Source organism: Astyanax mexicanus, chromosome 1 (assembly GCF_023375975.1).
Source record: "Astyanax mexicanus isolate ESR-SI-001 chromosome 1, AstMex3_surface, whole genome shotgun sequence".
NCBI lineage: Eukaryota > Metazoa > Chordata > Actinopteri > Characiformes > Acestrorhamphidae > Astyanax > Astyanax mexicanus.
This window is the reverse complement of record NC_064408.1, coordinates 77,736,765-77,794,039: the sequence shown is the minus strand read 5'-3', so window position 1 is coordinate 77,794,039 and position 57,275 is coordinate 77,736,765. Positions and strand designations below refer to the sequence as shown.

Here is a 57,275-nt window from a genome sequence, read left to right as displayed (position 1 = left end):
TACTAATACTTGATTCAAAAGGTCATGAATAAACTCATCAAGGAGGTCTCACTCACCTCAGGCCCATCTCACATTTGCCAAAAAACATCTTGATGATCTGTGGACTGATGAGACAAAAGTGGAATCTAATGGCATGGGAGTTCTGTTAAATTTGGCTAACAATTAACACAGAATTTCAGAAAAAGAACATCATACTAAAAGTCAAACATGGTGGTGGTAGCGTGATGGTCTGGGGCTGCTTTGCTGCTTCAGGATCTGGACAACTTGCTGTTATTGATGGAACCATGAATTCTGCTTTTTACCAGACAATCCTGAATTAGGGTTTTAAAGTGGCCTAGTCAAAGTCTCATTAAAATCTTAAATAGGCTGTTTATGCTCAAAAACCCTCCAATGGGAGCAAAATTCCTCCACAGACATGTGAGAGACTTATTACCAGTTATCATTAAAGCTTGATTGTAGTTGTTGCTTATTAGGTTTAAGGGGCAAATACTTTTTTATTTTATTAGATTTTTTCTCGTAATAAAGAGCTTTTTTATATTAACTTGGGTTATATTTGTCTGATTTTAAAATGTGTATCTTAATCAAAAAATGTAAGTATGAAAAAAAAGGAAAAAACAAAAGAAATCTGTAGGACCAAATACTTTTTCACATCACTGTATTGAACAGATAGTGTGACTGCAAGAAAACATTTTGTAATAGTAAGTCTTCACCTACTGCATGACGTGCTTTGATTTGTTCATTTTTTCATAAAAGTACTAAATGGATGCATACCATTAACATTACATACAGAAATTACTATTCATAAACAGAATTCTATTGAAAATATAGAATTATATATAATTGTCTCTCTAAACTTACTGCATTAACCATTCAAGTTATTTAGTCCTACGTTAAAAGAAATCTAATATTCTCTCTCTTACAGATGTCAAATGATTAATGTGACTGTGCCTCTCAACGTATATTTAAATGCTCCTCTGTGAGCTGCACTCTACATCCCTGGAAACCACATTTAATGTTTTAATGCTTAAAAGGACTGTGCATTTCAAATGACTCTGAATAGAAGGATGTGGAAGGAGTGAACAATATTAAAAGCTATTTTGAAGCCAATGCATTAATTACCTGTGTGATTGGCAGTTTTAGTGGCGGGCTTTTAATGTGTAAGAAAGTATGGGGTAAGACATTTTAATTTGGACACTGTCACTGCAGTGTGATAAGATGATGCACCAACCGTTTCAAGCTTCAGAAAAAGTGGCTTGATTTTATTACACAAAAGCGCACGACTAAACTCCCCCAGCCTCACCTCATCCCTCAGGCAGAGGGAACGGAGATAGAAGAGGTTGCAGGAGTTGATTAAAAAGCTGTAAAGCCAGAGAGAGTTGTGGGACTGAGTTGTGACCTCTAGGTTTTGAGTGCGGCAAATTGAAAGCCAATAACCTCCAGAAAAGCTCCCCCACAGCAACAAGTAAAGAGGGTCAGCGGCTACGGTGCTGGCTGAAGAGGAATTAACTCTGAGAGCAGGGGGTTACGTGCAGTGTTACACCAGAAAGAGAAATGCTGCGATTCACTCATTTTGGTTTCGTAAACAGAATAACAGCCTTAGTCTGGAGGGATGTTTTTCTGCCAATCAATATGATGAGAACTGAAACTGGGAACCAGCAAGGCTTCTTATTTACTTTCAACGGTTTGTTTTAGGATCAAATGAACATTATCTGAAGAGCAAAACAAGCTGCATTCTATATTTACAATGAAATATCACTGATCTATCAATAAACCAACACTGAACTCTCATAAAAAATGTAGGTGCACTCAGAAGGAAGAGTCAAATTCCAGTGCTATTCAGAAGGAGCATGAAGGTTAAGGGGACAATAAATGTGTAATCTGTTCATATTGGTGTTTACCAAGACAAAGACAAAAGCAGAACTCATCACTGAAGATGACCCGATGCCATTCTGTTTTTGTCTTGAGGGAGAAAACCAACTAATATGTGTGTGGAGGCACTGTGATCAGCGGCACTGTGATCAGTGGCACTGTGATCAATGGTTGAAGGTTCAATTTTGTACACTTTCAGATCACCTTTGGTCTATACATTAATGACGCTCTGAAGCAAATGGCTCTACCTTTTCTGAATGCACACTCCTCTGCTCTATTCCAACAGGAAAATGCTCATCTACACTCTACTGACATCTTGCCACAAAAACATCAGCAGACTTATGAGTAGATCCTCAACTGTATACCATGCCCCTTTCCTATGATGCCGCGCCCCCATGCAAGATTAAGGCCAAAAGTCTGAAACCTGAAATCTGTGATCTGAAAGTAAAAAAAAAAAAGATTTGAATCCTGGAAAAAAAAACTGATTTTAAAAAACAAAAAAATCTGCACATGAAAAATATAAGATCTCAAATATCAAAATACACAAGAAAGTGAACATTAAAAAAACTAAAAATGTTTAAAACAATTCTTGAACTGCATTAAAGTTATATATAAGCTGGAAAAACATTTGATACACTTATTTATTTGAATATATCTTTGTATTTTTCAAAGTTCAAGCTTAATACTTAAACTTGTTTTTTTTTTTTTTTCAAATTGACAAAACTTTTGTCCCTGATTTGGCTCCATAACATATCCCTGAAAGAAAATGTGTTGGATGGTACCACAGAATCTACAGAAACAGGAGTGCATATATGAGCTGCATGCCGAATGTTTATAATTTGTGCACTATATCCAATTTTAAACAATGAAAGGAGTTTTGTTTTAGAATGATCACACTGAATAACTGACATTATATTAGTTTCTTGATAACAAAAAATATTAGTACTTTCTACAAGCCTTCTTATAAACATTTTCAATGAAGCTTATGAGTTTACATGTCAATTGTAATTATGTCAATCATACAAACTGCCAAACATTGCAGAGTATTAAACCAGTGTTTCAATAACAGATAAGTAGGTTTAAAACAGAACTATTTGCACTACACACACGTTTCCCTAACCTGCATGGAAACAGACCTTAGAATACTGAGAATACACTTAACTAACAGTTTATATCAGCTTAGACCTTCAGGAAAATAGTTCCAAGTTCAAACACCAAAAAGATCTTGTCTTTTAAGGACCTGAAAAGGGTTATACATGCAACTCACTGTACCTAGGTATCTGTCAGCCTGTCTGCCTGTCATGCCTGCAGTAGATGCGAAATGCCACTGCACGGTTCCTGTCTGGTACCAAGAAAAGGGAAAGTATCACTGCTATACTGGTATCATTATACTGGTTTCCAGTGAAATAATAGGTGGAATTTAAAGAGGCACCACATTTTTTATCATTAATAGCTGAAATGTGTTCCTCTGAAGTAATAAAACATACAAGTTCCTTACTTTTGAAAAATACTTTTAGTGCCGTCATTTCCACCTCTGCAGTGCCCTCACAGGCTCCACTGTGCTATGATGTTTCCTGTGTGCTTTGGAACATGGACTCTCACAATATGCAAATTAGTCAATCAATAATAAAACCACACCCCGATGTGCAAACATCTTCGTCTCACCGCTCTCAGAGGCACACTGCTCAGCCCAATCAGCTCTTACTTCCTCCCCATTTCTAAACCCATACATCACTCAATGCCCCTCCTGAACTACTCCTCACATTTTTAAACATTTTTAAGAGGGTGGAGTCAGCTAAAATGAGGGCCCCTTTAAAGTGTTATTGTTTGTTTTTAAAGCTTTTCATGAATCAGCTACAGTGGACATATTTAGTCCTACTTATTCTCTCAGGCATTTAAGTCATGGATTATGCTGTTAGTTGTCTGATATTCTTGGTCTTCTCTGCCTGGTCATCAGAACCTTTCATATGATTATTTTTACTGTTTGTGTTTTTAATGTTTTTTACATTTATTTTATGTTAAGTTTTTGGCATATTTTCTTTTGCATTTTCTATAGAAATAAAGATTAATTGACTTGTAAATCATCTGAGTATTTCTTTATTTTTAAATTAAATCTACAAGCTATATTATATGCTCACAACTAGTTAAAATACTGTATATCCGTGTTCTTAATATCTTCTTCTTACTTCTTGAATAGCTAAATCTATATTGAAATAAATCTGAAAAAACAATATGATCTAATGTGTGTGAGCTTAACCACTAAGCTAAACCAAAGTTCTCCTCATGGGATGCCAAATTTTCACAGATACCATTCAGCAGTAAAAGTAATCAGTCCTTTATTACAGTAAATCAGGTGAGCTGCCAGTAAAACTGGTTGAATCCACTTTTTGTTTTTGCTCTTTTCAGTTTCAGGAACACTTGTAGATTCTGGTCTTAGCTCAGCTTCACATAGTTTTAGTTTTAGCTGACTCACCGTTCTTTTCCAGTGGGAGAATGTAGATTCAGTTTGTGGTCTCTTTCAATTCCCATTCTGAAAGTGTGGTGAGCATTGTTTTTAGCATGGAAATTTTCTATAGAATTCTGTGGCATATTGAGCAGGATAGGGAGTGTGGTGTACCCTCAGGAGCTATAACTTGTTGGCAGTAGTCCTAGATTCTGTCTCTCCAAATCCTGATGGATAAAAACTGTATAGTTTTGAATGGTTTTGGGCTTCAATGTCATTTAAAATGTCAATAACGTTTATCTTGCCTAACCATGTGTAAAGCTTTAGGTTATAATTACATGCACTATGTTGCCAAAAGTATTCACTTACCCATCTACAAGGGTTGGACAATGAAACTGAAACACCTGTTATTTTAGTGTGGGAGGTTTCATGGCTAAATTGGAGCAGCCTGGTGGCCAATCTTTAATTGCACATTGCACCAGTAAGAGCAGAGTGTGAAGGTTCAATTAGCAGGGTAAGAGCACAGTTTTGCTCAAAATATTGCAATGCACACAACATTATGGGTGACATACCAGAGTTCAAAAGAGGATGTGATGTATCAAGAGCCACGGTATCCAGGGTAATGTCAGCATACCACCAAGAAGGACGAACCACATCCAACAGGATTAACTGTGGACGCAAGAGAAAGCTGTCTGAAAAGGATGTTCGGGTGCTAACCCGGATTGTATACAAAAAACATAAAACCACTGCAGAATTCATTGTGCACCCCAACTCTCCTGTTTCCACCAGAACTGTCCGTCGAGACAATAAATTAATAACAAGAACAAACCTGGACAAGTAAAACCAGGTGTTTGAGTTTCATTGTCCAACCACTGTAAATCATTGAACCCAGATTCCAATCACTTCCATGACCATGCAGGCGGCTTCTACAAACATTAATAAAGGATTGGGACACTCTCAGTAACCTCCAGCTTAGGATGCTACCTGTGCAACAAGTATGGGTGAGTGGATCGATCTAAAGTATTTATAGTATCGATACTACTTTTGGTATTGGGTATTGATCGATATTTGTGTGATAAGCTTGATTCTTAAGTTTCAGTTTCTCTTCGCTAAAACTTTTTACAGAGAGACGGACTGGCTCAATTAGCCCCTCCCCTTTTTTTCTGTTGAAATCAATCTAAAGGAATTATTTCACTGGAAGTGAAAAATAGAAACGCTACCTACTAAAAGATATAGCTATGCCTCAAACCTGAAATATAAATAAATGGCTGAATAAATATTTTATGCTAACTGTTAAAGGAACATTAGGCAAAACAATCTTGAGTTTGTTCATTGCAAATGCAGATTACCACCCCAAAATGAAAATTTAAGTTTTAAATTTTCTATAACCAGTTAGATTAATAAAAAAGAGTTAATTAATAAAACTATTTTTATTTGCCTGAAACCTTTGTTCTGTGTTAAATCATTATTATAAACATGATTATTTAAGAAAAAAATACAGAATAATTAAATAATCATTCATTTTTTTCAGTCAAATTTGCATATTGGTGATACATTTACTAATGATACATTGCTCTCCCCTACACAAAAGTAGATGGTAGTATTAAAAAGTATCAGTATTGGTATCAGTATTTGCAATACTGGCCCTGTATTTACAAATTTTGCATTAACGCACAGCCCTAGCAACAAGTCCGGTCGTGATATTTCCTCATTACTAAATGTTTCACAGTCAACAGTCAATGATATTATAACAAAGTAGAAATAACTGGAAATAAAAGCAACTCACTCTTTAAATAACAGAGTGAGGTCAGCAGAGTCAAAACTCCCTACAGTCCCTACAGATCCCTATCTTTACAGACGTGATGTAACTTCATATTAGTTTAAGAATGGTAGAGCATAGAGAGCTTTATGAAATGGGTTTCCATGGCCAAACAGCTGGCTCCAAGCTTTTGAGGTTGCTGAGCTTGACAGTGTATTCTTTCTTTTAAAAAAAAAAGTAACAAATTATTGATTTGGAGTATCCTGAGGTTTCTGCTATGTTTTTTTTTTTCGGCCTAATTATTGCTTTATCCCCTATTGAGAGTTTTTGTGAACCAAAGGAAAATTATACTATTGGAATCATGGGTCATCAGTCCAGACCTTTTTATTTCCTTAATTTGTCATGAAATAATGACAGAAATGTGCACATTTGGCCATTACACTGGAAGGGAGGTTTGTTTAGGTAAATTTCTGGTGAATTGCTATCTTAGAAATGGAAAACACAGGTGCTCCACTGACTAAAATTAACCTAGAAAGACATCAACAGTCAGACATTCATTGCTATCTTGGCAGTCGGGTGCATTTCCAACACGTGTACACACCCCTGCTTTTACATTACATTACATTACATTACATTACATTACATTTGGCAGACGCTTTTGTCCAAATCGACTTACAATAGTCAAGTACAATGTAAAATAAGTTTAAAGGAAAAACATCTTTGGATAGGGATAAAAGGAGGACAAAGGGGAATAATAGGATAGAGGAGTGAAGGAGGGGAAGAAGGAAATGAGGTTAGAAGTAGTTAGTGTGTTAGAGGTGTTAGGAGAGTAAGTGCTCTTTGAAGAGCTCTGTCTTCAGGAGTCTCTTAAAGATAGCGAGGGATTCTCCTGATCTGGTAGTGGAAGGTAGTTTGTTCCACCATTGGGGAACTCTGTATGAGAACAGTCTGGATTGCTTTGTTTGAATGTTTGGCAAAGCGAGGCGACGTTCATTGGAGGAGCGCAGCGGCCGGGAGGTAGCGTAAGCCTTCAGGAGTGAGTGCAGGTAGGAAGGAGCCTGTTCTGACATCACCTTGTAGGCGATTGTAAGAGTTTTGAATTTGATGTGAGCATCAACTGGTAGCCAATGGAGCTGCTTATTATGCACATGTGGACACACAGCAGTGCCAAAACCTAATGCAAACTTCAACATTAACAATAAACAGATTGAGCGAGCGTAAATGAGCAGATCAGATTGTTTTAAATCACAGAGGTGTTGTACAGATGCAAAATCATTAAGAAAACTGTATATATATATCCAAACACTTGAAAACCTCTGAAAAACTCTGTCCCAATGGTGAACGTGATGAATAACAGAATTTTGCATGTAATACAATATGATCACCCTCACTTTTTTTGGACTGGATTGTTTTATTTATATTACTCTTAAACAATAACTACAGCATGTGCACAGTGTTGTATATGTCCTTAAATGGATATGAATGTTTTCTTTATTTATTCACCCACATCTTACATATCATGCTTTTTTAGTAGGTTAAAAATACTATAAATATATAAAAATGAACAAAAAAATATTTAATTATAGTTTAAATCATTAAAAATAAGAAATTAATTTAATAATTCTTTAAAACATTCAATCTGAAGAAGATTTGATTTATTTTATGACTTTTTTTGTTGTGTCACTGTTTGTGGTCATTCACAAAAGTATTAATTATTTCCATTGTTCAGGAAAATAATATTTTAGTGGTAATTAATGTCATTGATGGTTAGTTTTAGTTTATAGGCACTAAATCTTTAATTTGTGGAGAATAATCTGAACCAATTTTGCATGTCTAAGCTCAGGTTAAAGATGATTGTATGAACTGTCCAGTAGGGATAGCACCAAGAGTGAGGAAACTACTACTTGTGTGGGCTGATCTTTTCTTTCCCCCATTTCAGGTATAAAACTGTTAAAAACACTGTCTTTGGAACAAGAATGTATAGTTAATTAGTTTATTTGATTGTTGTGCTCTTTTAACATTATTCTTAATGATTCTATAGTTTGGTTTTCGATCAGGTTAAGACTAGCTAGGAGCTAGCTTGCTAGAACTTTTACAGTTTTATTTCCACATACATCACTGTAGTAAACTCACTAATTCATCAGAATGCATTTACTGTGTAAAAACGTTTCATTATGAACTCTTATTCTAATTTTATAGTGTTTTTAACGACCATTTTAATCCGTTTTTAATCTCTTTTTAACTCAAGTGCTCCTGTGAATTGTATTTTAACCCAAATCCATTTTAAATGAAGATCTTTTTAGCTTATATCTCTTATATTCCATATTAATGAATTAATTAAAAGTATTTACACTTAATCTGGTAAACAGAACATATATAGTGCAGCTTTAAACCAAAAATAGCTCAAAAATAGCTGTATGGATAATACAGACTTTAATTCTAGCCGACTAACTAGACTAGTTCAAGTATAAGACCACATGTGCTTCACAGTTTTGCACGAGGCTCAGTCTGAGTGAACGCGCTGCGTCCAAAATATAGACGCACTGCGGTCCAAATTACGTCCATATTCCGTCTAAATTGAAGTTGGACGCCGACTTCCAAATTTGTACGTCGACTTCCACTCTTTGGACGTCGACTTCCACTTTTTGGACGTCGACTTCCACTTTTTGGACGTCGACTTCCAACTATATATGGTTGTTTTTTCTAGTGAATCATCATTTCTTCTTGAGCTACAAGAGAGAACACATCTATTCTCTTCTACGCAACCATGGACCACAGATTCCTTGCAGTGATGGTGCAGCAGCAGAACATACTCCTCCATGTGCTGGACCAGACCGGGAGGAGGAGGAGGCGGCAGCAGGAGAGGACTGTATGGGTCAGGCCTTGGATTGTACGCCGGGTGGAGTTTGGACTGTATGACCGGCTGATGGTAAAGCGATGGACGCCAGAAAAATATTTTTATGGACATCGACGTCCACCTGTACGTGCCGTCCAAATATCCACTAAAATACGTCCGTACTGCGTCTAAATATCCACTAAATTACGTCCATATTAGTCGCTGTCTATTCCGAAAATTTTGGGAGGTACCGAAACCACTTTTGCGTCTAAAGTGGACGGCAACGTATAAACTACGTCCACTTGGACGGTGCCGTCCAAATATCCACTAAACTACGTCCAGATTGCGTCTAAATATCCACTAAATATCCACTAAACTGCGTCCACTGAAATTTGGACGTACTTTAGTGGATATTTAGACGCAATCGCAGTGGGACAGGGCCTTTAGAGTATTACACCCTGGTGCCTGTCAACGAGCACCCTCTACTGACGAAACTTATATTACCCTGTTATATAATAAAAGGAATCTTAACAGTAGTTATATGAGAAGGAGATAATACATAAAAATAACATGGGGGCTACTATTTTCACACACTTAACTATTTTCGAGTGCCACACATAAAATGGTGTAATTCTTGCTAAATAGGTTTTAATTGTAAGGAAAGTAATTGGTTAATTAATTAATTACTTGTAAATGTTGTATTTCATTCGGTTCAATACAAGAGTAAGGAAACTACTACTCTGTGTGGGCTGATCTTTCTCTACCAATTTTCAGGGGTTCTACACTTAAATTTTTTTTCTAAAGAATACGATAATAAAAAAACAAGAACGCACGGTATCAAGAGTCTGACAGGTCAGATTACAAACCGAGGCCAAGTGTTCTCTTTAAGGCCTCTCTAAAATGGTAATAGCTTCCAAGAACACAGGGCATGAATGATAAGAGCATTTCTGATCATTGCGCAGCCTGAAGCTTAATCTTGAAGTGCGCTGGCCTCAAAGATAGATCAGAGGCTCGTAAAAGCATGAGTTCAAATAAAAGTTTTTGGGTTATTTTGGGGGAGGATGGTGGTGGTGGTGATTAATATAATGTGCTCGACTGAGAGAGTACATTTCCAGGCTGCAGAATGCCAACTAGTTTAGCTACCAAGAGATTTTACATGTGGCTGCCTGGTATAAAAATGATAGGAATGATCTGAAATGACAAGACAATAACTCAAAAAATCAGCACTGACATAGGATGATCCCTTGTTACACACATGAAAACACACACACACATACAAGCACACAGCATGACTGACATAGTGTGTGAATAGACCATGTAAAGTCATCCTCAGCCATGTGGTTGAAGATGTGAAATCAATCAAAGTGAGTTAAATTTGTGCTCCCAGGTGTGAATCCACTACCAACAGACTCTGCAGAAGAGCACATTCACACTGTCATGATTGATATCCAAAGCCTTTTTGACTGGATAAAGAAGCAGCTCCCCTAAAATCTCCCCTCTATCTGTCCTTAACGTCTCCCAGCGCTGCCTCTCCCAGCCAAAGCTTAGACAGTACGAGTGAAGGCGGATTGAGAGCAGCACGGATGATGATCTGAACAGAACATAAATCTTTTTCAAACATCAGAAAAATTTGTGTCAGAGCTGCAACAGTAAAAAAAAAGGGTTCTTCGCTTTCATTTTACACAGAAAATAAACATGAAAAAAGGATCTAGCATCAAGATACAACACAACTCTGAAATGAACCTGTTTAGAGGATTTCTGTAGATGATATCAGACACAAATTCAATTATTGCATGGATTGCTTGCCAAGAGATAGATCAAGCGTGTACGGTGAGGGAGTGTTTACAATCTTAGGTCTCTGCAGAGAAATAATTTTGAAGCTCCAATCCAAGACAATGATCAAATTAATAAGCAAACTTAATTATAAATCAAAGGACGAGCATGCATGTAAGAAAGACCAGTGCACAGACACCAGCAGCACTTCATATTATATTATTTTAGACCACGGTATACTTGTGAAATTATGTAAGAAAGGAAAGACACGTGTATAATACTGCATAATACAAACCTAATTTTATATAGATAATTAATGTATGTGTTCTTTAGATATATGTATAGCAGTAAAACAAATAACCATAAAGGACTAAATAAATGGAGAGAGAGAGAGAGAGAGAGAGAGAGAGAGGGACAGTAAATACAGGAAGAGGGTCCTGTGTTCTGTACTAGTGTAAATTTCAGACTTTCTGTTTATCATGACTTAGCAGCAGAGATTCCATTGTTCATAGTTATTTGGCCAATACAGCAGGTTAAACTATACATGAAGAATGCAGTTTAGGTCAGCTCAAGGTCGGATCAAGTCCTCATCACAAACAACAGAGTTCATTTGGAACCGGACCCAGATACTCTCCTCTGCAGGTCTAGGTGTGGCTGTTTTGCACAGCAGCCAGGTGCTATTAATGCTTTCAGAACTGCTTAAAAAATAGACCAAGGGTGAAAACATACCAGAGTCTGATTTATTCAAATCAAAGAGTGCAGGAGTAAAAACACTAATTAATAAACTAATTAATCACAGTCCTACATGCACTCTGTAAACATGCAGCTCCAGAAAAAATCTGTTTCAGTTTCTGAATCAGTTTTTCTTTTTTTTTTTTTTTTTTGCTATTTATAGGTATATGTTGGAGTAAAATGAACATTGTTGTTTTATTCTATAAACTACTGACAATATTTCTTTAAAATTCCAAATAAATAATATTGTAATTTAGAGCATTTTTTTGCAGAAAATGAGAAAAAACAAGTTCGTACTTATAAAGTTTTAAGAGTTCAGAAATAAATATTTGGTGAAATAACCCTGGTTTTTGCATCTTGGCATGTTCTCCTCCACCAGTCTTACACACTGCTTTTGGATAATTTTATGCCACTCCTGGTGCACAAATTCAAGCAGTTCAGTTTGGTTTGATCTCTTATGATTATCCATCTTCCTCTTGATTGTATTCCAGAGCTTTTCAGTTTGGTTAAATCAAAGAAACTCATCATTTTTAAGTGGTCTCGATTTTTTTCCAGAGCTGTACATATATACAGTGACATGCAAATAAGATGAACTGATCTCCAAAAGGAATAAAAACAAAGAAGAACAAACATTTTTTCGACAGTTTCAGCAAGATTAGTGTATTATTTATGTTCTGTGAGTAAAAAAGGCAAGCAGCACTATAAAAAAGTTTGAGTGACCCAGGAGGCTTTAGCTCTTGTTGCTTTTCCCAAGGTCTGGGATCTTAATTAGCTTTTCAGGTCTATGGCTTGTTCACAGTCATCATTAGAAAAGGCCAAGTGATGCACATTTTAAAGTTTTATAAATACTGCAACTCAGCAGCCACAGGCTCCTCCAAGTAGTTGTTTAGCACTCAGAACATTAAAATAATGAATGCACACAAAGCTGTAGAAAGCTGTAAGAAGCTGTATAAATACATTTTTTTTTCTGTTTGTAAGGCAATTAACAATGGGAGTTAACATAAAAGGTTAAAGTCTTTTTTTCTGAGAGAACTGCTGGTAACATTGCTTAACAGGGAAATCAAAACCTCCAAGTGCCAAGTAAACACAAGGCAAAGGCAACATTTTGCAGACCATATAGCAGGAGTGGTGTTGCACTGTTCATCTCTTCAGCAACAAAACAAATGCTCTTCAGCAATATAAAAAAATTATATTATAAATATAATACAAATACCCTACACATTATCTACGGCATAGCCCAACACGAACCTCCTTAGAAATGTAACTGTGTGACGAGGACAGCACCAGCACCAGCACCTTATAGCACTACAGTGTTAAGTATTACTTAATTCATTTGTTCAGCCTACACAAATCACATCATATGGTAACAAACAATTGAACATGTTTTCTTTTTTTCTCTACTTCATTACTGAATGTATTTATATAAATTGAATAAACCTAGTTTAATTGCTTGTTACCATATAATGTAATGCTTCACACTGTAGGCTGGTACTGCCTGAAAGAGATGGTAAACACGTATCACTTCTGTTCTAGAGATTTTATGACACATCATAATATACACTCACCATCCACTTTATTACACTCATTTGCCACTTTATGAGGTCTGCCTATTTTATAGGACCACTATGTGGGTGGACAGGTACAGCCTGCAGACCATCTGTTGTCATGGACAATTTGCCAGCCAGCTACCCTCCCAGAGGTCATGAATTCAAGTCCTGAGGGGCAGTGTTGTGTCCAGTGCAGTGATTTCCCTGCCCAAACATTCTTGATTCAGCTCAATTGTTAATTACCTGGTTTAACGGGTGGGTTTGAAGAGGAAAATCGCTAAACTGGGCCGGACTCCAGGACCAGAATTGATGATCCCTGCTCTAAACCATTCATCATTCACCTTCTGGACTCAGGACCTTTGCTCTTCAGATGCTTTTGGGTGGTGGACCATTCTCAATACAGCAGTGGTGTGTTGTACAGATGTACAAGTAAAGTAGTAAAGCATGGAAACAAGGGCACATTCTTACTATGGTTTTGTGTGTGTTTTTGTGATCTCATTCATTGTTAATGCAGTGCTGACACAATGACAAAAAATATGAGGTTCACATTCACAAAGTATTTAAATTCTTGTATTTTACATAAACAGTGTTCCTGGTTTGCTTTTTAAAATGAGGCGAGAAATGGGGATGAAAGCTGTCAGGTCTTAGTTCACTTAAAACACACAGCGAATGTTTTTTACTGTTTTGTCATTAGGCTTAAATACCCACCTGTGATAGCCTCAAGTAATCTGTTTAGCTTTGAATAATAGTCACAAACTAGAAAGGCAAATTTTATTGTTATAGTCTACAGTATTTTAATTTAATATAGCTAATAAAATAACAAGTACCTAGCCTCTCGTTGTGTTTGTGTTTGTTCTTGAAGGAACTTTGTAAAAAGAAAATTAAAAAAAGAACATAAACCCATTCTTCACGCATTGGTATTGGAAAAACACCCAATGGGACTGTAAGCTAGCTGTTGTGCAACACTAGCCTGACAAACCTGATAACACTCGGTGCCAAACTGATGCACAACAAAGTAAATCTTCAGTTTCTTCAATCTTTTGGAACTGGGACACAATATACGGTACCAATTAGCATCTGTGACAGCATTGGCTGTGACTACCCATCCTTGTTTCTGCTGGTTGATGAGCCACTACATCAGAATGCATTACACCAAAAGCTGAAAGTGGTCTGAACTGTTTTTCCATTGCTCGATTAAGATTCTGTTGTTCACAACCTGCCACTGTTCTGTCTGACAGAGGTGATGCTGCGTTCTAACTGAAATTCTCCAATTTCAGGCTTTCAGTGTGTAAACATTTTTACAATAGCATTAACTTTTACTGCTAGCTGGTTTCAGATGGTTTAAACTGGTTTGAAAAAGCTGAAAAGCTGATTATCCAAGTGAAACACATACCTTATAATGGTAATATCAGCCGAGCTCAGGACGATTCTTCATTCAGTCTATATACAGCCATGTATAGCTCTTTGGTTAGAAACTGAAGCATGACGAAGGATTAGAAGATGAATAGCACATTATGTGCATGACCAGTTAGAATACAGGCCCTAAGGTAGACCTGCTAGGATTATAATAGAGGTGCCCCTAATGCAGCCCATACCATAAAAGAGCTCATTTCCATTCCTCCTCCCTGTCTCTGTTCTTCTTTTTTGTGTGCTGCAACAAAATCTCACAGCTAGTCTTTGTGCTCTTCTTTTCTGCAGACAATAGACTGCACGGAGAGAGCGGTCAGCAGTCGCTCTGCTCTTAATCACTGAGGAACGCTGCCATTATGCGGGAGAGGTGGCGAACAGCGTTCCGCTGCGGAAGTCATTTGACTCTTACCGGCGGAGCGCTTCGATTAGAGAGGTGGAGCCGCTAATGAGCTCGTCTTATTAAAGAGAAAACAACAACAGAGCATTAGCATGCATGCACCATCAAACATCTACATCTTTCTTTCATTCTCTCTCTCTCTCTCTCTCTCTCTCTCTCTCTCTCTTTCACTCATTTTCATTTTAATTGCCTTTAATTATCTTTCTCTCTCTTTCTCCATATCTCTTTTTTCTCCTTTGATTTTGCATCCTTCTTTTCCTCCAATTCTCCCTTCATCTCACTCTTCTTCTTCCTCTTCTTCTTCCTTCCCTTCTAATCGTCTTTGTCTTTCTCACTATATTTCTTTCTGTGTGAAGTTTTCTCTCTTCTCCTTTTTGTTCATGTTTTCTTTTTCACTCCTTTTCTCTGTCTCTATTTTACTGTTGTTGTTGTCCTCTTTTCATTTCTCTTTTTACTTATATTTCTTTCACTCTTTTTTTCTGACTCATCATTATATTCTGTCATTCCTTTGTCTCTCTATTTTGCTCATTCTCTCTCTTTACCTCTATAACTATACTTTTTCTTTTTGTAAGTATTTTTCTTTTTTTAACTATTTCTCTCTTCTTATTCATTTATTCACATATTCTCCCTGCTACTTTCTTTCCTGTCTATTTTTTTTTAATTCTATTTTCCTCTTTAATTCTCTCTCTCTACCTCAGTTTCTCTCTGCCCCCTCTTTCTTTCTCTCTCTCTCTGTCTCTCTCTGTCTCTCTTTATCTACATCTCCTGTCATTGTCTCTCTCCATCATGCTTAGTGCTTAGCGCACCCAGGGGCTTTACAGTTCCTCTGATTTTCTTTTCAGTGCAGAATTCTTTGATCACTTTATAAACAACATTTACGCTTTGTCTCACCATTGAAGTGAGTGTGTAATTAATGCAGCAGCAGTAAGGAAGCTGCTGAGCTGTGGAGCAGAAAGCGGTGGCCCGCAGTGCTGAAGTTCATACCCGGGTTGAAGCTGAGAACAGACTTCATATCTGGTGGGTGTAGCTCAGTGATTTCTGGGATCAGTGGTTTAAAGCAACATGAACAACAGCGGAAACGAATGACAATCAATCACAAAATAAAATAAATAAATAAAAAACTAGGAATCCACACACATACACACACACACACACACACACACACACACACACACACATAAACACACACAGGGTATGCATTGCAGGAAGTAATTGTAAAATAGATTACAGAAAATAAGCTGAAGCACAGCAGCATGTCTAATCTACTAAGTGTCTGTTTATTAGCCAGAGCTGACTGATCAACCTAAACAAATTAAAGCAATAATTGCAAGTGGGAGGCTAATCCACACACTTACTCTTTACTATTGCACCATTCAATAATTAAGAGTAGTAGAACTGCATGTAAGAGTTTGGGCACCCCTGGTAAAAAGAAAAAAAGAAAAAGATGAATGTATTATATTGAGTGGAGAAAAGAGAAAGAAGAGTCATCCATCTATCAGGAATTGTGATCTAATGGTGGTCTAAAATCAAAACAAGTCTATAGACTGATAAAGCTATAACAAAAATACTTTTTTGGGCTACAATTAGCTGTGTGTTTTAAGAACAACGCTATACAATTTTATAAAATAAAAAAACACATCTTCAAGCACATGGCTAAATCAGTCATGCTCTGGGCTTATGTTGCAGGGACACGGGGAACATTTCATCATTTCAGTTGGCATCGAAGCAAAGGGTGCTACTTTAAAGAATCTAAAGAATAAAACATATTTTGGCTTGTTTAACACTTTTTTGTTTACCTCAAAACTGCATATGTGGTCCTGATATCTTCTATATTTAAGCAATAATACACTGGAGGTTCGTGTAATACTGGCACCGCTGTGCTGCGGTCATAGACACGAGGCCACATGTTCCGCAGTTCCATTGCTGCTCTGTTTGTAGCTGCGCTGTAAGAGCTGCATTGTTGTTAGGTTAGCATGGTGACAATCAGTCAAAATTGTGGAAATCTAAGCTCACTGTAAATAAATGTAAAGAGTTTTACTTACATAATTAAACGGTTTTCAGGAGAGAAATCTGTTCAGATTAAAGTCCAGCGCTCTTTTGACTTTGAAAGAAAATGTTTTTTAAGAATTAAATTTTTTACTTTAAAGTTTTACTTCGGCACCCCCAGCTGCGAGACCTGTGTAATTACAAGGGTCCTCTAGTTTTGGCCACCTTACATTCAGCTTAAAATACCATACATTAACTGAAACATATATACACTTAAGCTTTTATTTTAATAATAACAACTCTTAACCTGATTTTGGTGGCTGATAATGTGTGTAATAATGCGAATTGGAGACATGGCATTTATTTACTGTGCCTATGGGATCAAGCGGTTCCCAGTGGTGTATAATGACATCGCATTTGGTTTGTATTTGGTTTGTAAGCGCTGAATCATTGCTAGGTCACCTGTATGTGGCGGAGTAATACATGAACAGCTTCGGTTACAGTGCATTACCGGCTGATTATGTAACTCATAAAACTCCTCTCAGCCAATCACATTACAGGGTGTATAATAATAATATTTCACAATGTAGAAAATAAAAAAAAATAAAGAAAAACATGAAATGATAAAATGTGTGTCCAAACTTTTGACAGGTACTGTAAATGTCATTGAAAATCTGGTTAGACGCTCAAAACCATGTATTTAAGATGTACTCAAGAATCTCACATAAAAGTGGGAAAAGAAACAATTAGGAAGAATTTGCCAAACAAGAATTGATCGATTTGGGGGGATAATCTTTTCTCTGTTTTGCATTGATAAAGTAGAGCCATATGATGACAGATAATGTGATATGTGGGTATGCTACTGTTTAAGTTATTTGGATTTTTTTTTTACGAGGATAACAAATTGAAATGACTCTTGAAAACATGTCAAGTGTCCCTTTTCATGCAGAGAACACTGCGAGACAGGCAAGTATGCAACTGTCAACATATCACTGGCAGAGTACAGAAAACGTTTTAGAAATTGTAGCTTTAGCTTAGAAAAACAGCCTTAACATTTGGACCATTTTTATTGGCCCTATTCATTATAAAACATTCAAGGGTTTTGCCATGACTGATATAATAATAATTTAATGGTGATCATTTCACAATAATTCCAGCTTTGAGGTGCACTTAACTTTTTCAACTCTAAGGTGCACTTATTGCTGACGTTCTGCATTCCACTGAACACAGAGCTTGTGTATATCCATAGAAAAGCATTGCCAACAGAATAGAACACTGAATACACTCTCTGCTCCACATAAGACAATGAACAGAGCTTTCTGGAGTGATAAAGCTCCTGTTAATGCTCTTGATACTAAATGCAACCGAGCAGTGTTCCTTTATCTACTGTAATGTCTTCTCAGAATTAGAGTAAAGAACATTTTCAAACAAAATCTCCAACAAAACCCATGTTTCCAGGAGAAACACTGAATGAGCAAACCTTTGGACAGTGTTGTGTAAACTGTAAAAAAAATGACTTTAAAAGGCTAAAAGATACCTTACCCTGCTTTCTGTCAACTCTTGATAATGCTATTTTAGCTATTTAGATCTTAAAAGGAGTCAACGACCCATTCATATATTTAATTAGAGTGAGCCCATCCGATGAATAACCATAAATCAACTACTTCTCTCTTTTATCTGTATTATTCTAGGTTACTTTATTTTAAGTGTGTTTGTGAATGAAGATATGCAAGTCTAAATAAAGCACATTTTAATTAAAACGGAAAAAAAAGTCAGAAGACAGATGAAAAATAAAATTCTCAAAAGTGAGAAATGGTTAATATATGGTAATTTGTTGGAAGGCCTCAACTGACAAAAGCAATAAACACACAAATGGCTCAAAACCCAGTATTTGTGTGAAGAAACTGAAAAATGGCAAGCTGAAATGAACTTGGCTGAGTGAACCAGTCCCTTTGCACCAGAGAACATTAAGAACAGAGAACAGTTGAGAACGCTGGCCATTTTTCTCAGAATCATAAAATGGAATTCAACCACAATTTTGAAGGGACTATAAACTCCCACAATGCACTTCAAATTTATAATAAACAATGCAAGTTACTGCATGAGCTGCATGTGGAACAGAAAGCGAAGTCTCGATACTAAGAAGCAGACAGTGGAACCCCAAATTAGAAAAAGTTGTGACAGTAAAAAAAAATGCATTTAATAAATAAAATAAAGTAAAAATGCAGAGTGTCAAAGGTTGCTTTAGAGATTTTGAATATGTAACGGGAGAGCAGATTTATTAAATAACAGATAAACAAACAAACAAACAGGGAGTCAACGAGAAAATATGAAAACATAAACAGGGAAAACAATGAAGTAGTGATGGGTCTAATGACCCTGAAACCTCGACACATGCGCCGAGCTGTCAAGGCGAAACCCCGTGTCGGTGCGCGTATCAAGTTAAGGAAAACCACGTGACCGATACACTTCCTGTATCGTTTGGTAGCGATGGGTCTGACGACACTGGAACCTCAGCGCATGCACCGAGCAAACAAGGCGATCCCCTGTGTCAGACCGCGTATCCTTTTAAGGAAAACCACGTGACCGATGCATTTCCTCGCGCAGTTGCTTGCAATGACTTTCTTAGTCCAGCAGATGTCGCCATTAAGTGATACAGCAACACAGTTTCAACACAGTGTCGATACAGTTTGGGAAATGTGCCATACACTCAATGAGGCTTCATCTGCCCATCACTACAATGAAGAGCTAAACTAGACAGAAAATAACTAAACAGGACTAGGAATAAATACAAAGAAATAAACAAGAAATAAACAAGGATAAACAGAGAATATATACTTAACAAAGAACTAAGGAACGTGGAATAAACTAGAGTAAACGTGGATAGACAGACAACAGCGGAAGGTGCAAAGACCGACCAAGACAAGGTGGCACAGGGGAACTATTTATACAAACAGGAAACACTGAACACCTGGGGAGACAGGTAACGAGGGGCGGAGTTACAAATTACAGACACGTGACGGAAAATAACTGGAGAAACACACTGGGAAACGCAGAAACACAGGGAAACAGAGCGAGGGTGTGACAGAATATAAGATCTTGATCTTGTAAAGTTAATCTTCCTTTTAACATACATACAGTCCTGTATTTCAAAAAATAATAACATTAAATGTAAAAAAAAAATAATAATGTAGAAAGCAGAATGTGCTGATAACAGTCTGGATGGTTCTTTTCTTCTTTGGTTTAGAGCTCACTGCATCCATCCTGCAGTAAACTTAAAGTCAAAGTGAAATTTAAGAAACTCTCTTTTTTCAGTTTTCCATACTGTCACAAAGTTTTCTTATTTGAGGTTGTTCATACAGTACATCATTCTTCCCGCCTACAGCACTTCAGCACCAGCTTAGGATTTCATTTCCACACACCTGGACTGTTTGAACACTGAGAGACCAACTGATTAAACAAGAGGCGTCAGGTGTTCTCCAGCTTGTATGAAATGAAAACCTGCAGCTACAGTGGTCTTCTGTGGATCAAATTGGACAATGCTGTTATAAACAGTGTTTCAGTGTCCAGAGTGTCTGGACACTGCCAGGGTTGTGTTCAGCACAGACAAAACGTGAAAACATGCAGATTTTTGAATGCTGTGTAAATCAACCTGATTTGTAGGAGATTGTATTCACTGCTGATGGGGTAACACCACTGACACTAAACTACTGAACAAGAAAGAAAATAGCTGTGACCTAAAGCCTAGGCTGCAACAGTGGGGGTTGCATTTTATGCATGCTCTGTCATAAAAGTCATAGAAGCTTTTTAAAAGGAAAAATTCCTTATTTAAAAAAATCTTTAGAGTAATTTCAAGGACAAAAACTATGTTTACTTCATGGCCTTGGTTATTCTCAGGTCTCTTTTTAAAGAAAAAAAATTAAAGGCACTTTAGTGTCATGACGCAGTTGCAAGAGGAGGAACTTTTCTAGCGATGTCCATCCCATGATCCATTCTACCACAAATTTACTGAGTACAGCAGAGATCCTACCTGTCACGGAAGTTCCAGGAGTCTCCCTCATGCCTGCAAATTATATACAATATCCGAGAAATCATTTTTAGAGCAAGCACATAGGTAAAAGAGGAAAACACACACACACACAGATAGTAAGAGTTGTTCGTTGGTGTGGGTGGGGTTTTGCAGTTTGGTTTGATGCAGCATGAGAGAGAGTGGGGGAGAAAGACCAACACACAGTGTAGCTCTGTAGTAGAGCTATTTTCAATTTAACAGAAAATTTAAAACACATTTCACCCTAAACTACACTACAGTCTATCCCTGTTGGATACGGGTGAAATAATGACAGTGCTGCTCACTGCAGTGTTAACAACAGGGACTTCTCTATTACCCGTAGCTGGTTAAACTACTGAAAAGGAAATGTTAAAGTGAGCTTGAATAGGGTTCACTTGTTCATTAACATTGCTAATGTTAGTTATATGTTAACTGCATGTAATCAGAAAATAACCAATTTGAAGAAAATACAGTAAATAGACCAATAAATAAATAAATACAAAATAGATCTGCTTTCAAGCGTATTGCAGTATCACAATATGTAGTTTTTTTTATTGTGTCAGAACTTTTGGCGATATTATTGCATTTAATATGATATGGCACACCCCTTTTTTATTTTTTAGATCCCGTTTTGCATACAATGGTTTGAGGTTGAATGTCTAACTGTATACATATAGTATATCATTCTTAAAGCCAACATTAAGAATGTTAAACATCTAATGGATAAATAGAGGTTGGTCGTTCAAAAATTACTTTTATTTATATTACATTCGATTTGTTACATGGAGCTTCACATGTGAACCTTAGAGACTTAAGTAAAAAAACAGCATGTGAATAACGTATTGTTTTGCTGCATATTACTTTGGACACTCTAGCATTTCTATTGGTCTAAAATACAGCTGATGCTATCATATAGTGACAAAAACATGGGGGACAAAATGGAATTGGTTGGTGGTGATATGTATTCACACCATATATAACAGTATATCACTCGTAGCATGCCAGACCAGCCGAGTCTCCCAAGAGCAGAAAACCCAGTGGAAGGAATCAGAAAGATATGATATGACCTGACAGCAGTGACATGCAGGTAGTGTGTGTGTGTGTGTGACTGCTGAAGGCTGGTAGGCATGCATACAGTTACACACCAGCACAGTCATTACAGTCACACATATGAGTATACACACACAGACACACACACACACACACAGGAAAAAAAAAATCAACCAGAGAGGCACTGAAATAAACTGACTGGAGACACAGCAGACAAAGAAAAACAATGGAAATGAGATGCAGACGTAAACACAGACTGAGAATAGACTGCCTAATTTGAATACACACACGCTTCTCCAACAGCCCCCCTTCACTCACAGATTGTAAAGGTGTGTGTTTATCCTGACCTCTCACGATACAGGGTCAGGAAATGGCTGCACGCTCCTAAAAATAAAGCTGCCAGAATAAAATTCTTGACATTTAAGAGCCGTGTTTGGCTTTATAAAGAACCTGTCACAGAATCACAGAAATGTTTAGTTTGTTTTGTGTTGTTTACATGTTGTTAAATGTACTCATACATACATACATACATAATCATATTCTTGTTTTGTGTTATTTAAAAGAGATATGGAAAGAGAAATATCTGTGAAATTACTAACAGATGATCTGGACTATGTGGACTACCAGCAACAATGTTTAGGACTTTAATTTTCAAAGGCATTTTAAGGATAGCGTACTACTGCCACCTAGTGTCTCCATTGGTAAGTATACATAACCCTGGTAAGGCAGGTACTACACACTGTTTTCAGAGTGTTTTTTACTAACTCAACAGTCTAAATTCTAATATTCATACCGAATTTGGCTAGTTATAGCAGAAAAATCAATTCAGGTTCTAAACAATTTTTTTAGCATGTTATATTTGTGTCACTATTCCCTTGGTTGAGGTTGTGGAGAAATATTGAGTGAAACTTTGAGTTCTCTCATTTTTCAACTCATTTTTTTATATTGCAAATAAAACGTTCCTCCTTACTTCATACATAATAATGGACCAGCTTAATTTAACCCTATGTGCCATGAATTTTATTTTATTTAAAAGAAACAAATAAGCACTGCTTAAACAAACAGAAAATATATTTAATACCTTAATGTATTTCTTTACATATTAATGCACATATACGCATTTTATTCTTTTATCTTAAATGTATTTAAATCTAAACATGTTAAAACATAATTATCATATCAATTACTGGTATTGCAACCAATGTGGCATTGGTTGCTAAAAAGATTACTCCACCTGCAGAGTAATTGGTACACCAAATTACTACCCCTCATTTTATTTATTGGAGGCTGATCTTGTGACATTATAGTATTAAAAAAAATTCAAATGAAAGAGATTGTGTAATCACCAAAAAAGTTGTTTGTTGGCTGAGGGCAACCCACTGTCATTGAGAGTAAAACTGCTTTCTCAGGGAACAAACAAAATATTTGCTGTTTTAGACACTGGGGTGTTCTGTTTTGGGACTTAGCATACTGTACCATATTTTGCACCATATGATTACACAGTTTTTGTTTTACAAATTGGGTCTATGTTTGAAATGTTCATTTATTTTCAGGACTTCATTAGACTTGTGATGATAGGATCCTATATAAGTCTTTATAAGAGTTTTCTTATCAGGAACCTAGTAACGTATTGAACTTTTATTAGAAGGGCTCTAAAAGACTCAAGACTCAAACACACACAGCGAACCTGGTGGTTAACAGAGGAGTTGAATTGAGTTAGGTCTGTTTGAGTATTGAAATGATCAAACTTTGCTGGAAACCAAGCTGTTCTGGACTGAAGCACACATTTGAGAGACATTAAGCTCTTCAGGAATGTAGCTCCTATCACTACTACTAAAATTATTACTCTGTGCTGTTCTTTGTAGCGGCTCTTCGTGTATTTTATTATGCTGAAATTTAGTATGTACATTAGGACTGTGGGCTTACAAATCTTACCCACTAAGATTCACTGCACATTAACTTGGTTACAGGCAACAGGTATTTATTTCTAAGCCACCTACTAGAAAAAAAGAGCACATTTGTACACTCTGATTTTGTCATTAGGAATTCTTCATTCTCACCCATCATCTAGACAATGAGGCTTGAAATGGTATCTTTACCTGTGTAACATCTGATCCCCCTGTATGTGAAGAAAATCCTGTGGAAAAAAGGAAAATAACCCAATTATGCTAATGTCTCTCTAACCTGAAAGCTTTTTGTGTAATCCATCATTTGTTTCTAGCAGTTCTAAAACATCTCATTATTTTCCAGAAAGGTCGCGAGTGTCTTTCAAACGTCTCACCTCTGCATAATTGAGGACAAATTCAGAAGCGACTCCCAGATGCATCTTTGTTTTTCACAGATATTTGGCATCCTTGAAAGACTGCCTTACTTTAGCGCTCTGAGACTCCTGACTGTGGTATGCTAATCCTTGAAGGCTTCCATGCCCACCTGCCAGCGCTCATTATTTTCATGCTATTTTCAGACAAACAAATATACAGTAAGGCTGCGCCGAAACCTCAGGCCAGAAGCATTTCCGAAAAAAAGAAAAAAACAAATGAGGGAGATTTTTTTCCTGTCAGTCACGGTGATGATGACAAAGTACGCTGTCATGCTCTGCAACAAACATTTGCTGAGCCCAGTCAGCTCAACACTGATTATACACTGATATATTTATCAATCTTCAGCTACATCTCTACCTGTCTGCCAAGAGGGTTTTGATCATTTTAACTTTTAGCATACATTTTGTTATCTTTATCAAAAATAGAAAGACATGTTGGGTTAGGACAAGGGCTTTGCGATATGGAAAAAATATGATGATATTTAAAGACATTTCTCAATACATAATATTGATTGTGATACATGTGATCACAGTCAAAATGTGGTAGTTGCGAAAGGTCCTTAAAAAAACATTCAATTTTTTTTTTTTTTATATTTAATGGATAGGCAACTTTTAAATACATATTAGGGGTGGGCAATTTGGCCCTAAAATAATATCACAATATTTCAGCATATTTTTGCTTGGTGATACAAAACATTTTTTTTAGAATTTCAAGAATTTACTATTGCAAAAAAAAAGAATATTAAAGTTTTAATTCGTATGAATAAAAGTTTTATGCATTCAGTAGAAAAGAAAATGTAAAAAATGTATTTTTTCTAAGAAGTAACTTACCAAGAATTTAATATTGTATGAAATAGTGTAGGAAAATGAAAAGTTACAAAAATAATGTAACTGAAATCTGCCACAAGCATATTTTGCATGCATGTACTGGAAAGCTGCAAACAAATAATTAAAAGCAAATACTGTAAACAGCAAAACAAATACAAAACATATCTGAATAACAAGCACTGAGACACAACATAAGTGGAATACATGATTTATTTCCTGTATCATTTCAGTATTATACACTCATTTGACCTTGCTTTAGACAGGAATGTATTCTATGTACAAACAACAAAAAAGATCCTTTGCTGCAGACTTTGAAGACGTTTAAATAATGCTTGCATTAGCTGTTGTGACTCTTCTTAAAGCTGAGAGTCACCCAAAGTAAAACATAAATCTAAATAGGTAGTATAATGCAACAAAAAAGCAACACAGAGAACCTTACATCAAAGTTAAGTGTATAAAATTATAGGAATTAGTTGGAAGCAGCATATAAAAAGTTTAGCAGCTGTACTGTAATACAAAAGTGAGCATGTGACTGTGCAAAATTGCTTCTAACACCCTTACTCATGAGTTTTAATGTGTACCTTGTAACAAGTGAATTCATTCAAAGAACAGAGAACATTCAATAATCTATACAAAAATATATATGTGTAACAAAATCAAGCAATGTAAACAGTAAACAATCCAAAAGTGAAAGTCTATTCAGTTTTTTTTTTAAACTCTTTAAAAAAACAATACCATCCATTGACTGCTGATTATGAAAGCAAGTGGTAAAATAATAAGTTGACAATAAAAAAACCCAAAATATTTAAAATTAAAAGACATTTAAGAAAATAAGGGAAAAAACAAATATGGTCCATTTAAAATGCAAACCAAAAGGAAAAACCCTAAACAAAGAGTCATTTGAAACCTTCTTATCAATGGCTTTGAACTGCCTTTTGCCTGAGGGCCATCAGGACTTAAGTGGCATGTAAAGACTGTCTGATTTCACACACATGCAAATGTCCTTGAGCTGGACTCCAAGTGGTCAAGAAAACCTGAAAAGAACACAATTAAGATGCATGAACTGCAATTACACTATATGGGAGTCACCTGGATGCCAGACTCAAGTCTAACAGGATGTGTGTTGACGATAACTGTTCAGCTATTGATGAGAAATGTTCAGCTACGGCTGTTAGGTGTGGGTGTGTGATACGTAGGCAGCTTTACTAAGTGACAGAAATTCCCTTTAGCCATGAACTAATGGCACTCCATGATGCAGTGCCCTTTTCCACATGTAATACGTAGAGCGTGGAGTGAGAGGAAAGTAGGATCTGAACTCTTTGAAAGTGGGGAAAGACTTCTCTTCAAAGCGCTGCTGCAGGAACAGTTTAGCCTTGGCCTTGAAATTGGCTAAAGCCACGACATCCATTACAAACATTTGTTCATTGCTGGTCTTGTCAGACAGATGATATTCCGGCAGGGTGAATTCAGTGGGGCTGACTGCCTGCCTATTCAGGTAATCCAGGGTAACATCAAAAGGAAATCGTGATGGACTTCCCACCCGTTTCAGCAGATCTGCGGTAGTTACATCCACACTTTTAGACTCATACGTCTCAAACCCAAGTTCAGGCTTTTGCTGGGATTTCTTGTTGAGGGAATGCCTCCAAAGCCAATAGTAAGAAGAAGAGATGAAGGGAAACTTGAGCTTGAATTTGAACAGGGACATCTTTGAGCCCTGAACACAAGCCTTGGCCTCTTCTCTAATTTTTTTCTTCTGCAAGTAGATCATCTTGAGACTCTTCTGACTGCGTCTTGAGATCCTGACTCTGGGGGTTACTCTGCGGCTCTCTAACAAAGCCGGCAATTCCGGCAACTTCTCTTTGGGACTGTGGGCTTTGTCAGATTCTGAACTTTCATCATCATTGCCTGAGAGATCTTTGAAAGGTGTGAACAACATGGCTTCTCTCCTCCAGTTGTAGTATGTTGATCTTGAAATTCCTGGAAACCTTCTTTTGAAGATTCGGTAGGGGAATGAAGTGTTTGTGGCAATGCAGTTTTGGAGGCTTTTCTTTGCCTCCTGCATCAAGGCCACATTTTGAGCCCGATCTCCCTCTAGTTTCTCAGACTTGAAGGCTTGTATGCCTGCAAGGGATTCCTGGCTGGGCTGTTTCTTGATCTCAGGAGAAGACCAGTAGTCCTGTTCGATGCTATCTCCAGGGCTTAGCTCACCAGTTGAGCCTCCAGAAGCGATACTGCCAGTAGATATGAGTTCATGTTTCCAAGCATAGTATGTAGATCTGGAAATTTCTGGAAAGAACTCTCGGAACTGGTTCTGGGAAATGAGCTTCCCTTCTTTGTAGCAGGCCTGAAAAAAGTGTTTGGCCTCATATCTGGCGACTGACTTTTTGTGGTACTCTGTGCTCTGCCTCTTCCAACGATAGAAGGTGCTTTTTGTGATGTTGAATTTGTCTTTGAGAGTGGAGTAAGACAACTGCAAGTCCTCACTTAGAAAATCTTGTGACTTCACCGATGGCAACCGCTGTTCACTGCTTGGGCTTCCAATTTTAAGGTCACTGGCATGAATTAAGGCGACAAAGTTGTGGGGCTTGAACATGGAACTTGCTTCCAACTCACCAGACCACATAATGTGGAGGGTGAATGGCTCAGTGTCCTTGGGGTACGTTCTGGGGCGAATAAGACGGTTGAAATATGGCCTAATCTTCAGATTATACATAGGGTAAATGGAGTAGATGTTGCACTGGAGGACAGAAGACAGTGCATAGACATGCCACATGTTTGCAAAAGAGCCAGGAAAACAAGACGCCTTGACATCTGCATCAAAGATGGCCTCCAGCACCTGCATAGGAAGCTTGAGCATGTCCTGGGATTCCTCGGCGCAGAGGGAAAATCTGGCTGCCTGCAGCATCACCTTAGAGTCGATCATGCCGCTAAGGTAGTACTGCTTCCACCGCAGCATTTCCACCACCGTCCTCACCTGCAGCTCCAAGCTCAGGCTTGTGGATCCCACCAGTAGCATGCTGGCAGCATCAAACAGCAGGTTGCCCTCCCCTTTGCAGACCAGAGGAAGCAAGCCAGCCGGTGCATCAGCTGGGTACAGTCTGTGAGCCACTCCATCAACTCCCATCCATGAGGAGATCTCTGTGCAAAGCGTTGCAGGGAGATGGAAGGGGGCGAGGACCTGCTCCACTTCCAGAGCCACTTTAATCAGGGCATCCAGGCCCATAGACTCAGTAGCCTCCTGAAGCTCCCCCAGCATGGAGAGGACCACCTCCTTCCTCGGAATCATTCCTATTGCAAAATAAAAACCCACAAAATTTAACGTTCATACTTTTGCCCCTTGTTGTAGCATTATTTGGTTTAAGATATATTAAAGAAAAACATAAAAAATGTGGCTCTAGATATGTTCAAGAGGTTATAGGTAGTTAGGCCATTTAGTAACCCAAAAGAGCTCATATGATGCTACAGACTCTTTAAAAAGACATGTAAAAGTTCCTTACTGCACTCTCAATCTTTTTAAATCATAAAGTGAAATATACTGAACATCCTTAGAGCACCACAAGACAATGTGTGAATGTGTTGTTGTTTATTTGAGCTTATTTATAGAATGCAGGAGTGCTGGGTTACTGCTGGAGATAAAACTAGCTCCTGTTCTGTTCTAACCATTTTAACCATCCAAATGCCTTAATTAAAATGTTTATATGTTACACAGAACTAGTACTATTAGACATTTATAAAGTTCTTATCTGATTTACCTGACTAGATTTTTTTAAAGTTCTGAAATTGTTGTGTAATGCGTTACATGAGGATTTCAATCTTATAAACATATATAGCCATGTGCCAACAATAAAAAAAACATTAATGTGCTGCTCAGTGAATTCATTTAATTCATTAAATAGTTCAGTTTTGGGAGGTCTGTAGGCTACTATGCATTCATGCTAGTGATATTGGTACAGATAAGAATATTCTGTAATCATAACAATATTCATCAACATAATCATAACAATCCTACAAAAGACCAACAGGACCCTAAAATGTCTTAAATGATATAAGCTAGTTCAAGAAGTAAAAATTGAGTGTATGCAGTAGAAAACATGAACATAAACAAAATTTTTTGCTATATGATTTTGCTATATGCACATTGTGTTTACTTGCTGAGGAGATATGATTTGGGTGAAGTCAGTATGTTGATTTGGTTTTAAAAACATTGATATATTTTATTTGGTTGATTTATTTAGGTTAATTAAATATATATATTAGTTAAAAAAATTTTGGAACATTTGTCCATACTATATATGAATATTCGTATTAATTCCATTTTATTTTATTATTATACTAAAATATTCTAATTTGCAAATCCCATAAATTGACAACATGTAAAAAATATCTTACATAAAACAATAGCGTTATCGAGCCAGGCCTAACTAACCTACTAAAGCTAGCTAATTTATCAACAACTGTTGGAGCCCTGCAGACGGAAGATGTGATTTAATACTTTATTCAAAATAAAAGGCCGTTAAAACAAAACTTAAATAAATAATAGAAAGAAAACAGGTCGTTTCTTACAACGAAAAACAGTCTTAACCTAGAGTTAACCTAGTTAGGTTAATTATAATTATAATTAAATTGATTTAATTAATAAAAAACGATTGTGGCCTATAAATAACGCTGCGCTGTGAGTAAATTAGTAAAGTTGGACGTTTTTTGTTGTTCCTGAACGCGTTTATTCAGCTACTCTGAGCTCCAAAACCTGCAGAAACTTATTTCACAGACTGATTAACTCATTAACTCACCTGGAGCAGCAGTGGGTCCTGATCCCGAGCTGAAAATCTCCTCAGTTCACCAGACAGAACCAGCAGCAGTCCTGAGCGTGTGGTGCAGATCTGTGTCTCTGTCTCTCTGTGTACAGGTGAGTGTGTGTAATAGGTGTGGTGGTGGAGTTTAGTCCATGGTCGTGCTGCTCTGAACAGGCGGGACTCAGACGGCGCTGCGGGTCTGAGCCGCGGACATTTGAAACGATAAGTACCTCCTCCAGGAAATGGTCGCTGATCGGCCGGCCTGGTTTTGTGTGTGCAGTCTGTGAACATACACTCCCACCACTCCCACCGCCGCGCCCTGAGCGACCACTTCTATAGCAGCTGTTAACAAAAGCCCCCCGTTTAACACCAATGTGAGGCACACACGGTGCAGATCCAGCTAAACAAGGTCAAATGCTGTTCTGTTATTGTTGTTTTTACCTGAGGTCACATGAGTGAGTAACTTTACAATCAAAATGTATGATTGTTAAAGAAAAATAAGTACAGATTTGTACTTAAAAGAGTACAAATCTTGTTGCTGGGGCTGTAACTGAGTACCTTTCAGTGAAAGTCTTTTTTTGTACATATGTTTTTGTACCAGTAAAGATTATAAAGATTACAAACATTTTCATCAACTAAATCTGTGTTAAGAGCTTAATGATCCACAATTGTCTGGCTTTCAAATAAAAAAATATATATTTTTTATTATATTAGTTCATTAGTACAGTGATACAGAATACTGAATGTACCTTTTGGCTGATTCAGTGGTACAAATCTGTATTTCCTGCTGTTAGTATGAAGACTTTGTACTTCAGAGGGAACATCAGACCCTGTAAAGACCACAATTATACATTTGAGGGTACAATTATGAAAAGTGTACCTTTGAGTACAATAAAGTACTTATACACTGTATGTTTTGAGTGTGTACTGTTATTTTATTATAACATATTAAAGCTTAAAGTACCTTCCCAAACAGGCCTTAAAAATTAAACATTAGAACAAATCAATTTTTTTTTTTTTTGCACCAGGAGTGGCATAAAGTTATCCAAAAGCAGTGTGTAATACCGGTGGAGGAGAACATGCCAAGATGCATGAAAACTGTGATTAAAAATCAGGGTTAATCCACCAAAAATTAATTTCTGAACTCGTAAATTCTTTATGAATATGAACTTGTTTACTTTGCATTATTTGAGGTCTGAAATCTCTGCATCTTTTTCGTTATTTCAGTCGTTTCTTATTTTTTGCAAATAGATGCTCTATTTGCATTTGGAATTTGGGAGAAATGTTGTTGTGTTGTGTTTATTTTCCTCAAACATATACCTATAAATATCAGGAGAAACTGATTCAGAAGCTAATCCAAAGTTATTATTTTGAATAGCACCGCTGGCACACTACATAGTGCAGTATTCCTGTAATAGGGGACGATTCTGAGCACAGATAAAATGTATCACATTTTTAAAAAGCTACATTATCCAACTGTTTGTGGACATCCCTTCTAATAAATGCTGACACCCACTACTGACACAGATGTGCAAATGAATGCACACACAGCTTGTCTAGTCCCTGTAGTGAAGTACTACCAACAGATATGAAGCAGATCATAAAATCATAAACCTATTTACACCATGCTCTGCACCTCCTCCCAACTAACCTAACTAAACTCCTTCCAGTAAATGCAATCAATTACTCAAAATATAGCAGAAAGCCTTCTCTGGACAGTAGAGGCACTTTTTTAATCCCCTTGATACTTTATGATACTGATGATATTTCAATTTTTTAAACTATAAAATAACACAAATGTGTTGGATTACAGAGTATAGTAAAGTATAGTATAGTATATAGTAGTATAGTATGGTGTGAAATATATTGGGGAAGTGTTTTATTAATGTGCGGCGCTGAACAAAAATATAGAAATGATAGAAATAAAAATGATAGAAAGTTAGGGTAGAGTTTTAAATATTAGTTGTAACAATGGGTGTTAGCAACTCCAGCTGGGGTTGGTGGATAACAGTAAATCATAATATAAATATAGAATGTTCAGTGTATTATCCTATGCTACATGTATGCAGATGTAGGTAGATCTACATTTGCCAACTTGATTTTTCTGTGCTACTTTTCCTAACCTCTACTGAGGGTTTGTCTGGCAACACATTTTGTATAATACAGTTTAAACATATTTGATAGTAGCATATACCTGGTAAAGAGATCTATACATTTTTAAGTCTGTGTTTTCAGTTATTTATAGCTCTCCTCAATCCTTTCCATACTCCTAACTCTAAACTCAATGCAAATCACAATACATAATATGTAAAAATCGCAGGACACCCTTTTCAGAAACAATATTTTGTGACTTTTAAGATGGTGGCCTTGTCCCAGACTTTGTCAAAATATAGGCCCCTCACTGTTACCTACTGGGTTGTTCAGATATGTCATTTTCCATTTCATATAATTTTTTTAAAATTCTAAAATAAATGGTCTTTTTGGGAGTTTTGACTCACCATGTATAAAAGTAAATATATATTATAATGAATGGATAAAAACACCTTTTTGATTTCTTGTTTTTCAGTAATCAGTTATGTCCACTTAAAAATTCGGCATCTCAGCGAGCATGTGTGACTGTATTTATGCCTTATAGCAAGAAATAACATTGTGTTAGTATAATTCCTTCAACACTAAAGCTCTAGACACTGGACTGTCTACCATTATAGCTGTAAGTTGGTACTGACCCCTTTTGTTCTACCAGACACTGATTTGAGCTGGACCCTCTAACCCAGTCAGACCATGGCCTACAGTCAAGGTGTTTTGTTGATTGGAGTGAGAGCAGGCAGACTGTGCAAATGGCAGTGAAAGAGAGAGACACATACATATAGCTGCTGTGGTGCATATCTAGCACTCATTTCTCTGGGGTATTACTTTTAACACCTCTGCCTGTCTGTCCTTTTGCAGGCCTTTCACATCACCTTTTGTTCCAAGAGCACAGTCAAGGCTGTTTCAGTCACAACCCCCCCCCCCCCCCTCCTCCCCCACACACACCAACCCCACCCCATTCAACATCACTCCACACTGACCTGTAACAGACATGTTTTCAACTTCTTACTCATTTCATCTTCCCTCTTTCTATATTCACAGCCTTGGGCCTGAAAGTAATGAGATGTGTGGAGAAAGAAGTTCCACGAGTCCTTCACAAAGTCATTGCAAGTTTTAATGCAATTTAATTCTCCCCTCTGGAGACATCCTTTGTACATCAATCATGTCTTCCAATATGCAATATGCCATGCTACTTTCCTGCCTGGTATTAACCACTGACTACTTTTTTTTCAACAGAGTCCTTCCTTTTGAGCTCATGGAGTGGGTAATAAACGGAATAGAGATTTTCATTATTATTGGTACAGTTTCTGAGGCTTGACTACATTAGACTAGAGGGCTGTGCTACATTCTCCCAAAATCAGATCAGATTCAGAAGGTTTTTCATGGTGTTGACGTTATTAAAAGAATCCATGAAGTTAATGATGGTGATTAACTTCATATTGCATGAAAATGGCATAATGAATGGACCAATAGAAATGTTCCAAAATGGTTCTAAATCAAATATTTTTTTATATTTTATTGGTTTCCATTGAATTTAAGACAACCTTTTTGTTGTAATGGAAAATTACTATTTTGAATAGATGTGCTTTTTGTAGGACATCAAAAATATATGTATAGATATTGTCATACGGTGTGGTATACCTAACAGTATATTCCTACATTTGTAAAGTTTGGACAGTCCTGATCAACTAACAGGTTATGTGAAAGTAAAAACATATAATAAAATAATAATGTAGTGTTAACTTATCCTGACTACCTGCTGCATTTGACATACTGGATAATTGATTATTATGGTAGTTGACTAATCTTATTTTTTCAGTCAGTTGATATGTCAACAACTATTTCTGTCATCCTTCCTATCACTGCCTCTCATGATCTAACTCCTGTTCCAATGCATATTTTACCTCACCTATTGAACTCTGCACACCTTTGAATGTCACCTTGTTGTCCAGTCTCTGCCTTAACATTAAGCAAATAAATAGTGACAGATAAAACTCAAATATAAAAATAAAACTTTGCTTAATAGCTTAATCAAATGCCCCAGCTGGCCACCAGTAGACGTCAGATAATAGACATTAATTTCAGTTTCAATATGACAAATTGTCATCAGGATAACTTCTAATACTTATTTAATTATGTGCCTGCAGCGGTATTTGCATGAACTGAGTGAGTGAGTAGCCCTTACCCCTCCCCCATCATTTTCTGTCCCCAGCAATTTGTGTAGTTCGTTGAAGTTACAAACAATTAGTCAACACATTTTTATAATCAATATTGTTGGTTATGTCGGCAATTTGTTACAGCCCTATTAAATAGTATTTGGTCATCAAAATGTACAGAAATGTGTTTGGTTAAATTTAGGAAATCAAAATCCAAATCTAATAAATGCATTCAGCTACTTTAAGTTGCACTCATTGCTAAATTGTGCAAATGCACACACACAGCTTGTCTAGTCCCTGTAAGAAAATATTGCCAATAGAAAAAGACTAAGCATGAACCTTTTTTACCATATCAGATGTGGACTAGAGGTGTATAAACCCCCCAGCATTGGGCTGTGGGGAAATGGAACTGTGTTCTCTGAAATGATTGTGCTCAATACAGTACATTTGGAATAAGTTGGGGAGTTGTGAATGAGGTAGAGTGATGTTCATCCAACATCTTTAATGCTTTTGTTGCTGAATGCTATCAAATTCTCACAGTAATACTCAGAAATGTAGTACTCTTTTGTAATACCCTTGATTTCAGAAGAAACAATGAATGAGCAGGTGTCCCAATACTTTAATTAATATAGTGTAAACTAATTTCATTGAAATTGTACAAACCACCATAAAACTGTACATACATACATACATACATTGTGGCTGTCACACAAAAAAGTGTGTAAAGAAATTTTAATTTTGATCTTATATATCTGATATAATGTGAATCTGGAAGTTGTTTTTACATTGTGTCAACATGTAATAATAAATGTACCAATACAAATGATCTAAAATGGCTTGGAATAAAATATTTTTTCCTTCTCCTGCACATACACAAATAAATTTACAATATTATATGTATATATAAAATGTGCCTCGTCTGTTCTCGAGTATATTAAGCAAAATATGCTATTTATATGTTATACCAAGCAAAAATTACAATATCAAATATACAATAGACAGTCTCACATTAAAACAGGATAGATGTTTTACATATAGTGAATTGTGTTCTAGACTGTTGAGAAGACAAGACCTGTGCTGCACAGGAACACTCTCAGGCCTCCCCCCGCCACGTTTAAAATGTAAATGCTGCAATGCTGGGGTCGGCTCCGGTGGGCTGCCCCATGCTGGGGGACGGGGCTGCGTGTGTGTATGTGTGGGGCGTCTTCAAAGATGTGTGGTGCAGGGGACAAGGGGAAGCTCACAGCCTTTTGTTCTTGAGCTTGGCCGTGTGGGCCCAGGCAAGAGTCAAGAGCAGGCCCTTAACACCTTCAGGACCTTCTCAACATGAGGCCCTCTGCCCTTTAGACAGCACTGCTCACAGTTTGTCTTTGTCCACTGGTTATCTCATTAGCCAGAGAATGCTAAGCAAGGGTGAATGGAGATAAGAGATCACAAACATTTCAGAAGACACTTTTCCCCCTCCCCTTTTAAGCTGGAAAAGTTGTTCCAGGACTTAAATGCCTCTGTTCAAGCGCTGTTGAGAACATGTAAACATTTTCTCTTTGTGTTTGGGTTTCTGTTTGTTTTTTTGTGAATTTGACCACTATTATTAGTCATTTATTTCCTCAGACTAGGGCGAACAATGCAAAGAATCAGCAGTAGAAACAGCTAGAAGGAAGGCAGTAAATCAAAGACTGTATTTAAATTTCCCCTCAGTATGGTTTGTTTCCACAACATTAAATTCAGAAAGCTGAAAAGTTTTACATTGTTCGAAATCGTAGATCAATAACATAATGTCAAAAGTATTAAAAATCCACAGGTCCATGCAATCCTACATCAGAAAATGTTGGGACATTATGAAAAAATACAGTGATACTTACATTTACTTTGTCTTTTATTTAATTGCACAGTATGAAAAACATTTCATGTTTTGTCTGCTCAATTTAATCTAATTTGTTGATAAACATCCATCTCAGTATTACAGGCTTGCAACACATTCCCAAAAAGTTGGGACGGTAAAGAATTTACCAGTTGTAATGTTGCAATTTCTTCTCATAACACAAAAAAACATTTGGCAATGATGATAAAAAACGATTAAGTGTTTCAGATGTTGTAAGGGGTCATCTACGTTGCAGTTTTTGTTTTAAAATTCTTCTCACATTCTTTACCGGGCAGAGATCAGGTATTGAGGTGTGTCAGTGCAGTATCTGTACCATCTTATTTCACAGCCATGACTTTGCAGTATGTACAGCATGTGGTTTGGCATTATCTTGTTGATAAATGCATGTAAATCTTTGGAAAAGATGTGTTCTTAAAAGAAGCATATGTTGCACCTAAAGCATTAATGTGACATCAGAGAAGAAACCTCCATACCAGGCCAGACCCTGACTTTTGGATTTGTTGCTTATTACAGTCCGGATGGTCTGGAGCACACAGCATCCATTTTTTACATAAATAAATGACAATACTGATCAGTCTGACTACACTCACTGTGGGATGGTCAATCCCAGATGTATCCAATAATGGACTGTAGTGTGTGACATATTTTCAAAGTAATTCTTTGCCCGTGTGGTCCTATCAGCTATTGTTGAGTGGCGGTTCTTGTTGGTTCTGTGTAGTCAGAAGGACCTGAGATCATCTAAAAAAAAAAAATTATGTTTATGTAGTGTACAATGAAGAAGAGCAAATCTTCAGATGTTGTTTTTAGACCGTTTAATTTGTTGACAAATTAATGTGTTAATTTGTTAATTTGTGTTTCACAGGCTCAGTCTTTCACAGATATTTTTTTTTATACCAAAATCCTAATTACAATCAGCTGTTGAAATCACCTGTTTGAAATCACATCGTTATTGAGTCACTTTTTTTTTTATAACAGGAACATTGGTTCCCTCTCTGTGTTAATCAGGAGGTTTTGGGGATACATGCTCAGTGTCCTGGTTCAAAGTTAAGTTCCAGATTTCTCCTGGATGCCCTCAGCCAGCATGTGTATATGTTCAGTTCAGTCAGCAGCTCACCTGATTTACCAAATTTAACAATTTACCAAACCAGGTGTTGATGTGAGAACTAGGAATAACTATTAAACTAGAAGAGATTAGGAGACTTGATAAGGAAAACAGTGCTGTAAAGCTCTGCTTTTTGTAAAATTGTTATTTGTATTTATTATAATGCTAGTGTTTTACTGAGCTAATAAATACTTACTGCACAGATAAGACACTTATTCTTTACTGAAAAACATTTGCACAAGACTGTATATGTCAATACATTTCTTTCTTTAGAAGAAACTCTCATCAAACATTGCAGAAAAATATATATTAGCAAATAAAATACAGGATGTAAATATCAAATCACTTCTTGCTGTTGTATTAGAGGCAGTGTTTTTTAGGAGTTGTTCAGCCTCTTTATCACATTCTGAGAAGTGCTGTGAAAACCAGGGAAGCAAACAGCCAGACTGTGACAGCAGCAACATGTCTAGGCAGTGGAGGGTTTTTTTTTTTATCCTCTGCACTAGACTTCTACAAAGCTTGGGTGCATTTCAGGTCAGCTTGATGGAAGGAAAATATAAGAAATTCCAAGGATAATAGCACAGGCTGTGTTTTTTAATACAAAATAATAAATCAATATTTAATGCAGAACAATATTTAATATTTTACACCCAGGTTTAGTATATGGTTATTAATTCCAGAAACTACTATAATTATATTATTATCATATTATATTAATTTAACATGAATTAATTAGAATGTTTATCATGTCGATTAGAATGCCCATTATTGTATAGCCATATGTTCCTCAACAAAATGTTAATGCTGCAGGAATGCCGTTGGGATCTTTTTAATCAGTGCTGATATTTATTTCAAATGTATGAACCTTTTCTGATTTGTTAGGCTGGTTTAAGTTAATGGAAAATATTTTTTTTATGTTCCGATATAGTTGTGAAACTAAGACATGGTATGTTTGTAATTAAACAGAAACAGCTTTTTCCAGTTTTTCCTTGAAGCTATAATTTACAAAGAGCTAACAATAGAAGCTTATGACTAGCAGTTAGCCTAGTATTGTTAGCTATTAATGCAATTTAAAAATAACAAACGAATGGACAAACAAACAAATGTACGTAAAATGAAAATAAACCACTAGTGCTAGTAAAAAAAAGTGTTTTTCTTTTTTTTTTTTTACATTTACAAAATACTTGTATAATAAAAGGCATCAGGCAGCAGGCAAATTGTTCGTTCAGAATAACTCCCTTCATAAACCCTAAGAGGCCTTTTATACATCTATTTCTGAAAAAAAAAAAAAATATATATATATATATATATATATATATATATATATATATATATATATATATATATATATATATATATATATATATATATATGGGGACAGTTAAAATGTAGCACACAGGAAGTGATGTAAGAACTGTACTGTTTCTGCAAATCTGAGTCAGGCCCTAATTTCATGTACTTATTTGATTATATTTTTAAATAAATAATCCAATTTATATGGCAAAATCAAAACTCTGCAGTCTGCTAATTACATTAAATAAAAAACACTAATTATATAGTTAACACCAATTAATTCACAGTGGTTACTCAATGACATTTGACCTGCACCTAAAAATTACAACATAAATCTGCTTTAGTTTAATGGTTTGTAATGTGTTCATATCAATAAATGTGATATTTTGGAAGAAGGAAGGGCTTAAGAATGCCTAGGAGATGCATGTTTTGCATATTTTGGACATTTTAAATTGTAGATGTAAAACAGTACGGCTTCTCATAACTGGTTGGATTAGTACCCCTATACATCCCAGCTCTGTTCAGCTTCTGTTCATGTGTGAATAAGGTATGGTGCAGTAGAATAAAAAAGGGATGTATAGCGCTGCATTATTTAATAAACATCGCCCTTTACCCTTCATATCCTGGCTTGGGTCTTTTACAGTGATACACACTTTACAGTATAACTCAACACTGCCCACTAATGGTGGAGTGGTGTAATAATATTATTACAAACCAGGCTTTTGCATTAAAAAGGAACAAAGAATAAGATGTTTACATCCACACAGCATTAAGATGTCACGATAAATACCACCTTGGAAACAGAACATCCACAGTGTGAACGTCTGGAAGCTTCCTAAGCACAAGACTCCTATTACCTATTTTATATCATCACAATTAAGAAATTCAACAAGTCCATTTGTTTTGCATTTCACAAATAGGTGACACACTTATGCCTTTGAATGTTACTGGAATCAAACAAAAAATCGGATGGTTAATTTTACTCCAATATAGCTACTACATCTTTACTGTGCTGTGCTGAATACATTTCTGCGGTTTTGTTCCAGTGTTAAAAGAGCCGTAACACATACAGGTATACTGTACATACTAAATATGGGTTTATTGACATACAGACCACCATTTAATCATGACCATGAGTTCAGAGTTTTTCTAAATTACAGTAATTTACAAGTCACACCTGGCCAAGAAAGTGGTCTCAAATTATTGATTATTTCAGTACGTTTTAGCTCAAACAAATGATTTGTCAGATTTTCTAAGATGCCAATAGCATATAAAGCTTTTTTAGAGTTAGACATGTAATATAAATATCCCCGAAAATTCTATGTTTTAAACTGTTCTATATACTGTAGTTCTGAAAAGGGATTATTTTATTCATAACAATAGCCTTGGGACTGTACAGAACCATTTTAAAGAAAAATATACAACAAAGAGATTTTCACTCATAGAGATGAAAGGTTAAAATAAACGGATAACCTTTTAATAATCTTATCTTATTTAAGCAATAATATACTCAAGGTTCGTGCTTAAACATGTAATACTGGCACTGCTGTGATGCAGTCGAAAATCAGCACAGCAGGGCCAATGTGACAGTTATAGCACGAACCTCGAGTGTATTATTGCGATTATACCACAGTACAATTACTGCTGTTTATTGAAATAGTTTGAATTATAGGATCTGTTTGGTTATAAACACTCCGCGTGTTAAAATAGTCCCATTGCTGCTCTGCATAACGACCATTTCAGTCACAATTGTGGAAGTCTAGGCTTACTGTAAATGAACGTAAGAGCTTTACTCACCAAAACAAACGTTTTTTCAAGATAAAAATCTGTGTAGATTAAAGTCCAGCGCTCGTTTGACTGAAAGAAAATGTTTTTTTTTAAGAATTAAAGTTTTGTTTACTCCGGCGCCCCCTACGGTAAGACCTGCGGAATTACAAGAGTCCACCTTACATTCAGCTTAAAATACCCTACAATAACTTTAAAATATAAACACTTAAACTTTTATTTTAATAAAAACAGCTCTTAATCTGATATTGGTGGCTGATAATGTGTTTAATAATGTGTATTTTTGAATCGCTGGGCTTATTTATCTGTGGGACCGCGTCTTTGCCTGCGCCGCCTATTGGAGACCTGGCGTTTCTAGACTGTGCCTCTATGGGATCCAGCGCCCACCAGTGGTGTTTAATGACATCGCATTTGGTTGGTAAACGCTGGATCGTTGCTAGGTTACCTGTATGTTGCAGAGTAATACATAGAGAGCTTCGGTTACAGCGCATTACCGCCTAATAATGTCACTCATAAAATGCCTCTCAGCCAATCACAATGCAGGGTCGGAACTAACTGTGATATACCTATTTTTATCGAACCATTTCCGTAACTGAATAAACTTTTAGTGTAGCACACATTCATAAAGATTACTATTAGTTACTAAAGACTACTATTATTAAAAGAAAAAAAAACATTAATACAGACAAAAAAAAACTTTTATAACAATTTGCTTTCAATTGTTGATGTTTTATAAACTGAACTACAGCAACCATGTGTTAATCCAGCATGTTCAACCATGAGTCTTATTCCCTCCATTTGTAATAATTTGGAGCAATCCCAGTAAGTGTACCCTCATGAGTAACACACTGAGTTACTTGGCAGTATTCTCTGATCTAGTGGTCCTTCCTTTCTAATCTAATTCAAATGGTTTAAAATGGATCCAACTAATAACAGACTTCCAAAAAAATATTTTTTAGGTATATGGGCTGTATGAACAGTGTTCGTTTTTCCAAAAGGTGGCATACTTGTCAAGGTAGCATACTTTCTGCTGACACTAAGTGATTCTTGGGCCTGGTGCTCAAGTAGCACTGACCTGCAGGTTTAAACTTTATACTAATTGTAGCCAGGGGCGTAGCAGCAAATTCTGGGCCCTGTACACTCTCAATGTCAGTGGGCCCCTGTCCATGCCAGTACACAATGAACGTGGATTTTCATGGGCCCCTCTTTTTACTCGGGCCCTGGGTAGTCAGGTCCACTTTTCCCCCCACTACCACGCCCATGATTGTAGCACACCTGTATGACATCAAAATATGGTCATAATTTATAAGAACCAAAAGTATAATCCATAACCAAAAAATTAAATTGTAAAAAATATATATTTTTAAAGCACACACACAAGAACTCATATCATATTAAACGATCACTTAATCACTTACTAAAAACAGGGTGGATGATTTTCCTCCAGGTTTAAGGAGAGACTACCCATTCCCTATCCCCCCGTTAAATCAGAAAATTACTGCTAACCGCTAGAGGGAGCCCGCTGTATATTTTATTTTTGTCCAGAAAACAGGTTTTAAAACAGGCAACAAAGACACTGTTGTGAGCTGACTAGTCGGTGAACTGATGTTGGAGTTACAGCCAGATCACTTTAAAAAATGTATAATAACTGAAGTTAAAAAATTTTAGAATAACTGGAGTTTAAAATCTTTATAATAACTGGAATTTACAAGCGTTATAATAACTAGGGTTTAAAAGTTTTGTAATAACTGGAGTTAAAAAGCGTTAAATTAACTAGGGTTTAAAAACTTTATAATAACTGGAGTTTAAAGGCGTTAAAATAACTAGGGTTTAAAAACTTTATAATAACTGGAGTTTAAAAGTGTTAAATTAACTAGGGTTTAAAAGCTTTATAATAACTGGAGTTTAAAAGCGTTATAATAACTATTGTTTAAAAGTTTTATAATAACTGGAGTTTAAAAGCGTTATAATAACTATGGTTTAAAAGTTTTATAATAACTGGAGTTTAAAAGCTTTATAATAACTAGCCCAGCTGGCATTTCAACATTGAATCAACGTTGATCAACGTAGATGTTATGGTTAAATCAATGATGAATCAACTGTTGATTTAAAAAAAAAAAAGTGAAAAGTTGATATGGCAACGTTGTTTCAACCTCATACGTTCAACCTTTAATAAACCATAGCTCACTAAAATTAGAAAATCCTATGGTTAACAAAGTGTTAACAATAACCTTACACTAGTAAAGCTGAGTATAAAGAAAGTTACCCACCACTACCAATGTGATTCAATATCTGATCTCAAAAACAGTAAAACTATTAGAACATGAACATGATGTTAAATTAAAAAGCAGTTATACTGCAAATAGAAGTAAAACACTGTTTCATTCCTCCATCCAACCGTTTTTAGAAATTATATGGTGATAAAATGTAAAAAATGCTGATTCAAAAGACATTATGTTGATTCAACATTAAAATTTCAACGTTAGCACAACCATTGAACATTAAATGTTGATTCGACGTTGAAACAACAACATACATTACTTTAGTCATATTTCAACCACATTTTAATGTTAAAGGTCGGTTGTGTGCCAGCTGCTGTTTAGATTTGTTTCCCTTTTTTTTCTCAAGAGACCGGTGTTCTGTCGAATTTTGCTACCCATCGATACATGCTTCCCAAAGGTACTGCGCATGCGCCGACCTACACAATTTAATTCTTTCTCGTGTTTTATGTATAATTAATCTGGTTTAGGGGGGGTTATGTGCATTAAACAACCTGGACGCACTATCATTGCACAGAAGTGTAAATGGAAACTGGAAACTGGAAAAATTACACTTATTATCATAAATAAATACAAAAGCAGTTTGTAATGAGCTATATTTACTATAACTTTGCCATTGTACAATGAATTATGCACTCCAAATCTAATAACGTACATCTACTGGAATATCACTGGGTACATGCCATAAAATAGTGCTTCTTTTGTATTTTTACAGTTAAATATACATTGGGGCAGCACGGTTCGACAAGGTAGCAGAATTCGACAGAACACCGGCCCACAATAAAGAGGGGGCGGCCCATTGGTCCATCTCTGCCAGCTGGGGTTATAAGCTTTTTAATAAATGGGGTTAAAAAGCTTTAATTTTAGGAATAAATTAATTGGTAGCAGTCTGAACCAGGGCTGGACTGGTAATCTGACGTACCGGGCATTTTCCCGGTGGGCCGACACGACAGTCTTCAGGGGCCGATGCTGTTTAGATTTGTTTCCCTTTTTTTTTCTCAAGAGACCGGCCCACAATAAAGAGGGGGCGGCCCATTGGTCCATCTTCAATATAGACAGTGGACTGAACCAATCAGAATATAGGACAAAAACAGCTCCACTCTCTCTCCGCGTGGTCCACTGAACTCCCGCTACGTTCAGTTTTGAGCGCGTATGTTAGAGGAGGGGAGGGGCAGCGTGGAACCGGCAGAAATCGGGACCGGAGAATTTACGAGGCTGAAGTTGGTTTGATATTCGCAGCTCCAGATTCGTTTGGCTCGATATTCGCAGCCTCGTATTCCCCGGCTGAAGTTGGTTTGATATTCGCAGCTGCCGCTTCACTGAAGCACCGTGAACTAAAGGGAGCGTTCACAAACACCCGCTGTTTATATTAAACACCTCACAGATCGACACTGAAGGAGATAGAATGAAGAAAAGCAGTACATTTGTTTATTAACAATGTAAATATACAATATCGTATTAAATGTAATTGTGTATATTGTAAAATATTTATTTTAATTACTGAATTTATAATTATATATTACAATAAATAATTAAACATATATTTAATAAAATTATATTTAAAAGCCATTGCGCTCAAAAAATATGAGGCAGATGTTCAAGTGTGATTTTGAAGAACTTTTTCATGTTGGGCCAGAACAAATACACATGATCTGAAGAGTACTAGTCTTCTTCTTTAAGGAAAACCTGGAATTAGCCTGGCCCGAGCTGATTTTATACTTTAAAATGAACTGGCAACATGGTATAACGAGCCATAATGCACAATTTTTTTGTGTGTAAAGCTGATGTTCCAGTGTGATTTTGAAAGACTTTTTCATATTGGGCCAGACCAAATACACATGATCTAAAGAGTACTAGTCTTCTACTTTAGGGAAAGCCTGGAAATAGCCTGGCCCAAGATGATTTTATACTTTAAAATGAACTGGCAACATGGCATAACGATCCATAAGGCACAAAAAAGTTTAATTTAAAGCTGATGTTCTAGTGTGATTTTGAAGGACTTTTTAATCTTGGGCCAGACCAAATACACATGATCTGAAGAGTACTTGTCTTCTACTTTAAGAAAAACCTGGAATTACCCTGGCCCAAGCTGATTTTATACTTTAAAATTAACTGGCAACATGGAATACCGATCCATAAAGCACAATTTTTTTTATGTAAAGTTGATGTTCCAGTGTGATTTTGAAGGACTTTTTCATCTTGGGCCAGAACAAATACACATGATCTGAAGAGTACTAGTCTTCTTCTTTAAGGAAAACCTGGAATTAGCCTGGCCCGAGCTGATTTTATACTTTAAAATGAACTGGCAACATGGTATAACGAGCCATAATGCACAATTTTTTTTGTGTAAAGCTGATGTTCCAGTGTGATTTTGAAAGACTTTTTCATATTGGGCCAGACCAAATACACATGATCTAAAGAGTACTAGTCTTCTACTTTAGGGAAAGCCTGGAAATAGCCTGGCCCAAGATGATTTTATACTTTAAAATGAACTGGCAACATGGCATAACGATCCATAAGGCACAAAAAAGTTTAATTTAAAGCTGATGTTCTAGTGTGATTTTGAAGGACTTTTTAATCTTGGGCCAGACCAAATACACATGATCTGAAGAGTACTAGTCTTCTACTTTAAGAAAAACCTGGAATTACCCTGGCCCAAGCTGATTTTATACTTTAAAATTAACTGGCAACATGGAATACCGATCCATAAAGCACAAAATCAGCTTAGGCCAGGCTATTTCCAGGCTTTCCTTAAAGTAGAAGACTAGTACTCTTTAGATCATGTGTATTTGTTCTGGCCCAAGATGAAAAAGTCCTTCAAAATCACACTGGAACATCAGCTTTACATAAAACATTGTGCATTATGGCTCATTATACCATGTTGCCAGTTCATTTTAAAGTATAAAATCAGCTTGGGCCAGGGTAATTCCAGGTTTTCCTTAAAGTAGAAGACTAGTACTCTTTAGATCATGTGTATTTGGTCTGGCCCAATATGAAAAATTCCTTCAAAATCACACTGGAACATCAGCTTTACATAAAAAAATTGTGCATCATGGATCGGTATGCTATGTTGCCAGTTCATTTTAAAGTATAAAATCAGCTCGGGCCAGGCTAATTCCAGGTTTTCCTTAAAGTAGAAGACTAGTACTCTTCAGATCATGTGTATTTGGTCTGGCCCAAGATTAAAAAGTCCTTCAAAATCACACTGGAACATCAGCTTTATATTCAATTTTTTTGTGCATTATGGATCGTTATTCCATGTTGCCAGTTCATTTTAAAGTATAAAATCAGCTCGGGCCAGGCTAATTCCAGGTTTTCCTTTCAGAAGAAGACTAGTACTCTTCAGATCATGTGTATTTGGTCTGGCCCAAGATGAAAAAGCCCTTCAAAATCACACTAGAACATCAGCTTTACATAAAAAAAACTGTGCATTATGGATCGGTATGCTATGTTGCCAGTTCATTTTAAAGTATAAAATCAGCTTGGGCCAGGCTAACTCCAGGTTTTTCTTAAAGTAGAAGACTAGTACTCTTCAGATCATGTGTATTTGGTCTGGCCCAAGATTAAAAAGTCCTTCAAAATCACACTAGAACATCAGCTTTATATTCAATTTTTTTGTGCATTATGGATCGTTATTCCATGTTGCCAGTTCATTTTAAAGTATAAAATCAGCTCGGGCCAGACTAATTCCAGGTTTTCCTTTAAGAAGAAGACTAGTACTCTTCAGATCATGTGTATTTGGTCTGGCCCAAGATTAAAAAGTCCTTCAAAATCACACTAGAACATCAGCTTTATATTCAATTTTTTTGTGCATTATGGATCGGTAGGCCATGTTGCCAGTTAATTTTAAAGTATAAAATCAGCTCGGGCCAGGCTAATTCAAGGTTTTCCTTGAAGAAGAAGACTAGTACTCTTCAGATCATGTGTATTTGTTCTGGCCCAAGATGAAAAAGTCCTTCAAAATCACACTGGAACATCAGCTTTACATAAAAAATTGTGCTTTATGGATCGGTATTCCATGTTGCCAGTTCATTTTAAAGTATAAAATCAGGTTGGGCCAGGCTAATTCCAGGTTTTTCTTAAAGTAGAAGACAAGTACTCTTCAGATCATGTGTATTTACTCTGGCCCAAGATTAAAAAGTCCTTCAAAATCACACTAGAACATCAGCTTTACATAAAAAATTGTGCTTTATGGATCGGTATGCCATGTTGCCAGTTCATTTTAAAGTATAAAATCAGCTTGGGCCAGGCTAATTCCAGGTTTTTCTTAAAGTAGAAGACTAGTACTCTTCAGATCATGTGTATTTGTTCTGGCCCAACATGAAAAAGTTCTTCAAAATCACAATTGAACATCTGCCTCATATTTTTTGAGCGCAATGGCTTTTAAATATAATTTTATTAAATATATGTTTAATTATTTATTGTAATATATAATTATAAATTCAGTAATTAAAATAAATATTTTACAATATACAAAATTACATTTAATAATATATTGTATATTTACATTGTTAATAAACAAATGTACTGCTTTTCTTCATTCTATCTCCTTCAGTGTCGATCTGTGAGGTGTTTAATATAAACAGCGGGTGTTTGTGAACGCTCCCTTTAGTTCACGGTGCTTCAGTGAAGCGGCAGCTGCGAATATCAAACCAACTTCAGCCGGGGAATACGAGGCTGCGAATATCGAGCCAAACGAATCTGGAGCTGCGAATATCAAACCAACTTCAGCCTCGTGAAGAATTTACACGCGGAGAAACTGAAGAGTCTCACTGTAGCTGCTACAAAATGTGTAAAAATCACAGACAGGCTTGTGACATATTAGAGATGATTTCAATAAAAAGGATAAAACATCAATTCAACTACACAGAGCAGACAAAAATGGTGAAGTTAATAATAGACACTAAATTAGTGCTGGGCGGTATGACCAAAAATGCATATTGAGGTATTTTTCAAGATTCTGGCGGTTTTACAGTATAATCACAGTATTTTATTATTATTTATTTATATCTTTTTGCATGGCTGGGCTTTTATATAGGCTGTGATTTGCTCTACTTTTTGGAGTATATATAATATAAAACACAAAGATTCTGAATAGTATTGGGTTTACTTTGCCCCGCAAAAGAAAAACAGCTAAAAAAGAGATACACCAGCAACTTTAACACAGTTTCCTTTACAAAATTAAATATTTAAATAAATAGTTTAAGCCATTAGAACCATTACAGTATTAAAATCAGCCACAATTGCCTACTTTCACACAGCTGGGAACAGCTAATTAGAGTGACGGTATTTGAACTCAAAATCGCACAACGGTATACCGTATGAACCGTATACCACCCAGCACTACACTAAACTTCTTATATTGTTATATATGTTGATGATACATTATGCTTCTCTGTATCCCCACATACATGAATTGCAAGTCGGTTGTGCCCCGCTAATTATGAGGGGCCGATCTTAGCAAAAATGCCAGGGCCAATTTTTTTTGTCCCAGTCCAGCCCTGGTCTGAACTAAAAATGTTTTTTTATAGGGCTTCTGTTGTGTACATTATGTAGACTGAATGTTTTAGGTTTTAAAAAGAGAAAATATATATTAAACATACATACATAATACATTTACTTCAGAAATGTTATTTTCTTCATAAATTTCCATGTTTGCCAGCTGCCTGCCATTGCTGTTAAAAACAAACATCCTAATGTTAGAGGAAACAATGCAATATGTTTCATTTACTACGTCCTATTAGAGACTTCGTCACATGCATGGTTAAATAATTTTAACTATAAAGTTTATATTTCATATACATCAACAGTATGAACGGCAAGGCTAGATTGAAATTTGTGATAAATACTGAGATTTGCATGTAGATTTTCATTCCTGATTATGGGACTCTATTGTTTGCAAATTAAGAGATTTTCATTTCGCATCCCAAGCTAGCACTGATCTTGGGTTTTGTTTTTTCTTTGCTTCTTCCAGAAATGACTTCCGTCCTGTTCCAGGTCTCCTGCTCCTAGTGTCAACTTTCCAACATGTTTGAAATGTAGCTACGGAAAAACACTCAATCAGAATATTTCACAAAGCAGTTAAACTACTTGAAGAGAGGAGGAACATGAAATCCACAAAAATCTCCAATACTCAGCCAATACCCTCTCCTACCCCTTCCAAACAAATGCAGAAAAGTACATGCAATAAGAAAATGCACCACTGCTCAGACTGTGGGAAGAGTTTTAGTTATCAGGGTTATCTCAAAAAACACCAGCACATTCACACTGGAGAGAAACCGTATCACTGCTCAGACTGTGGGAAGAGTTTTAATCAACAGTGTAATCTCAAAACACACCAGCGCATTCACACTGGAGAGAAACCGTATCACTGCTCAGACTGTGGGAAGAGTTTTAGCCATCAGAGTCATCTCCAACGACACCAGCGCATTCACACGGAAGAGAAACTGTATCACGGGTCAGACTGTGGGAAGAGTTTTAATCAACAGACTATTCTCCAAATACATCAGCGAATTCACACTGTAGAGAGACCGTATCATTGCTCAGACTGTAGGAGGAGTTTTAATCAACAGATTAATCTTCAAAAACACCAGCGCATTCACACTGGAGAGAAGCCGTATCATTGTTCAGAATTAGGTGTTTTTGAAATGTGCATGGGTAAGTACCTGTGCAAGTGTCATGTGTGCATCTTTAATATAGCCAGATATAAATACGTTTTACTTAGTCCTGATAGTACATCTCTTGTATGTGTCACTCAATAATACTAAAACAATTATGTTTTTTTTACTGTAAGTTTAGACAGGTGTTGAAAGGAATCCAGCTGTTACCACAGATCAATTTAACGTAGTCCTGATAGTACAACACTTGTATGTGTCATTTACTTAATAGCAAGACATTATGATGTGTCATTTCAAATTATGACTGTTACTAAAAGGAATATAGCTCTTATCGCACATCAATTTAACTTAGTCCTGATAGTACACTGCTTGTGTGTGTCACTTACTTAATAATAGTACAATATGTGTAAGTTAAAAATAAGGGCCCTTTAAATTTAACAGTTAAGTTATTTTTAGTAACCGTCTAAATCTAAAGTTAAATAACATAATTGTTATCATTTAAAGGGCCTTGATTTTAAAATGACACATCATGGTGCCTTGTTATGGGGTGTATTATCTGAACTATATGAAATTAATCTATGATAACTGATTCCTTTTAGTAACAGTCTAAACATAAAGTAAAATTACATAATTGTCGTAATTTAAAAGGCCCTCATTTTGAAATGACTGTGCAGACCGATCAGTGTCTGCCTTGGTTTGTTGCATGTTGGTTAGTTTTTTTTTTTGTCCCACTTGGGTCTGCTCCATGTGACTATTACATCCAGGTTAATAATCTCATGCAGTGAGGCGGCTGCAGGCTTTAAGGGTAGTAGCTGCGCAAGCAGAGAGATCCCTTGATGACGACAGAATTCGCTCCCCAGGGTCGGAAACCCTCATCACACTCGAGTGACGCTGTTTCTGTCCATTTTATAATATAAACATGTAATATAAATCTCTCTTCAACTGAATAAAGCACAATATAATAATATTGTGATCATCTTTGTGTCATTTTATTATTGCACACTAAAATTCCTTTTGTATTTTATATACTTATTTTTTCTCTCTAAATTCTTTCTAAAACTGTTGCTTTGTTGTTTTAAAACTGCAAACAAGAAAACTTTTTTAATCGTCATATAAAAACATCGCTTATAAAAGGGGTAAATACAGACCTTAATTAATATATGCTTATATTAATGATAGGGGTGTAACAAAACACCCTGCTCACAATTTGATTTTCTCATGATATTTAAAAAAATAGAAATTAAATGTAAACAACCTAAAACAATGCACATTTCCTTAGAAAACTTCACTCCCCCGCAATTAAAAGTAATTACCAAGAACAGAGGTTTAATATTGTAAACGAAATGCTCTATTTTGGCTTCAGCATCTTAAATAAGTGAAAACATTACATTTTTCTGAAACATAACAGTGACCTTCTTTTCTATACCAAAAACTCTGCAATTAAAATAACATTATGTACCCTCAACAGTGCAGACATGGTTGGTTTAAAAAATACAGTAATCTACCAGTAACGAGAGTAAAGTCATAATAGTACGAGAATAATCTCTTAATATTAAAAGGGAGAAGTAGATTAATTACTTGGGTTGATAGTTTAAGAAGCTTGGAGGTAGAGGAGCATTTCCGGCTCACGATCTGTTACATGGCTGCTGTGATTATAATCAGTGATCTACATGTATGAGCTGCTGATTATTAATTCGCTATTGTTAGTATCCAGAAGTTGCCAGATGTCGCTAGATTGCGCTTTGGCACCTCACATACATAAACAGTTTAAATAGTGGATAAAATTGTAAAATAGTGGATTAAATAAGTGTATAATCACACTGTTTCTTGTGCATGTTTAATGGTACTGACAACACAAATATCTTTTAAGCTATTTAAAAAACATATGCTGTTTCTATATCTGATAAAATAGTCCGCATATTGTCAAATCACAATCCTGTTCAAGAAACATGTCAGAAGCCTATATAATTGTATATGTACACAATGTAACTCCAAGTCAACCACACTTTTGTGAAATCCTTTGGTTCGTGCCTGCGACCGGATCACAGCCGTGATGTTATTCGTGATAACATACGACCTCGAGTGTTCTATTGCTTTTATACAACAGTTTATTTTTACAAAATGAATACAGAAAATAAATCAAAGAACGTTAAGAAATTCAGTTTGAATATACTTTAATATGGACTGTGCCTTCCGCCAACAAGTAGTTCCACCACAACTTAACTACAAAACAGTGTATGGTTCAGGCAGACTAACACCACGAAAGCAAACTAGGGAATAAGCGAAGATGGTAACGTTAGGAGGGTGAAATAACACTAATACTCTCCTGTGGAGTTGTCTTTAGCGGCATTAGCGGAGCGATTTCCCTTGCCTTTTTTCCACGAGTCAGCACTGCGGGCTGCAGGCAATTGTGCCGCGTGTGAGCGCTGGCCTGTGCTAAGCTAGCGCTGCTGTTGGTGCCGGTGGAGGCGATGATGATTCAAAACTGTACTGTGTGTATACGCCGTTACTCGGCAACACGTCGGGGGAGTGATACAAGTTTAGTGTGAGAAGGCCATGATGTTATCACGAATATCATCATGGCTAGAACACTTCTCATCCAATCAGATTGTGAGGTCGGAACTAACTGTTGTATAAAGGCAAACATAACACCATTAAACAAAAATAAAACAGCATATAAGAAAAATGAGAAAAAAAAAACTACTCCAAAAGATTGAAACAGCCAAAAAAAAAAACAGTTTTTTAGAGCATAACTTTTAAAATTATTCGCATACTTACGATTATTATTATCATTATTATTAATAATTATTTTAATATAATTTGATTTAAATACAGATATATTTAAAACTATATATATATGAAGGTATATTGTCTTGCGTAATGTATTATTCTTTATATATAATCTGAGAGCTATAATTTAGGTGATACAATGTTGTATTATACGTTTAGTCTCATTTCTGAATAAATAAAATATTTTGTAGATTTTCTTTTAACTGGATGTTGTAATTAATATACGCGATACGATAAAATAAATATAAAACATCATAATCCTATAAGGAATAAGGGCTGTAGTTAAACTGTGGTTAAACTGTCTCCTCCTGGTGATAAGATAAGGCTACGGACATCCGTGTTTACATGACAGTGAGAGAGTGAGAGAACGCGCAGCCTCTATCTGATATTTTTACAGTGCGCTCTCTCTCTCTCTCTCGGGGTGAAGCTCCATCTGCTGGAGGAGGCGGTGAGGGCATCAGAGCATCAGTCGGAGGTTCAGTCTGTGCGGAGTGTGAGTGAGTGTGTGTGTGTGTGAGGGGCTTTAATGGTGCGGAGTGGTGAATCGCGGGCTTTAATCAGGGGGATTTGGTCATGCAGCTGCTCCAGATTGAGAGGACTGATTTATTACAGCAGGCCGGCGCCGCTGTGCTGTTCTGTGCTGCAGCAGCATGTCTCGGTGCGGTTTTGAGAGAAGAGTTGAGGATGGAGGGAAAGTGAGGGAGATCCTGTGAGGAACGAGAATCTGCTCCAAATCTCTATCCAGAAAAGCCTCAAGACGGACGGGGAACGGGAGGAGAGACGGAGAGCCCGGGGGAACATGAGGGAGCGGGACTTCATGCCAAACATGGAGCGAGGTAAACCCGCGACATACACGGGGGACAAAAAGGCGAAAATGGCCGCTAAGACCAACAAAAAATGGGTGAGACTGGCGACAGTTTTCGCGTACGTTCTCTCCGTGTCTCTGGCTGCTATCATCCTGGCCATCTACTACAGCTTGATATGGAAGCCAACCAGTGCATCTCCGACGTCTAGACGGCCATATATTGCAGCCGTGGTCTCTACCACCCCGATGAGCTCCAGTCCTACCAATAGCACAGATCATGTCTTTGACAATGGCATGATGACAGATGTTTCACCTACAGAGCCTGGAGCAACAGTGGCTTCCTCACATCAAGCATCAGATTCTGCTGAAGATGCAGACTCCCATGAGATGGCCAGCCAAGAGGAAGCCCCCCATGGAGACTTTGCCCTCAGACAAGCAAACATAGACCCCACTGAGCAGTACATCACAGAACAGTACACCACAGAGGCAAGTCCATCATCTGCACCTGAAGAGGAGGACGCAGGAGTTATAGACCTGCCCGCCACACAGGGGGACACTGACTTTGTTCCGCAGGACAGGTATGATGGTTCTGGAGCTGACCCCGCAGCAGAGAACCAGCCAGTGGAACTGACCCGTACTCACAAGCCCCCCAGCTGGGACCCTGAGTCTCCCAGCGAGAGCTCACTGCAGTGGTCCACTGGTCCAGCCACCTGGAGGACCTTCCTGGAAAGACCAGACGAGTCCACTTTCACACATGTCGAGCTGGAGCTGGCCGAGGGTTCTTCTCCACTTCAAGATGAGGTGGTTCCTAAGGAAACAAAGGGCTCCAGTGTCTTGTTTACCCCAGGGCACACATGATCAATCACTGTGAAGTGCAGTGACCACCAAAGGAGAGCAAGTGGAGTGGGAGTTAGTAAGGAATTGCTTTGATTTGACCACATTTTTCTATCAGGACAAAAGCAAATGCAGTTGTCCTGACCTTGAAAAAGCTTGGTCATTGTTTTACTTTGATGAATTTTGTATCAGGCATCCTTTGTGATAGCTCTCACACACTCTCTCACATGCGATTTGGGCGAGAAATTCACTCAGACGAGAGACAGACGATGGGACTGGTGAAGGAATATGAGCCATTGATTTCAGACAAGCTGAAGCTGGACAGTGATGCTCTACGGTAGCATATATGTGATCCTATTTCTAAAAGGAACAATCTAAGGTAGAAATACATAGCATATTAGTTTTGCTCAGGTGAACATCTACCATACTGTGTGAAAGTCTTTAACACTCTACTGAAGGGCTGCTTTCAAAAGACTACACGATACCTGCATATGCTTTTAATAACAACTGACATAAACCTCTAAAAATAAACAATGAGTTCTTCTAGGAATAAGTGTCAGCTGTTATAAAGTCTGCATTCGTACAGTTGTTTCTTTTCAGCAAGTGTTTTTACACACATTCTCATTAGTTCTTACTTTTTTTTCTTGGATATTAATATTAAAGACATAAAAAGTGTTTGACCTCTACAATCCCCTGACCTAAAACCAACTGAGATGATTTGAGGTGATTTTGGATGAGCAAAAACTATTGTTCAGCTCCTCCAGGTACTCCTTTAAGATGCTGAGAAAACTATTCCAGGTGACTCTACCTCATGAGGACACAAATGTGTCATCAAAGCAAAATATGGTACTTAAAATAATCCAAAGTATAAAACATATTTTGTTTGTTAACACGTTTTAGCTCTCTTTAATGTCTTATTAACAAAAAACAATAATAATAAAATAAAGCAAATAAATTGAATGAGAAGATTAATGTCCAGAATTTTGACTGGAACTGTATATAAATGTCTACAAAGGTTCATGTCAGTTGTTATGAAAGGCTAATGTAGGTGTTGCGGAGCTTTATTATTAGTGCAGCCCTTTAATAAAGTGTTACCCAAAAATAACTAATAGGAATATTAGAATAAACACAAATAAGTAGGGGTGTAATGGTAGATTTAAAAATGATTATCTATTTATTTCTGTATCTTAAATTATTGCTTAACAGTGATCAGCATCAGGCAGATTTAGATTTGACCAGTATTTCACATCGAAATTTGATGGTGTATTTATTGTACCCCTACGAACATACAATAAACAGTACACTGTGAACTGATGTGTGTGTTGCTATGTTCTTACCTAAGTTTTTATTAAGAACACAGTATTTACAGTTCCAACACAAGACTTAGTTAATGTATTCAGTCCTTATTACAGTCAATCAGGTGGGCTGGAACTAAAGGAACTAAACTAGTATTGAGTTGAGTTGACTTTTTTTGTAAATGCCCTTATATGTCTAATATTGAATGTTTTAAACTGATTAAAGTTAAAGTTAAGAGTTATTTTTTTCCCTTTTCTGTAAAGTTAGTTTTTAAGATACATTATTAACCTATAACACATTTTTATGTTCATCTGCAAATCTGTTTTTAATTGTAGGTATTTTAATGTTATACAGTGTTTTGTATTGCTGAAATATAGTTTGAAACTATTTTAATGTGGCCCAAGACTTTGGACAAACTTACACTGTGCAAAATAGTCTATGCTACCTGCAAAATTAGGCAGTGCAACAATATGTTTGCATAGTTAAATATAAATTTGAACTGTTAGCTGTATATTGAATGCCACAGATACATTGCAGGCATCGTTTAACGGAGCATTAAGAATTCAACTCGTAGCTGTTTTTATTTAAGACATTTAAAAAGCCATATTTTTTGTACAAATAGAGTTTATTCTGAGATATTAGCTAGGCAGTTTCAGTGTTTGACTTAAGGCCTTCTTTTAGCTCTATTCTACATTAAGGAACATGAAGCAGACTGTTCCAGCAATGAAATCATATCACAAAAACAGCAGGACTGTGTCATGGTCTCTGACTGTTCTAAGAAATGCAACCAGATGGCGACAGAAGGGCTAGAAGATGGTACTGTCTTGACGTTTACACCATGCATGTACTCAGTGGTTGGGAAGAGACAAGCAGGGAATGTAATAAATCAATGTATTGAAAATGTACACAGTCTGCCCACTCTGTGTTTTGTGTTTTTAGAAACTCAATACTGTTTATAGCTTTGTGGAAATGTATTCCTTAAGTCCATGAAATACACTGTGCATATGAGTTAGGAACCACTGCAGAGACACTGCAGAGATCTTTTTAATCAGGAAAGTCTTCCCAATAGGGAACATGTCTCTTAATTACCACAGAGACTTCCATAATTACTGCACTTGCATACACCCAGTGTGCTTCTCTACCAAGAGAGCTGATGAAGTAAAGCCGAATACTGAAATGTTGCTTACAGCAGTACTTGGGACGTCACTGTTAATTAAATTAGCTATCAGTAATGCCACATTGTGACCATTAGTCACGCAATCAACGTTTAAAATAATGGCCGAAAAATTATAATTGATTAAAGAAAAAAGCTTCCAAAACCGCCTTCTTAAAAAATCAACACATTAAGAAAATATACACTGACATACCAAAAAGCATGGCATAGAAATGTGTGAACTAATTTTAAATAGTTGTCTCAGGAGACGCCCAAATGTGTAAAATTGTATAACCTGTAATATTTGCACCTGTAAGTTGTGAGGTTTTATCTTGTAAGAGAGGAGAAACACTGGCCAGCATGCAGATGGCAAGTCAAAATGAATATTTTTCATAAAGCATACTATTTTTTTATTTAAACCAAAACGTTTTATTTATCTGTTTAACAGTGGATTGGTCTAGGCAAACTTTTCAGAATTGGTTTTAATAAGTTTTTCAGACAGCTAAGGTTTGATAATTTATTTTTAAGATCCTCCAAAATGTTTTTTGTTTACGGTATTCCACACCAGAGTTTAATGTGACCAAGCACAAAGATTTAAACCACCACTTTAAATAAACTTGTACACAATGTGATTTATCTTGTCTCATATTATCTAGTTTCACAAATTAAAATAAAAATGTTCAGGTCAGATCTATGATGAAAAAAACAAGAAAGGTAGAACTGCATTCAGAGACTGTGGTTAAAGTAATTCAATCTGCAGTCAGTGGTGACTTATATAATCCTTTATAACTTTATATGTATTATTAACAATTTTCATAAAAACCTTAGGAATGTGTTGTGTAAAATACTGTTTAAAATTCTAGAAGAAAGACAAATCATATGTCAGGATTTTTGTGCATGCTTATGCTCAACCATTTCTGGAACTTTCCTCAAAGCAGGCCAGCATTAACAGTTATCATTTAATGTCTAGTTTATCTAATTGATCCTTCTTTAAATTAAGTTAGGGGAGCCACTTGTGGAACTGAACAAATCCATACAGTGTCTGGAGTTCACATAGAAGTCAGGAACTAAACCAGTGTTCTGGTAACTGTATTATTTTATTATTTAAAATCTGACATTGCGATCATTTTGTATCCTGAAACATAAATATAAATATAAAAAAATATTTAGCCATTGAAATTAGTTGTAATTTTTTTGGTGTTTAAATTAATAATAATAATTAATAAGTGAAAAGACTAAATTTAAACCGAATAATTTCGTTCTTGACATTTAAGTTACATTGTGCTTTGTTGCTATGTCTGCTGGGATGTACAAAATGTTCAGTGTTCAAAAAAAAAAAAAAAAAAATATATATATATATATATATATATACAGTTGTGGTCAAAAGTTTACATACACTTGTAA

General features: G+C 36.4%; 2 protein-coding genes across 2 annotated transcripts; one reads left to right on the top strand and one right to left on the bottom strand.

The window, feature by feature from the left end:
- Positions 1-25,190: 25,190 nt before the first annotated feature.
- Positions 25,191-30,054, bottom strand: vrtn (vertebrae development associated). Its single transcript, XM_007258220.4, has 2 exons — positions 29,789-30,054; positions 25,191-28,286 (listed from the first exon to the last, which is right to left on the bottom strand). The coding sequence occupies exon 2, from the start codon at positions 28,282-28,284 to the stop codon at positions 26,224-26,226; it is 2,061 nt and encodes a 686-aa protein (XP_007258282.2). The 5' UTR covers positions 28,285-28,286; positions 29,789-30,054; the 3' UTR covers positions 25,191-26,223.
- Positions 30,055-52,214: 22,160 nt separating this feature from the next.
- Positions 52,215-54,736, top strand: zgc:153157 (InaF-motif domain-containing protein). The gene has a single exon (XM_007258219.4). The coding sequence runs from the start codon at positions 52,583-52,585 to the stop codon at positions 53,444-53,446; it is 864 nt and encodes a 287-aa protein (XP_007258281.3). The 5' UTR covers positions 52,215-52,582; the 3' UTR covers positions 53,447-54,736.
- The last annotated feature ends 2,539 nt before the right edge of the window (positions 54,737-57,275 follow it).

Coding starts and splice junctions, on each gene's coding strand:
- vrtn (XM_007258220.4), bottom strand. CDS start 28,284: ATGATTCCGAGGAAGGAGGTGGTCCTCTCCATGCTGGGGGAGCTTCAG.
- zgc:153157 (XM_007258219.4), top strand. CDS start 52,583: ATGAGGGAGCGGGACTTCATGCCAAACATGGAGCGAGGTAAACCCGCG.